Source organism: Lytechinus pictus, chromosome 17 (assembly GCF_037042905.1).
Source record: "Lytechinus pictus isolate F3 Inbred chromosome 17, Lp3.0, whole genome shotgun sequence".
Classification (NCBI taxonomy): domain Eukaryota; kingdom Metazoa; phylum Echinodermata; class Echinoidea; order Temnopleuroida; family Toxopneustidae; genus Lytechinus; species Lytechinus pictus.
In genome coordinates, this window is record NC_087261.1 from 25,385,303 (window position 1) to 25,457,391 (window position 72,089).

Genomic DNA, 72,089 nt, shown 5'->3' on the forward strand with positions numbered 1-72,089 from the left:
TCTAACAAAATATTTCCTGAAGCCCTGCAACTTTATCCTCCTTTAATATTCCTTTTCCCCCCAATCGTTAAAAAAAAAGTTACAATGATTTAAATTTTTTATTAGGTTAGTGACTGTTAGTGACTGTTTTAAGGCCTAAACATTACCCCAGAAATTTTGATTTCAATCAATAGAGCAAAATTAAAACTGATAATTTCACCAAAATCAGATGTAATATAAAAAAGTTATGACATTCTAAAATTTCCCTTAACTTCACAAAACAGTTACATGCACATCCTGGTCGGTAGACTTAATCAAATGAGGGGACTGATGTCATTATTTCTCTGTTTCACTGACTAAAAATCTTCAAAATGTCACAACATCGCTATTCCTTTAATTGTCTGATAAATAATGACATCAGTCCCTTAGCTTATAATAAATTATATGAAATATTGAATTTTCTCCTCATTGTTCTGTCTAAAAAAAGTTTTATTGCTCCCTGAACATTATGATATTACCATTGTTAACAGCCAAGTTAGTCCTTGAAAGGGTACTCAGAAGTCTGAAAATAATATTATTTGTATAGATAAAGTTAAAGCAGCAGCAGAGAAATTAACAAAACACTGAAAATTAATCAGACAAGGATTAGCAAAATTATGACATTTTGACGATTTTTTGTCGGTGAAACAGTGCAGGGAAAGCTTCATCAATATTCAATAAGCGAATTGGTGATTTCATATGCCCACTTGTTTGGTTGGGTTTTTTGTATTTCTATGAGGGTTTTTTTTCCAAGAATGAATTGGATTGACAACTGATTAAGTGCATTACATATTAATTGTTGCAACTTGTTCAATTGTTCAATTACAAGAGAGACTACCATATACACACATTAAATGAACTGAATATGATTTCATGTCCAGTAACATAGGCCTAAAAAGGGAAAGTGGGGATACGACATCATTAGCCCATCTAATGAATAATCATAACGACGTGACTGCATATATAACTCTTTTTCACAAAATGTATAGCTTACCTTTAAAGTGCAATAAATTCCTTACTTATTATCAGATTTTGTTCCATTCTGTTTTGTGAACCTTATTTGTTTAAATACAAATATTATTTTCAGCCCGGAATGCCCCTTTTAATAATCTTTAAAAAAATTGAAATATTTTATATTTCAAACAATAAAAAACAAAAGAAATAGCAGTGATGGACATCACCGGCTCTCTTATTTTCATGTCACTGAGTTGTGCATAGGCCTATAACTGTTTTATTACAAAAAAAGGGGAAATTTAAAATGTCATAACTTTCTTATTTTACATCCGGTTTTGATGACATTTTCAGCATTATGATTGACTGATTTTTTTATTCATATCAACATTTTTTCTGGGGTGGACTTGACTTTAAGAGACTTACAGAAGTCAGTTTATCTAAGTGGTAAAAAGAAGATGACTAGCTCAATATGCTTCCCTGAGGGACACCACAGTTAACATGCAAATTAGAGTTATTACCTGTGACAAATACATATTAGTGTCTGTTGATCTCCTCCATCATCATCATCATCATCATCATCATCATCACCATCATCACCATCATCACCATCATCATCACCATCATCACCATCATCATTATCATCATCACCATCATCATCATCAATCATCATCACATTACCATCCTTATCCTCCTCCTCATCATCACCACCGTGTATCACCATCATCATCAGGACTTTCATCACCAATTCAACAGATTCATCACCATCATCATCATCTTCTGTTATCGTCATCATTATCATAATGAAAAAGTGAAATGAATTCATTCTTTTTCATATGGTACTGGTAGCCTCCTCCCCTCCCCTTATCTGTTTCATCTGTCTATCATACAAAATCACTCGGCTATCTTGTTCAACTGTCCACTGCCCACTTGTGATTCAGTAATATCGCCATCTGCGTCAGATTTTGAGAGGGGGCGATGTCATCGAACATGGCGAAAGGATACACGTATGTCCGCAAATAAACGCGACAGAATTGGTACATGTTTTCTTGTTTTCGACGATAATCACCTAGTATTCTTGGATAATTGAAAGACAAGGGAGCCAAAAATATGGCGGAACATTCCCAAGGAAGAGATATGTTTCTTAGACGGGCCCTCGAAAAGATCCTGAACGATAAAGAAGCGAAGAAATCTTACAACTCGCAGCTGAAAAAAGCCTGTGAAGTGGCACTAGGTGAGTATTTCACCGGGTCGTACCCGCGAAGCCACCCGCAACTTGCCGGTCGCGTATGTTGCTGTATGTGTACTAGTATACAAATAATGCATGCAGCCGAGTGCGTTAGTGGAAATGCAGAGCACGCGAGGTTTCTTTAGATAGGAGTCGCACTGTGCACGAGCCGCTTGCGGCGAGTGCCCAGTGTGCTCCATCTGAAGAAACCGAGCTTTCTCTGCATTTACTTTTACGCACGACAGATCAAGTGCATTATTTGTTTTATAAAATAGCAACACAGAAACAATTTTTTAAAAAGTTACAGTACAGTTTTGTTGGACTTCTACCGCACTGGTTTGCTCGAGCGTGCAATGTCAATTTTCGTTGCACACCTTTTGCACTACCGTGCAGTGCACAAAAAAAGTTGGATGTCATGTGACGCGTATTGACCAATCGCGATGCTTGAAATAATACAGCTATTTTATAAACAGGAATAACCGTCGTTTCTGGGGATTTATTCAACAATTTCTGACATTTTACTGTAATCCCCATTAACCGACGGTAGGGTATACGTGTGGGCTCGCATGTTTTCTCATTCCCACCCTTTTGTCAATTCACAGTCCAAAGTTTGATGTAATTTTACACATCGAATTTACAATCTAAGGATGTATAGGCATCAAACTTTTAAACCATGATATTTAGTGAAGACAATATTTTAAACGATATAGATTAAAAGGCATGAAAAATTATACTTTACCGATGTTTAATTGGGTTGAACACGATCAAAATAGTCAATATGGCAGCCAAACTGTGAAATATTTACAAACGAACGGAGAGGGCGTCAACAATCACGAATGTGATATCGATATTGCTTTCGATATTATACGATCTGCTCCTTATGCGAGCGAAACCGCTACGATCACAAGTAGCAGACGACAATCAAACGATCACTTTAGTTCAAGCAGCATAAACGAAAGGCCTGCATGATGGATGCTGTAGCCAAGGGGATATTCGGGGAACACTTCACTCTCAAGCCTGACCAGCGGGAAGCGCTACAGTGTTTGGAGGACGGGAGAGACCTGTGGGTCCAGCTCCCCACTGGACATGGAAAGTCGGCGATTTTCACCGTCTTTCCGATATGGAAATCAAAGGTTATTAATTTTTTAATAGGCCTACTTTATTATAAAATATTGGGAAAATGATAACTACCGTAGTATTAACTTTGACATTCAAAATGCAGCTTTCATCGTTTAGACCCAGATCTAGGTTTGTGGATCACTTAAATTCAAGCAGTATAAACATATGGCCTATTTATACTACATAATCGTTTCAATTGAATATCAAATGGCACTAAAACACTTATATGATGCTATATCTGCATACTAGTCTAACACTGAACATAAAATGAGTGAAAAAATGATTTTAACAGAAAATATTTTTATAGGTTAGAAGTTCCCATAGACCACTACTCCAACTGACCAGACATACAGTCCCAGTTAAATCAAATACACAATTTATTACGTTTATTTACACCTTATTCTTTCTATTCTTCTTTCATTTTACACTATTTATTTTGTGTTGGGCTATTCTGATGACTGGCCACATTGAATGCATTTGTTTATTTCAATGTTTTTAAATCTTTTCTATGTGAACACTGACTGAAATTAAGTATAACGTCGATTATTGCAATCCACACAGTCAAGTCCTGGATCTTCTCGTATATAGGCCTATACGTTCAAATCGCTGTACAGAGTTGCTATGATTGTCGTCTCAGGGGGATATGAGTCAATTTTGAAAAGACATTTCCAACATCTTTATACCTATCATATTTAAATGTCTGATTAAGAAACCTTCAAACACCCCCCCCCCCCAAAAAAAAAGGGGGAACAAACTCTAAGAAATGATGTTAAAATTCTGCAATAGCTATCTATTCAAAGTGTTATTTGAGGGCTCCAATTATAGGCTTTATCATCGAACCATTCAAATTTGAAGGAAAGGGGAGTGTCTCCTTTGCGTCGCTATTATCACCACAATAGAGGCTATACTGCTTGTTTAAGACGACTCGTAATATTAGATCCATATTGACCTTTATACTCTCATGTAGGACCTTTAGGTCTAACTATTCTAAAAACGCAAAACTTTAAAGACAATCAGACCAATTAATGCTACACAGAGTGAACGCCAATTCAGATCCACCCAATCGGCTGGCAAGAAAAAAAAGGAGAGAAAGAGAAAGGAAGAAAGAAAGTGGGGTTAAAGAAGAATTATTGTCGACCTATGTTATAATGATAATAATAATGGATGTGTAATGCGCCAAATCCACTCGGCAGGGTGCCCGAGGCGCAGTGAAAGAAAGAAAAACACAGAGAGAAAAATACAAAGTATGTTATAATATATGAAATTATATTACGTGTATTTTTATTTCAGAACTATTTATGAAACATAATTTGCTTAAATGTTAGTCCCTACTGGTGCTTGCGTTGTCTGTTTGATGAGATAAATAATCCTGTTTAAGGAGATTAAATGGTTCTAAATCATCCCGTTTCCAAGTCCATAAATATACACCAAATATATTTCCTTGTATTCGGATTTTTCAAAATTATTGTATGTAGTGACATTGATTTTTTTTAATGACTACTACATTTGCCGCATTTAAGGTCTAAATATAAAACATTTCCAGTCCGTGCTTACGTTGACATTAGTGCATTGGCCATACAGTGGCGTACCGTGTGTCACGGCATGGGGGGACCAGCAAAAAAAAATGAGTATACTAATAGAGGCATTTTAAAGGACAAGTCCACCCCAACAAAAACTTGATTTGAATAAAAAGAGAAAAATTCAACAAGCATAACACTGAAAATTTCATCAAAATCGGATGTAAAATAAAAAAGTTATGGCATTTTAAAGTTTCGCTTATTTTCAACAAAATAGTTATATGAACGAGCCAGTTACATCCAAATGAGAGAGTTGATGACATCACTCACTCACTATTTCTTTTGTATTGTATTATATGAAATATGAAATATTTTTATTTTCTCGTCATTGTCATGTGAAATGAAGTTTCATTCCTCCCTGAACTCGTGGGATTCCATTATTTTAACATTTTGTGCTTCAGGCAAGGAGGTCCTAATCGTCAAATTCGTAAAAATTGAAATATTGCATAATTCAAACAATAAAAAACAAAAGAAATAGTGAGTGAGTGACATCATCGACTCTCTCATTTGGATGTAACTGGCTCGTTCATATAACTATTTTGTTGAAAATAAGCGAAACTTTGAAATGTCATAACTTTCTTATTTTACATTCGATTTTGATGAAATTTTCAGCATTGTGCTTGTCTGATTTTTCTCTATTAATTCAAATCAACATTGTTCTGAGGTGGACTTGACCTTTAAGGGCAGTGCCATTAAACGGATATGTATATTACTGATAAAAAATAATGCGAGCGCCAAGCGCGAGCTGAAAATCTTTGATATTCAGACCTAAAAAGGGACACAAGCATTTTTTTGTAATTATGATACGTGCCCGTCTCGCTAAACAATGCAAAACTGCTGAAATGTTTGTATTTATTGACCCCAAACAGGGACATTTTAAGGACAATAGGCCTATTTTAGGAATCCATATCCATGTACATATCTCAAAAGCTACGTTTCTCTTCCCTTCTCCCTCTTTTTCTCCTTTTCCCGTTTTTTAAATATTTTTGCCAGCCGAGTCCCCCGTAGTCACTCCACTGATTGGTGAGATATGTCTACTCTTCATGACACGAGCGTAAATCCAGAGGGGGGTGGGGGTATGCATCCCCTCCCCCCACACTTTTCAACACAGAAAAAAAATATTCTTTAATTATCAAATGGTCAATAACTTTTAGTATGTGGATTTATCTTTAAATGCAGTCAAGGTGCTTAAATTGGCCAAGTTTTTCCATTTTAAAGATGAAAAATTTCTCACTCGGCCGCTCTGCCCCGCGCTTAATCTAATTTGGCCTTGACAATCACTACGTTTAGCTTATTGCAGAGGTTAATTTATATCCACTGCGTAATGGGAATATGTTTATAATAATTCAATTTTTTAATATAAGATTCCAATGACTTTTAAATATGATGATAACTATGGACCTTAAACGAATCAAACATCCTTTAAATATACACTTTCGTGAATATGGGGGAGGGGCTGTCATAACTTGGAATCTCTGTGGAAGCGCAGGAATTTTTCACCAAAATATAGGCTCAGTCTTCTTCGTTTCTTCCGAAGAAATGGCGAAGCATATAGCTGGTCACTTTCACTTTCCTCCCCAGGTAAACATTGATTCTACTAATTTTCTTTAATTTGGATTTATTTTCAATTACATTTGAATTGCTTTCAGATAATTTTGAAATTATTCTGCAACATCTGTCGCAAATGAATTTTTTTGATTTTTGATCTGGTGTCACTTTAATTCCCAATGATTCGACAGCGTCAGCAGTGGTGTAATCACGGTGATCCAATTTTGCATTCAAAGATCTTCTTTTATTAGGATGATTATTCAAATTACGGTCACAATTACAACACCAGTAGTCAGCCATAATTACTAAAATGAATTAATGAATCAAATAAAATTACCACCAGCAATCAGCACACCTAACGTTATACATGGGTATATATACATGGCAATATACGAATAAAATAATACGATACGATACACTACACGAAGATAAACGATACTAGTTATAATCGCGATAAATCGAGACATGAAAAAGTTAATAACGATAATGACGTCATTCAAGATGGCAACTTGCAAGAAAAACCGTCAGGTCAGGTGAAAATGTCTTAGATGACAGATTTCTCAATCATCCAGAGGATTTTTTTCAATAACTCCGGCCCAAGGTATGCAATTAGCTTAAGTTATCTATATTACACTGATAATGGAAACCATGAAAATGTCAATTTTGCCTAAAAAAAGTTTTAAATCGCGATCTATAAAACGCTAGTTCACTATACGTTGGCTGTAGGTAGGGGCCCCCTCCGCTTCAGTCTATGTATGGTGAGTGAGCCAACGCAGTTCAGCGGAACAACCAAAATACAGAGACTGAAGCTTTTGGTCTATATGTGTACGTGTTGTTCTGTGACTTGTGTATCATGCGAATCTCTGATTGAGTGTTGTTTGTAATTGTGCGGAGGGGGTGTGTATTGATGCAGTAGAGACGTCGACTAAGTTAGACTTTGTATGCGTATCTGCGTGATTCTTGTAAAGAAAGATACGCAATGTCAATGACCACAAATTTTACACACGCAATACTTTAGATCTAGTCATAAAAAAATATTATAAAATCAGACTCAAAATGTTGGAAGAATAACAAATTTAGTTCATTTCTTGTGATGGCCTCAAAATGCACCCTTATCAAAATCCCTTTTCCATTCCTCGGGTGGTTCCTGATATTGTAGAAACGTTGAGGAGAATAAATAGTCAAGAAGAAGAAGGAAAAATCATATTTCTAAAATTTTCATGAATTTTGCAATTTTTCTCACAGAAAACACAGACTTTGTATTACAATTTACCCTTTTCAAGTGACCAAAATAATTTACATGCCAAGAGGGGTGCGATGAAAAGCTGATGTATCATTAAAAGAAAAAATTAAGCCCTGCAAAAAGTTTACATAGTATTTTTTGTAGGTATTTACCTGTATACATGTATTCATGGTGGAAGTTTGATGAATTTTAAGAAAATATTGCGTTTGATACGATTTAATGCATTGAAAAGTTTTCTTCAATGTATTGACACACGTTTAGTTGAATGAAAACAACAATCTGGTGGGTGTTTCATAAAGCTGTTCGTAAGATAAGAGCGACTTTAAGAACGACTGGTGATCCTTTCTTTTGGTAAATGGTATACACCATTGGTGATGGTTTAGTGCGTAAAAAGGTTCACCAGTCGTTCTTAAAGTCGCTCTTAACTTACGAACAGCTTTATGAAACAGCCCCCCGGTCATTGATTAAGTCATTTTCAATTCATGGTCAGCAATTTCCTCATGATCAAACAAGTCAGAATTGAAACGACGGGTCATCACGATCATGTTAGTAGGAATAGGAAACTCATTCGATCATGAGGAAATTGACTTAAAAAAACAGCTTGTCGTCGTCATGGCAACTGCCTAATTCCATCACATAGGAAGGATTTAAAAGGATATTGCTCTTCAGAGTATTCCTCTGTTTTAATCTTGATAAAAGAGAATATGTACATGCTTTAATAGCATCTTATCCTGATCAAAGCTCATTTTGGGTCAATAGATTTTGATCATTTTGATATATCAACAAAATCTTTTAAAAACAAAATCTTATAAAATGTTGAAACTTGAAAGTGTATTTTTATAAAGTCATTACATCAGCAATTCAATATTGAGTAAATTATTTTACTTGGTCAAGGCCAAAGGTCACTTCAGATATAAAATGATATTAGAATTGATAATTGTATATTTATTGATCATTAAATTCAAAGAACAACTTGTATATGGCCATCAATCAGTAATTGCATGAAATTAATCAGGTGTTAACAATTAAAGGTCATTTGAGGTCAATGATCTAAGGATTTTTCATTTATTTTTTTTATTTAAAAAAAAATGTGCATCTTATTGGTTTTCATATTCCATGAAGTTGGTTAATATAAAGGATTTTGAAGTATTTGCCATTATGTGAGTAAAATTTCAGGTCATCAGATAAAGTTCAAAGGTCATTTCAGATATAAAAAATATATATATTTCATAGTCATAAAATTTCAACTGGCCAAGGAATTTAAGAAAAGTACAATTTTCAGTCAAAATCATGTGGTAAAGTAGTAACTTGAAGTAACTGTGTTTGCTATAGGAAAGTCAATACAAGAGAAGCTACATACACTGTACAGCTATTTTACATATTTTTGCATTTCAAATTTAAAATCTAGTTTTATTGTCCTAACTGATGCACAATTTCCATAAGATATCTTTGAACATGATTTATCTAGGGGCAACTGACCTCACCCCTGCCCCATTTTAATTAATAAAGTTTGCAATGCAGTCATGCATGATACAAGGTGTAATATACTGTATTTTCTTTGTAATTCTTTTTTTATTATCATTTTTTGTCAACAGTAGTTATGTGATGTGCTTTGTTTATAATCCTGAAAATCAACAAAACTTACATATTAAAAAATATATTGTGCAAGTGTTGTAGCTCAGGTCCATCAGTTTTCTGAAAATCTTCACTTGTCATCAGACATGGCATATTTAATCATGGAATTTGTTTGACTTGTGGAGATGTTTGTGCATTTAGTTCATCCTGACAATAAAACCACATCTATAGAGTAATTACTATTTACATGTATGTTTTTATTTTTTATACTTCCTGTTCATATTACATGTATTCATGTACATCTTTCAGATCGCTAGATATTTTAAATTGTGTGCTAGAAACTGGTACTGGTAACAACAGCAAATAAAATGTTCACAGAATTGAATAAAACTTAATCAGAATTTAAAAAAAAAATGATAGCAGCCAAATGATTTTTATTATGTGGGTTCATTGATGTTTTGTTTTTGTTTTTCTCTTTTTACTGCAGTTAAGTTAAGGTTTTGAAACACATGTACTATAATTTTACAGCATTTCATTGGTCCATTACCTGAGGCCCTGTTTCACAAAACTTGTTACAATGAATACCTTTCCAATACACAGTTTAAAGCTACTGAAATCATTCAGTTTGATTGGCTGATAGTAAACTTGGTATACAAATTGTGCATTTGTTATTATAAGTATAACGATTCTTGATAAAACAGGACCCTGTATATACTATGTACATTGTAGATTAATCAACCCTGATTGCTACACTAGTCCATGAGGACAATTTTTATCAGTCCTGCAGAAAGAGTTGCGTTTAAACGCAAGTCAAAAAATCAATTGCATGTCCCAAATGCGCGCTGTTGATTGGTTGAAAATCAAGTTGCGCAAGATTTTTAGAGTTGCGTTTGATTGCAACTCTTTCTGCAACTGGCCCCTGAGCAAATTTATACTGAAACTCTGAAGATACATGTAGGCCTACGTACATGTATGAAAGATGCCTTAATTGTTTGCTGGTCATGCCCATCAGACATTATCCTGGCTCTAGTTCTCTCCTTTTCTCCCTCACTGAAGTATCATGTGCTAAAGTAATAAACCTGAATAATTGAAAAGTCAGGAATGGGGACGAAAAGGTACATGTAGCCTTACATGTATATCTCTGAACATATACACTGGGTGGGTGGAATTCCGATAGCCACATGGCATGGTTTAGTTAAAACCTCAGCTAAATTTACCACACTTTTATGGAGTGCCAATTGTCAGCACATTCTCCAGTTAAAGATTATTTTTGTTCTACTGCAAAAAGTTGTCAAAAATTAATGCAGTTATGTCATGGGAAGAATTGGAAAATACAAATATATTATTAATTTCAATGAATTAATCGATATATAACAATTGCCATGAATAGGAAATGAAGAAATCTTTAAAAAGTCCAGCATTCCATAAAAGTGTGGTTTGAAATTCTATTGTAGACTAGGGTTTAACCTACATATAGGTAATACCTCGGTCACATTTGCTCTACGGCGAGTCGAAAACAGCCGTTTTAACATTTTATTTACGAGCTTCATATTGGTTTGTATTAGAATGAATAAAACGGCTGTTTTTTACTCGCCGTACGGCTGCCGTAGAGCAAATGTGACTGAGGTATTACTGTTTGAGCTCTTTTACATTTGTTGTTGTTTTTCTTATTATCTCTTCAGGTGAAATAAAAGCCGAGTTGCGGAGTGGAAGGTAAGCCAACTAATCTTAATTTACTCTGAATATCAGTTTTTAATTGCCCAACTACATAACTGGCATTTTTTAAAGAAAATTGTTTTCAAATGTCCATTCTAAGCTCGCTATCTAATGCCAATATAATGATTTTGTGGTCTGATTTGAATGGTTAAAACAAGACTAGTCGTGTATTATCATGGGCGGAAATCTCTCCCCAAAGGTAGGGGGGACCAGGGGCTGAAAAATTTGACTAGCAAAAAAAAAAGAAAAAAAAAGGTTTTCACCCCAATTGTAAGGTCATTTCAATCAAAATAAATTTGACAAGCAAAAAAATCACAAAAAAGTAAGGTCAACTTGCCCAATACATGTTTTATTTCAATTTTGAATGTTTGAATGATTTATTTCTTTCCATCATTAAAGAACAAAAATAGTAGGGGGGACATTTGATATTGTGTCCCCCTTACTATTTTGGGTAGGGGGACACGTCCCCCCTGGGATTTACGCCCATGTGTATTATATATTCTGTATGTGCAATGTTGGATGTGATGTATCATTGTAATATTCATGTTTAATAACAAAAGTGTGTTTACACTGCATACAGACTTGATTACACATCCTGCTTATATGGTTAGGGTTGTCCATTTCACATTTGAAACAAAACGATTTTCAAAACAACATTTTATCATCACCATCATCATCGTGATCTCTCAGCCTTTTAATGATCAAAGGCAGAATTTTTCTTTCCTGATCCTGATGAAGAACTGATCTGAGTCCAGCTTGATATATCAGCAAACTACATGTATCATAGAGTTTGCCACTTCAAGCAAGAAAATTGATAAATATATTCCATGGACATTTTGAATTCAGAGTTTCATTTTTGTTTTTTTAATTTGAAATTGATGTTTTAATTTCAATATTGTGAGAAAGCTATAAAAAAAGACCTAAAACATACCAGAAATAATGAGGGCAACTACCATCCATGATACAAATCTGTGTTAAGCGGCCATAGCATTTTAAAATGTGACTCGCATTTCTCAATATTCACCCTAAGAACACACTATGCGACACATTTCTGCAACGAAAATATTCTAGGGTTCAAGTTGAATTTTAAATGTTGCAGACATGTCTAGGACCCGTTCTCATTACCGACCTAAAAGTAGTTTACTGGAAACTAGTTACGTGTTATGAGAATGGTCGAAGCGGTCTTGGAAGCAATCTTCCAAACCGGTTCAGAAAACCACCTCACGATGTATTTTACAAGATCAGTTTGCCTTGTGAAACTGGTTTTAGCGTAAGTGATGGCACCGTTCTTCGGGAAGCAATCTATGCTGCGGTTTCTAATTTTGCGCGAAACTGAGAGCGTACCCATATCAACAAGATTGCTTTCCGTGTAGCGGCCGTGAACTTCGTGAAGTGGTTTTGAAAATCACTTTTGGGTGATAAAATGGGAACGCTAGCAAAGCGATCTTGGTTTCCTGAACTGGTTTCCAGTAAACTAGTTTTTAGGATTGTAATGAGAACGGTGTCTGAGTTTCCTTTCACCCAGTTGCACTGTACTTGTTCACAGATTGAAATGTACAACTCACACTACCAGCACCTTGATCATGATAAATCTGCCTCTGCCTCAGTTCATTTTACATTTTTAGACTGCGTTTAGACGAACTAACTAGTGCGTTACACACACACATATTTGTAAGGGATACTCATATTGGACTTTAGAAAATATGCTTCCTTCCTCTTTTTCCTCCTCTCGCTCAAATTTTATTTCTCCAACATTTTAATACTTGCCTAGTACTATACACCTTTTATTGTACGATGATACTATGATAGATCTGTCATGTTAATTAGAATTGGGCTTTAGCTAGTCTAAGTATTAAACTTTCTCTTCACAAATCATGTACTGGTGCTAAATAAAAATGTTAAAAGATGACCATGAAATTGCGATTTTATGCTTGTTCACTCAGCCCCCCACCCCCCCTCCGGCCCCATTTTCAAGATTGTTTTGTGGCCCCCGACTAGAGCTACATGTACTCTACTGCTACGGTAGTGCTACCTACAGGTACATGTACTACTACTACTACTACTACTACTACTACTACTACTACTACTACTACTACAAATGCTACTACTACTACTACTACTACTACTACTACTACTACTACTACTACTACTACTACTACTACTACTACTACTACTACTACTACTACTACTACTATAAATGCTACTACTACTACTACTACTACTACTACTACTACTACTACTACTACTACTACTACTACTACTACTACTACAAATGCTACTACTACTACTATAAATGCTACTACTACTACTACTACTACTATAAATGCAACTGCTACTACTACTACTACTAATGCAACTACTACTACTGCTGCTACTACTACTACTACTACTACTACTACTACTACTACTACTACTACTACTACTACTACTACTACTACTATAAATGCTACTACTACTACTACTACTACTACTATAAATGCAACTGCTACTACTACTACTACTACTAATGCAACTACTACTACTGCTGCTACTACTACTACTATGACAGCTTCTAACATACACTCACTGTAATGTTCATGGAAAAACACAATCAGTATCTGGAGGGTGTTTCAGAAAGCTGTTAGATGTACAAGCGACTTTACGAACGAATGATGATCCTTTCTTTAATAGGAAATATACATGTACCTCAACACCAATGGAAATCTGGTAGGCATCATTTACCTCAAGAAAGGATTACCAGTCATTTTGAAGTCACTCACTCATAAATTGTACTGTAACAAGTACGATTGAAATTATTTTCATTTTCATCTTTTTATTTTGAAGCGCGGGATCCTCTCCCGTCAAGGCAGCCTCCTCTGCGCTCCCTCTCCCAAAGAGCAACATCAATTCCATCGCAGCAGACCGACACTTCTTACCCTTTGAGCTCGCCTGCCAATCAAAATCAGCTCGGATCGTGAATACTGCCCTCGATTGTCTGCAGGTGAGTGCCAGCTCATTATGAGTGATAATGTAGTCTGCAGGCACAGACTTTTGGTTTCCTAATAGCGCATAATGTAGAGTCTGAAGTAGTGAGACTGCATGTACATGTACAACAGGGGGGTGTTTCACAAAGATTTAAGTGTGACTTCGAGTCACACTTAAATTCCCAGTTGCGTACGGTATAGAAGACATCACCATATTGATCAGATCATGCGCACGGGACGCGCACTACCGCATATCCATCAATCAGATTGCGCGTTACATATCATGTGCGCGTCGGCATTTAAGTGCAACTTAAATCATACTTAGATCTTTGTGAAACGACCCCCTGTACATGTAGATTCATTTCTTTTATTGTGTCTGCTTTTACAAAGTTTGGAGTCTACTCTTCATTTTATGCATGATATAATTTTGGTGTAGTGTTGAATTTGAGTCTGTGCTTGCAGACTAAATGACCATGTTCCCACTGCCAGCATCACTGGGGAGTCTTGGGTATTCTTAATGGTTTAAACAGCAGGGATTGAGGGGCAGAATTTGTCTCTTGAAGAACTTTGAATGAATGGTGCAAAATTTGTTTCTTGAATGAATGGTGTGGATATTGAGAATCCCAAATGGAAACAAGGCATGCTCCTTTTGTGGATTTTAAAGAGTTGTGTGCGTTATAAAAGGCATGTCTGCATTGGTCAGGTCGTGCTATTAAAGAGGATACGCACTACTGCGTATTAATCAATAAGATTACGCGTTACATATCATATACGTGTCAGCTTTTAAGTGCGACTCTATTGAAGTCATACATAAGTTTTTGTGAAACGTCCCCCCTGTTCATGTATTCGGCATGATGTGAGAGCAAGTATAGTCATATTTTTCAGTAAAATCAAGTTACATTGCCGTAGTAATTTGTTCACAACAGGAAATGATGCATAATTTTATTATTCATTTACACATTTGTATGCGTGAAAATTTTGATTATTATTTGAAGTTCATGTAAGCAACAGATAAAGCATGTTTAGTCTGGTGACTGGAGAAGGTCGGGGAAAGTGTCATGATTTAGTAAATGAAAAGAAAAACTTTCTACTACTCTGAGTAGTCTGGAGAGGTATGTTTAATAGTCAAGTTTAGCAATCTTTGAAAACCCCACTCAAAACAATTCTAAATGCCTGACAAAAACACTTAACTACATGTACAGTATGCGTATTTTATGAGGAAAGAATTTTTTTTTTAATCCTTGAGAAATACATAAGACGAATATGAATGCACGTTTTATTGTAAAGATCCCATAAAAACGTTTGCAGTGCTTTCTATAATTTTTATTCTAAGATAGTACGAAGAAGCTTATCACTTCAAGTCCCAATATTGTAATGAAATAAAGAAGAATATGTTCATGCATGTAGAGATCCAAAGTATTCATACTTGTAGGAAACTTTTTTTTTATCACTTATCCAGTTATAATTTTTGTTAACCCTATTGTTTTCTTTCTTTATGTTTTAGTTTTTCTTGATGTTTACCTTTTTTTCTACCAAATTTACTGATTATTTATCATCATCAAATGTATTTTGTTCAGAATTTATTATGTACTATTATTTGCATGCTTGCATATTTGTACATGTACATTTGTACATGTAAATGTAGTCAATTTTTCTCTTTTACTTTTTTTTTATCTGGGTTCCTTGGTCGTCTTCTCATCACATTTGGTAATTGCAGCTACATGTATTTCATTCTTTATGAATTTAATGAAATAGTTACATGAAATTAATACTGTTACAGCCCTATGTTTCTCACTCATTTTTCTATTAAACTATTCCTCCCATCTTGTTTCCATAGAAACTGATAGCGTATGGTCACCTGACAGGGGAGGGGCCTGACAGCACTACTCCGGGGAAGAAGCTGATCGATAGAATAGTAGAGACAATCTGCGGATGTTTTATAGGAACACAGACTGATGAAGGTGTCCAACTTCAGATTATCAAAGTAAGTAGTATCATGAGGTTTTTGTCCGTTCTTTGAAGATTATTATTTTGATTTCTCTACGGAGAGTGGGGAAACTTTGTGGCACTTTAAAGGTGTGTTCAATGTTGGTTTCCAAATTTAAACAGCAACATGAATCATGATTGAAAACGTCATTACAAAAGGCTTATATAATGAGAAACAAAGCTGCTTCATCCTTTTCTTTTATTGTCTCTCTCTCCCTCTTCATTTATTCTTTCACTATCTCTTTCTCTCTGTCTTTGTTTTTACCAGGCCTTGCTCACGGCAGTCACCTCACCAACATGCGAGGTGCACGAGGGCACCCTACTCCAGGTGGTACGCACATGCTATAACATCTACCTGGCCAGTAAGAACCTGATAAACCAGACCACGGCCAAGGCAACCCTCACTCAAATGCTCAACGTTATCTTCTCTCGCATGGAGCAACAAGCTGTGAGTTTACATCGGGGGGGGGGGGGGAGGGGGTGTTTGGTAACAGTAATTTTTTCACTGACTTATTTGTTCAGAGCCAACCAGAAGGACAGATTTCAGAAACTTATAGTAATAATAATAATAACAACGACATATTTACCCAGGGTAGCCACTTCAGACCCGAAAACTGTTCTCCCAGCGGGCCCTGCTATTATTATTACCCCAGCTTTAGCACGGCTACCTTGATCGGGCGCTTGAGCATTCAAGGAATTTCTTCCTACCGGGTACCCATTCCCATAGTAATAGTTGGTGAATATAACAGAATAACAGAATTTTATCAACCGGAATGAAACATTTGCAAAACACCTGTTAAACAAAAAAACTACAAAGCACATATGAGCCAGAGGTGCACTATGATACATACGTTCAGAGTCCCTACTTCTGATGTTTTTACTTACAATCTATTTTATCTTTTACTGATATATTTCCTTTTTTTTTCTTCTAGATTTATGAGGCCAAACTAAAAGCTGATGAGCCAGGAAAGGAAGGTTTGTGACACAACCCCTTGCAATTGATTGTATCATTAATTTCTATAATCTTAGGATTGATCAATATAGTCAATCGTGGCATTCAGCAAGTCAATGAACTTGTTTACCCATAATGCCCCATGACTCCACCTTTCTTTTTGTTCCAAGTCAAGATTTGGGCCTCAAAAGCTTTTAAAAAGTTCAGTCCTTCTATAACCTTTTTTTTAATTGTCTATTGAAATAAAGTTTTTTTTTCCACCATTAAAGAATGACAAAGTTTTGTTGGCCGTGCCAGATTCTCATTCTGTTCCATCCATTTTTGTCCCACATGAACAATTGATGTATTGTAGTCTAACATCAACTGAAATTTCCAGAAACAATCTCTGAGAGTCAAGAAAGAAAGGAGTATACCTTATTTTCTGGGTAGTATTCAAATAAATCAAAATGAAATGATAGCTAAGATAGCAGTTGACCATTGACAAGAAACATAATATCTCAAGTCTAATTACAATATTAAAAAGCATTATTTAGAAATAATTGAATATTAATGTCCTGCAATTTCTATAATTTTCTTGATTTCCCAGATGAGGAGAAAGGTGGATCGGGTGACGGTGCCAAGGAGGCGGAGTCTGAGGTGAAACTGACCAATGGGACGCCAGAGGGTCTTGACCTGGATGTAGATGCTGAGGATACAACAGGTGACCTTTGAATTTCTTTTAACCCTGTGGCTCCTGGAAACCAGGGGCACTTTTCATAAAGATCTACAATTATTGCAACTTCCATGGTATCAGGACAGTTGTCAGTGCCATTTTCCTCTTTATAATGAAACAAAAAATTGTATTCATAATTTAGAAGTCCATCGAATAATCAAGATTTTTTCTCCGTACAAACCTATGAAATCACAAATTTCCGGACACAGTATGATGTCATATAATTCACGCCATTGAGAAGCACAATAAGTGGCAAGTGGTCAGTTAATTATAACTGACATTGTTGTGCTTTGTAGCTTATAGGGTTTTAATTTGTCAATTTCAGTTTAGCTCGTTTTGGTCTGTAATTGAACAATTGCTAATAAAAATACTTGTTGTTAAGCAGCATCTGAATACAGTTTTTTTATTTGTCAAATTCTTTTGGTTTTGTTGAAGATCACTCTGTTGTAATTATTCCTCTTATCTGCAGATGGTCCAAGCAATTCAACAAAGACAGGAGTGAGTACTACTACAGCTGAGAATGGGGAAGATGTTGAGAGTATCGTCAAGGAGATCATGGATGACCTTTTGAAATCAGTTGATCTGGAGGGTAAGTTTAAATATTCAGATATAGGAGCTTTATCATCATCGTTGTCATCTTTGCTATCATTCTCATGATGATGGTGATGTTTGTCATCTTCCTACTCCTCCTCCTCATCATCATTGCCACCATTATAATCCTCATCATCATAATCATTGTCATCATCACTATTATTATCATCATCACCATCCTCATCATTATCATAATCACCATCATTATCATCACCATCATCGCCAGCATCACCATCATAATCACCATAATTATCATCACCATCATTGCCATCATCATCATCACCACCATCATTGCCACCAACATCACCATCATCACCCTTATCACCATCTAGTTATTATTTTGCACTTAGTCAAATGAAAATTAGATTTACAAAAAAAAATTGTCTAACCATATAAACTGAATGTTATTATTAGTCCAAGTGGATATTAGACAAAATTGGGTATAGCCTTACTGGAAATTAAAATGGTAAATGGGCTCAATAGCAGTTTGACTATAAAATGGTTATTGTAAAATCTTGTTGTATATGTATAACAATTAGGATTAGACCATGTTAAAATAGATCAGACAGAATGGAGATGAAACAGGTCTACACCAATCAGCAATTTACCAGTGAGACCACCTTGAAATTTGATGATTTTGCTCTTCGGATTCTTCACATTGCTTTCCTCATTTAAACTCTGTGTAACAGTTGAAGAAAGACCCCATGATTCTTCAGTCATTTTTATGTGAAAGATTGTGTAGGCTGTTCCAGTTTTACCCCTCTTCCTGAGATTGATACCTAAGGCTCTGTTGTTTACATTCCTGTCATTGCAGTAGAATGATACATTGATATTAATAATACATTGTAACAGTCAGTAATTGTGTTTCACCAAACCTTATTTGATTATGTCATCTCCGTCTGGGGTGCACTCACACGCACTCTCATTAAACAAACATCATCCATGCCTTCAATCTGCCATAGGCTCAATTATGTCCGTAATTATTTTCCGTGAACATGCACCTTTATGTACAGTATTGTCATTGATGTGTCAACATTATCTGACTAAAAAATATATAATGCCATTCAAATTTAAGGATAAAGTATATTACTATCATTTCTTAATGATCATACATGCTTTTCCCATTAAGTTGATGTAATTGTAAGTCATGCGATACAATCTTTCAATTGATATTTCACTACATTAGTCCATTCTTTGATTCTGTCAAGGTCTGTACACCAAAGCTCTATGGGTAATGAACCATTCCTCAAGAATATTTGCAACGAGTCCTGGCATATGCCATTTGACACTGAGTAACCGATAATGTATGCAGGATTAGGGTTCCTGTTATATTCAACTTGCAAGACCTAATATTTAAACACAGTTCCTTATCACCCATCTGTGATTGGTCGAAATCAAGTGACATTAATTTGTCCAAGTAGCTTCCCCCTTGGAAGCATTTCATGGAGCAAATAGTGATTTTCACTTACATATTGTTATAAGCCTTGCATCTGATTGGCTCAGAGCAAATTAGTCAGCGAAAATCACTGACAGGATGCTTCGTGAAACGCTCCCCTGTTCATAAACACAAGGTAGAAGATACAAAATGTATGTTTTTTTTTCATTTAATTGTAGTAAAATAATAATATGCAACATTTTATAGCGCTTAAAGTGATTGGTTAACATTGGTTTGACTTTTAAAAAATCTGAGCTAGAAGGTCACACTTGTCACCTGTGTCTGTGATATGTTACAAAAATGAAGCCCAGAAAAAATTGCGTTCGAAAATAATTATTTAGTGCTTCAAAAATTGAAATATAAAGTGACCGAAAACACCATCTTAATTTCATCCCATACACTTATGTGTACTATTTAGGCGTGTATAAGACGCCTATTTACAAAATCGGGTTTGCCTTGTAGTTTTAGCTTTGATTCTCAATAATGTTTGTTTTCAGGGTTTATTAGTTCTAATACATGCACTTGTACACATGTTTCATCTTGGTTTGAGAATTTTTTAAATCGGCTGCTCACAAAGTTAAACAATACCTTTAATATAACGTTTCTAAGTGCCACATACTATTACACTGGCTTTAGCACAGCTACCCTGATCAGGCACATGAGCATTCCAAGAATTCCTTTCTACCGAGTACCCACTTACTACAAATGAAGATAAATGCCTTGTTGTCTCACCTGCATAGCAGAGTGAGACTATAGGCGCCGCTTTTCCGACGGCGGCGGCGACGGCGACGGCGGCGGCGGCGGCGGCGTCAACACCAAATCTTAACCTAAGGTTAAGTTTTTGAAATGTCATCATAACTTAGAAAATATATGGACCTAGTTCATGAAACTTATACATAAGGTTAATCAAGTATCACTGAACATCCTGCATGAGTTTCACATCACATGACCAAGGTCAAAGGTCATTTAGGGTCAATGAACTTTGGCCGAATTGGGGGTATCTGTTGAATTACCATCATAACTTTGAAAGTTTATGGATCTGATTCATGAAACTTGGACATAATAGTAATCAAGTATTACTGAACATCCTGTGCAAGTTTCAGGTCACATGATCAAGGTCAAAGGTCATTTAGGGTCAATGAACTTTGGCCAAATTGGGGTATTTGTTGAATTACAGCCATAAATTTGAAAGTGTGTTGGTCTAGTTCATAAAACTTGGACATAATAGTAATCAAGTATCACTGAACATCCTGTGCGAGTTTCAGGTCACATGATCAATGTCAAAGGTCATGTAAGGTCAAAGAACTTTGGCCACGTTGGGGGTATTTGTTGAATTGCCATCATATCTCTATAAGTGTATTGGTCTAGTTCATAAAACGTGGAAATAAGAGTAACCAAGTATCACTGAACATCTTGTGCGAGTTATAGTAGTTTTCAAAATCAGCACTGCTGCTATATTGAATCGCGTGATGCAGGTGAGATGGCCAGAGGCATTCCACTTGTTAAAGGATGCAAGTGCCTTGGTGGATTTGAACCCCAGACCTTGCAGTTCAATGTCCGGAGACTTATCCACTGAGCCACAACACCTCTACCTGTCATTTATCATAGGTACACAAGATGTCAAGACGCCAGACTCCATCACAAGCACCACTTTATCTGGGGCTCCCTCTATAGGCTCTCTTAAGACACCGAGCACTGCGTCCACCCCAAGTATCCCTCCTATTGGCGATGACGACCTCGACAACGAGCCGTTCTCACACATCCTCCAGAAGGATGCATTCCTGGTTTTCAGATCACTCTGTAAGCTCTCCATGAAGCCACTGCCAGATGGACATCCAGACCCAAAGTGAGTGGCTGATTTTTTTTTTTTTTTTTTTTTATTGATAGTAATTATTTCATTCAATAATGTTAATGTTTAGTTGCTTCTGAAATGAACGGTTTGATCCAATGGGATATTAATTACCTCTTTGCTGTTGAAACTTTAGAAAACTGCTCTTGGGAGCATTTCATGAAAGGACTTGTCGGATGTTTTATCCAAGTTCTGTTTTATCCAACAGTCAACATAGTAATAGTGCTTCTTTAAGCCCTTTCACAATTAGTGGTGCAACTGCTTATAACCATTGCGATTGTGTGCAACATACCGGTATATTGTGAACAAATGATCGCAAACGATCGCAGGAGCGATTGTGAAAGCCCCTTTAGGAACAGTGAGATGATCATTAAAAACTTTAAACCTTGACTATCGAATAGATCTCACTTGCTTTTACTCCATCTATTCCCCTGGATCACATGAGCTTTGGTCTAAGATCCTGTCACTATAGCTACTTTTGTCCGTTCTTCAGAATGCAGGAGCCGTTTTCAGGACCAATGAGATGTTCCTCAAGAACCAGAAACCTTGACTCTAGATCACACTTATAATCAATCTGTTCCCATAGATCACATGTTCTTCAGCCTAAGATCTTGTCACTAACAGTTTCTCCTGTCCATTCTCCAGAATGCCAGAGCTGTCTTTATGAACAATGAGATGTTCAGAAACTGTAAACGTTCACTCTAGATCTTACTCGCTTTCATTCAATCTATTCCCTTAGATCCCATGAGCTTCGGTCTAAGATCCTCTCCCTACAGTTGCTCCAGTCTGTCCTCCAGAATGCTTGAGCTATCTTTAGGAACAGTGCAAGTTTGTCAAAAATCAGAGACCTTGACTTTAGATCTTTCTTTTGCTTAATCAATTCCCTCCTTTAGGTCCCATGAGCTTCGGTCTAAGATCTTATCGCTGCAGCTACTGCTGTCTGTCCTTCAGAATGCTGGAGCAGTCTTCAGGACCAATGAGATGTTTATCACAGCTATAAAGCAGTACCTATGTGTGGCCCTGTCCAAGAATGGGGTGTCCTCAGTACCAGAGGTCTTTGAGTGTTCTTTAGCCATTTTCCTGACTCTTCTCAGTCTCTTCAAGACACATCTGAAGATGCAAATTGAGGTATGATTGTATTTTCTTAAAGTGCTTCCACTTTTTTTGGGGGGGGTATTTACTGGAAATACAACTATTTTGTTCTTTTTGGCACAATTTGAATATTTTCATATACCTGTATAAACATTAATAGCAAATAAACTTCAGCGCATTTATCCACCTTGTTAGATGCTCTACGCACTCCTGTTTTACCCTAGCTAATCTAGTTCTACCAATTCCACTGCTCACAGCTTTTTGAGCATTTCATTCCTGCCGGTACCTATTTACCTTACCCGGGTTGAGTGCAGCACATCATGGATCAATTCTTGCTGAAGGAAAGTGTACCATGGCTAAGATTCAAACCCACAACCCTCTGTTTCAAAGACCAGAGTGTAATCCACTGGGCCACAATGTCCACACTCTTCACATTTTCTCTTTGATACTTATCAGGTATTTTTCAAGGAGATCTTCCTGAACATCCTTGAGACCCCGACCAGTAGCTTTGAGCAGAAGTGGATGGTGGTCCAGGCCCTGACCAGGATATGTGCAGGTGAGTCAAATAGCAGTGACCTCAGGGCCCCATCTTACAAAAAGCTATGATTGATTTGATCAACCACAACTATGGAAAACCAGTAATGCCAACATGCATTTTTGTTCAAAATACTGTCAGGATATGTATTGTATACTCATACATTCAACGTTGTCTTGACAATTCAGTGCACTTCCCCTATGTTACAAAGGACATTGTTAAAATTTCCAGGAGGAAGAATTATGACAGTGATGGATTTCCATATATAGTTGAGGTTGATTAGATCAGTCATAACTCTTTGTAAGATGCTTACCAGGTTGTTGCACAAAACACTTAAAGAGGAATCTAACGTTTGTACGGGGGGAAAAGAAGCGGTGTACAATAAATGCATTGCTTAAGGGATTGAAGTGCTATACCAAGACGTAATCCAAGGTGAAATCCTCAATCTTCGAACTTATTTTAAAATAAAAATTAGCTTGATAACATTTATCTATGTTCGTATGATGCATATTGTTGTCTCATTCACCAATATCTTATAGGACTGTGACCTGTCCAATGCTAATATCTTTGAGAGGCTGGTCAATGACCTTACCAAGATTACTTGAACTTATGCTGAAAATCAAAATTAGCTCAATGAAATTCATATACCTGTATGTTTGTTTGATACATATTTGGGTCTCATTTTACTAAATCTTTCAGATGCTCAGTGTGTGGTGGATATATACCTCAACTACGACTGTGACCTGTCCAGTGCCAACATCTTTGAGAGGCTGGTCAACGACTTGTCCAAGATCGCCCAAGGTCGTCATGCCATCGAGCTCGGAGCGACGCCCCAGCAGGAGAAGAGGATGAGAGTGAAGGGATTAGACTGCCTCGTCTCTATCCTCAAGTGTATGGTGGAGTGGAGCAAGGACCTCTATGTTAATCCTAATCTGCAAGCTAATTTAGGTAAGCAATGGCATTTGGTAATCATAATCTGCAATCTCATCTCGGTAAGGAAAGTATATGTTGATCATGATCTGCCAGCTAATCTAGGTAAGGAAAGGTATATGTTAATCCTAATCTGCAAGCTAATCTAGGTAAGCAATGGTATATGTTAATCCCAATTTGCAAGCTAATCTACATGTAGGTAAGGAAAGGTATATGTTAATCCCAATCTGCAAGCTAATCTAGGTAAGCAATGGTATATGTTAATCCTAATCTGCAAGCTAATCTAGGTAAGGAAAGGTATACATGTATGATAATATGGATTCCTATCTATGTGAGCAAAGATCCCTATGATAATCCTTGTCTTCAAGCTAATCTAGGTGAACAAACATTTATTGTTGATTTCTGATCCTCTCTGTGTGAGCGAATACCTTTATGTTAATCCTAATCTGCAATTTAATCTAGGTGAACAGAGTATTCTTGTAAATCTACTATCTTTTATCCTATCATTTAATCATAATATTTGATCACATGTATCCAAAGACCTGTGAATCTGCAAAATTTGCAGCTTCATTTTATGTTCATCCCTGGAATATTTTTTGCAACATCGATATGACTCTGTCTTATCTCATGTTTAATCCAGTATTGATCCTAATTTGTCACTTGAAAATTGCTTTGTGATATGCTTCCCCTGTTCGGCACCCTCAGGTCAAGAGAAAGCTGTAGGTATGGACCAAGCGGATGATGACAGCGGGAAGGGTACCATGACCAGCTGCGGCAGCCAGAATTCTCTGAACCTGACCCCAACAGACTCTAGGATTTTTCCTGTATTTATCATAATTAATCGTTTCATGACATGCTTTCACTGTTCTGCACCTTCAGGTCAAGCGAAAGCGGTAGGGATGGACCAAACGGATGCAGACAGCGGGAAGGGTACCATGACCAGCTGCGGCAGCCAGAACTCTCTAAACTCCACCCCTTCAGGCTCTATAGGAACTTTTGTGTATTAATCTTTAGGAGCTTTCCTGTATTCATCTTAAATAATTGGTTTCATGAAATGCTTCCCCTATTCTGCACCTACAGGTCAAGAGAAAGCTGTAGGGATGGACCAAACGGATGCTGACAGCGGAAAGGGTACTATGACCAGCTGCGGCAGCCAGAACTCTCTGAACTCCACGCCATCAGGCTCTCTAGGAGCCGTCAACCTCAACTCAAGCCAGACCCTGCCCTCAGACAACCCTGAGCAGTTTGAGACAATCAAGCAACAGAAGGAAATCATGGAACAGGGAATTGAAATGTAATTTCTGTTATTATTATCATTAGTAGTAGTAGTAGTAGTAGTAGTAGTAGTAGTAGTAGTAGTAGTAGTAGTAGTAGTAGTAGTAGTAGTAGTAGTAGCAGTAGCAGTAGCAGTCGCAGTAGCAGTAGCAGTAGCAGTTTTATATTATTATTATTATTGTTATCATTACTATTGTTCTTCTTATTATTATTAGTAGTAGTGTTTTTCTTGTGTTTTATTATCAATGGCATAAATGTTGTTTGTGTTTCAAAAAGCTGTTCGTAAGTTACGAGCCCCTTTAAGAATGACTGGTGATCCGTTTTTGTTATAAACGATACACACCATAATCTTCATTGGTGTTGATTTAGTTCCTAAGAAAGGGTCACCAGTCGTTTGTAAAGTCACTCGTAACTTACCATTGGATCATGAAACACCCACTAGCAAATCACGAACAAATGAATAAATAACACATTTTTGAGGATCTGATGTGCATACGAGTAAGATGATATAGCCTGGAGTTCTGTTTTTCCCCACAGCGCCTGTCCTGAGGTATGGTTGTGTTATTGTTTTTTTTTTCTTTCTCCCTTTGTCTACTTGTCTTCAGATTCAACAAAAGGAAACCAATCAAAGGCATACAGTATCTACAGGAACATGGTTTACTAGGAAAGAGACCCGAAGACATTGCGAGGTTCTTCCACAAAGATGAAAGATTAGAAAAGGTATTTAGGAAGACTAAAGCAGTGTTGGGCTCCTCGGGGCCGGCCTTGGCAGGGCATGATAAAAAATGCCCACAACCCAAACTTCATGGGAATCGGCCAATAGGGCCAAAGATATGACCTCATGAATACATAATAAGCTACATTGATATCAATGTATTATTGGCCTGGCTCACAATATTCAGAACCAGACCAAGAAGTCATTGCTTGTAGGTTGTGGAGGTGTTTCATCATGCTTTACTGAAATACGGTATCAAAAAGCTGAAATGCAAAGAAAGTAAATTGATAATGTCACACTTCAGTACTCCGTTATGTTGCCTTAGCCTTTAGTGGTCTGAAGTCATTGACCTTGGACCCTTGGCCTTAGCCTTGGCTATCCAGCCACACACACAACACTGGACTAAAGCTCCTCTCACGCTAGAGCAATGGTCAAGTCATGGTCATGATGGTCAGCGATGATCAAGTGACCATTCTGGGCCGAAAAGAAACCTACATGTAAAGCTCAGTGCTAGGTTATGAGGTTGATTTCTGCAATTGATTGCTTCGATTATTGTGTATGATCAATCATAAAAAATCAACCATATGGTCAAGCCCTAAAGTCTACGTTACAGGACTCTTGCCTGTGCAGTATGATTTGCATGTAGCTGCATAAGTATACTCATTCAATCTGAATGTTTCAGTTTATATTCTTTTGTAATCTGTGTAATATATTTTTCTTTACCTCGTTTTCTTATACAGACAGTGATCGGAGAGTTCATGGGCGAGAGAGACCTGTAAGTACATATCGGTGCAAATTTCAGGATCATATTGAAAATATTAATGCAACTATGATAAATGGAGAAGAATAAGCAAAGGAATAAACAGAGAAGTTAGTTGTGGGCACTGCTATGTCTTATGTCTTTAGTAGGGATGTGTAGTATCTGTAGGCCAGAACAGTGCTAAGTTAACAGTTTCCATAAAAAATAGGATTTGTAATAAGTTTTTTCCAGTGTTAGGTTGTAATTTCATTCCAAATTTTAAACAGAATGGAATTCTATGTTCTTAGTGGTTGGAGAATTGCATTTAAAAAAAAAAGATTTCTGAGGCTATGTCTTGGGTCAAGTACAAAGACATAACCAACTTAAACTTTATTTCTTTTATTTCATAAGATATGCTGAGTTTCAGTACTATATGCATTCAGTAACTATATATTACATCTGCCATTCTTTTCAAGGTTCAACAAAGAATGCATGTACGCGTACGTGGATGAGTTCGACTTCACCGGCGTCGACTTTGTCGGGGCGCTTCGCATGTTTCTTGCCGGATTCCGCCTTCCGGGGGAGGCCCAGAAGATCGATCGTATGATGGAGAAGTTTGCCTCTCGGTACTTCGAGTACAACCCCACGCAGGGTATCTTTGCCAGTGCGGATGCTGCTTACGTGCTGGCCTACTCCATAATCCTTCTGACTACAGATCTACATAGTGCACAGGTTAGTGAGATGATAGTTATTCGTTCATTTCAAAATAAAAGAAATATTTAAATAAACAATGAATCCCCAAGCACAGGGAAGAAAAAGGATTAATCAGTAGAACTAGAAGTGGTATCACAGGAAAACTGTGTGGTGTGTAACAAAGAGTTAAGTGTCATGCTTAAATGCTGAGGCACACATGGTATGTAACAAGCAATCTTATTGATTAATACACAGCAGTGTGCGTCCTCTTTGCATGATTTGACCAATGTGATGATGCCTTATATACCGCACTCAAATGAGAATTTAAGCATTGCTCTAAGTCACACTTAACTCTTTGTGTAAGTGTTATGTAAGTATCATGCTTAAATGCTGAGGCACACATGGTATGTAACAAGCAATCTTATTGATTAATACGCAGCAGTGTGTGTCCTCTTTGCATGATTTGACCAATGTGATGATGCCTTATATACCGCACTCAAATGAGAATTTAAGCATTGCTCTAAGTCACACTTAACTCTTTGTGTAAGTGTTATGTAAGTATCATGCTTAAATGCTGAGGCACACATGGTATGTAACAAGCAATCTTATTGATTAAAGGAGAATGAAACCCTTGAAACCAGCTGAATCCATATCAAAGAGAAAAATCAAAGAAACATATTGTTGAAAGTTTGAGGAAGATTGAATGAATAATAAGAAAGTTATGAGCATTTGAATATTGAGATCACTAATGCCATGTAGATACTCCCATTGGCAATGCGACCAAGATCTGTGATGTCACACACGTACAACTCCCTCATTACTTTAGTACTTATTTCACTTATATTCTCACTTTTATAGAGTCTATCACAAGGTGAGGTGTTCTCTTTATGAGAGGACAAGTACAGAGGTTTCACAACATTATATCAATGATGAATCGTTTGTCATATGATTAGAATGAGCAAAAAGAGATGTTTTGGGGTACATTTTCAGTGTCCATAAGGGGAGAGTTGTCCAGTTTTGGACACTGAAAATATACCCCAAAACATCTCTTTTTGCTCATTCTAATCATATGACAAACGATTCATCAATGATATAATGTTGTGAAACCTCTGTACTTGTCCTCTCATAAAGAGAACACCTCACCTTGTGATAGGCTCTATTAAAGTGAGAATATAAGTGAAATAAGTACCAAAGTAATGAGGGAGTTGTACGTGTGTGACATCACAGATCTTGGTCGCATTGCCAATGGGAGGATCTACATGGCATTAGTGATCTCAATATTCAAATGCTCATAACTTTCTTATTATTCATTCAATCTTCCTCAAACTTTCAACAATATGTTTCTTTGATTTTTCTCTTTTATATGGATTCAGCTGGGTTCAAGGGTTTCATTCTCCTTTAATACGCAGCAGTGTGTGTCCTCTTTGCATGATTTGACCAATGTGATGATGCCTTATATACCGCACTCAAATGAGAATTTAAGCATTGCTCCAAGCACACTTAACTCTTTGTGTAAGTGTGATGTAAGTGTCATGCTTAAATGCTGAGGCACACGTGGTATGTAACAAGCAATCTTATTGATTAATACACAGCAGTGTGCGTCCTCTTTGCATGATTTGACCAATGTGATGATGCCTTATATACCACACTCAAATGAGAATTTAAGCATTGCTCTAAGTCACACTCAACACTTTGTGTAACACCACCCCTCCCCCACACCCGGGGAGTGTTAAAAACAAGTTTGACTCACTTTGAAAGAGAAACATGGTCATTAATGCTTGGTGTTTGACTACATTCTCGTCAAGCAATCTCTCAAGATTAACGCGAAGGAGTGATATCACAATAAGAGCACAAAATGCAAAGGTTTGATTGATGCCTTGCCGAATGACAGTAGGGAGTTTTTTGCTCTGCAACACATGGCAGATTCAAGAACATACTAATTGTATTGAAATGACAAAGAACAGCTGGGAGGTCTTTGTGGAATTTTGGTGGAACGGAACAGCAGTTTCGTCCTGAAATTTTGGAGCTGACAAAAAATTGCAAATAATAATCTTTTTTCCAGAGTCCAGGTCAAAACTGGCGTTTATATTCACCAATTTCCAACAGACTTCTTGGTGGTTCTTTGGGACGAAGGATATCTGACAATACATTTTCGATGTTCTTGAATGCGTCTTGCACGTCGAGCAAAAACTCCCTAATTATTCTTAGAGAGAGACTTTCACCTGTCCAAACCAAATCTTGCTTTTATTCTCCTGTTATCAGGTGAAGAAGAAGATGTCGAAGGAAGAGTACATCCGGATGAACCGCGGTATCAACGACCAGAAAGACCTTCCTGCAGACTACTTGTCCGATATCTATGATGAGATCGCTGGAAATGAGATCAAGATGAAGACTGCAAGCAACAAACCAAACCCAAAGACATCAGGTTAGTTAAATGGTTCGAATAAGAACTAGGCCTGTGTCAAAACCTTCAGACTTAAACTGAAGACTTATCTTTTCTAACATTCTTGCAGTTCTTGACACTACAAAACTCATCCAAACTCGCTTATTATTTCTATTTTTCTTGTGCGTCGTTGAATAGAATATTTTTCAATGGACTGTGCATTATAAATACCTTTTATTATTTATTATTATTGTCCATTATTATTCATGACTTTTATTTCTTTCATCTTGATTCCAGCTGTGACTAGTGAGAAACAGAGGAAATTGTTTTACAACATTGAGATGGATGCTATATCATCGACGGCAAAGAGTTTGATGGAGAGTGTTAGTCATGTACCGTCCAGCTTTACAAGTGCTACCCATTTAGAACACGTCAGGCCAATGTTTAAGGTAAGAACTCGGTAATATCGGTTGCCTGAAATATGCCCTAGCAGCGATTGCTTCGCTATGAATTTCACGCACTAAACGAGTAACTAACTTCAACCCCACCCTAAACCTAATATGAAACCCTATTGCAACCCTAAACATAACCCTACACCTTAGACAAGAAAAAAAAAGCCTTGAGCGGTTGTGGCAGGAGCAAATGTTGTGTCACCATGATATGTATGATGTTTCATAAAAGAAAGGTGCATTCATGTAATTTTCATTTTTAAGTCTGCCATAAAAAATTTTAATTTGAGATATATAAATTCGAACAGTTAAATGCAGAACAATTTTCAGGAGACAAGGACACAGTTTCTAGATGCTTTCAGTGTAGGCCTGCAGAAATGGGACTGTCCCGAGGTCACTGAAATTCCATCAACAAGCTTGTCTCAACTAAATGTTTAAACCCTTCTTGATGTTAAGGAGGCGTGGACACCCTTCCTAGCTGCCTTTAGTGTCGGCCTCCAGTACTGTGAAAATCATAAGACTAAAGATCACTAATATTTGCTTTAACGTAATTTCAATCAACCTGATTTCTGAACTCTTCTTGTTTTTCAGGAGGCATGGACACCCTTCCTAGCTGCCTTCAGTGTCGGCCTCCAGGACTGCGACGATCCCGAGATCGCCAACCTTTGCCTCAACGGCATCTGCTGCGCCATTCGCATCTCCTGCATCTTTCACATGGAGATGGAGCGTAACGCCTACGTCCAAGCCCTCTCCAGGTTCACTCTCCTCACCACAAACTCCTCCATAGTCGAAATGAAGACTAAGAACATTGAAACAATTAAGACGTTGATCACCGTCGCGCATACAGACGGCAACTATCTAGGAAAATCGTGGCTTGAGGTATGTACCCAATGTGTCTTTATGAGAAAACACAAAATCTTTTGTGTTCATGAAGCTTATTTTCAGTGGCAACTATGGTAACTTTGCGATTAGGGCCACTTCCATGGTAACAGGGCTCAGCAGACAATCACAATCAATGTTTCCATGGTAGTGACCGTTCTGGCAAAGTTACCCTAGTTGTAAGTCTAAAGAGGTGTTGGAAAACTATATTTGCAATCAATTGCAATATTTTTAGACAGGTTTACAATTAAAAGGTAAATTTTTGCTGTAGCAGATCAGCTTACATTCCTTGATGCAAGAAGCAAATCAGGTACATGTACTTGTACAATATACGTATTAATACGGGATTATTTAATACTATGATAGTTAGGAATTTATGTGTATCATGTGTTATTTATATTTTATGTGTGTTATATTTGTTTTATAGAGCATTATTATATCTGGACTATATAAGTCTTTCTCTTTTTGGAGATGATATTGTTGTTATTATTATGATTATAAATTTTAGGATTATCATCTTCATTGTCATGTGACTTGTTTAGTAGTGTTTGACTCAGCAGAATTCCTTCAATATCCTTATTGTTATCATTATTATCATGATTTTGATTATAATTACCATCATCATGATCATCATACAGTTTGTTAAGTAGCAATTGACAGCAAAATTCATTCATTTCAATATCCTTATTATATCATTATTATCATCATCATCACCATCATCATCACCACCACAACCACCACCATCATCATAATCATAACCACCACCATCATCATCATCATACATGTATGACTTGATCAGTACCATTCGTCCTAGCTAAGTACCTTCATTTCAATCTCCTCGTTATTTTTCTCCTCTTGTCTTTTCTAGATGCTAAAATGCATCTCACAGCTAGAGCTAGCTCAACTCATCGGCACGGGGGTCAAGACAAAGTTCTTATCAACGACATCATCAGGGTCAATGGGGTCAGGAGGTCAAAGCAGTACGGTCATGATCGGGTCAAGTCCGGGTCATCAGAATGACATGCTGGAGTCGGGCGACAGTAAGTTATTTGTATTTGTTTGGTGTCACCTGTGCCTGGGAGGCGAAAGGCGAACTGAATTACTGTGACCCGCAGGTCTCTCCTCCCAATATAACTGATTGGGGGAGTGCAGGTGGACCACGACACTGGGGTTTCCCCCTACTCTCATTTGAATAGTGCAGTGGGTTCTTAACGTGCAAAGGTGGTGACTCTCCTCTACACGGGGCCTCCATTTAACGTCCTATCCGAGGGACGGAGTGTTTTTGTCTTTGTGTTATTAATATGGCCGACAAGAATCCAAGCCCTCCATTGCTTGCAGGCTGCCAGGCTCATGCCACGGTATTGATTTGTGTAAATGAAAATTATGTGCCAGACGATTGTGGTATAAAATGAGCAGTATGGTCGTGGTCGGGTCAAGTCCAGGGTCCCGTAACACAAAGGTTAGCAATTGATCGTAAGCTTGATTTTCACGATTGATTGTGCATTGCAGTCAATGGGATGAATCGTAGAAAAATGTTCTACGATCATTGCTAAGCTTTGTGTTACGGGCCACAGGTCATCAGAACGACATTCTTTCATTTCGCTTCACTTGTCCCCTGATACCGCCTGGTCATTAGTAATGATGTCCATAACATCACCTGTGACCATTCAAATGCCTGTAATGTTATAGCAATGTAAAGTTTACTGTCTATTTTGATGTCAGTTTATTTTTCAGTTCCATTGAATGGCCAATCTAAATCAGAAGCAGATTGCTATAATTCTGTCTATTTTGTTGTCAGTTTATTTTTCAGTTCCATCTCGAATGGCCAATCTAGATGAGAAGCAGATTGCTATAATTCTGTCTATTTTGTTGTTGGTTTATTTTTCAGTTGCATCTCGAATGGCCAATCTAGATGAGATGCAGATTGCTATAATTCTATTTTGTTCTTTTTTTCCCCCCTTGTTTTCCAGTTCCATCTCGATCAGGATTAGGTTGCTATATTACTGTCTATTTTATTACTTATTTTTCAGTTCCATCCCGAATGGCCAATCTCGATCAGAAGCAGATTGCTAGTTTACAGGAAGCCATGAACAAGACGTCTACCCAGAGGTTTGTTGTAGCCGTGGACAGGATATTCACCAGCTCGACCAGACTAGATGGGGATGCTATAGGTCAGTTCACCCATATTTTATCACCTCTTTAAACACTGAATTCTTGTTATCAACAATAACCAAGAGTTCCAGGATGTAGTACATGGCATGAATTTGCCATCCACTTTTTGCGCTGACATAGAAATTCTACTTTTTTTTGGGGGGGAGGGGGGTTGATAACCAACAACTTCAGGTCTACTAGTACCTGTAGCTCGCACTAGGCAGATTGAATCTGCTTTTCCACCGAGTTCTCAATCTTCTTAATTTCGAGAAGGAAGCACTAAAATTTTCCTCTTCCTGTATACTATACACGGCATAAGCTATATCCCCAAAATTTTGGTTATTGTCACAGGAAGTATTAATACCAATGGGACAATAATGACAACTTATTTTGATATGTTCTGACAATTTTGCCTTTTATATATCAAAATTCATGCTGGTGATTCAATATACTGGATGTAAAAATAAAAAAGAAACCCATCTTTAATATCTTTTCCTGGAAGAAATGTGAATTCAGTGGCAACAAATATCACATCCCATAAGAGAACATTCTGTTTAGCATTATGGTACCTTCCTGATCATCACTGAACAAACTTGGAAAATAGTGTGTTAAATTGCATTTGGTTCACTTGTTTGCTCAATACAGTGAACACACTTAACATTGAAAATTAGAAAGGAATAAGAACATTTTATGTAGAGAAATCTAATGACAATATTTTAATTATCAAACAAATTATTGTCATGGTTAGCACCAAAAAACCAATTGTTTTTTCACCCGTCTGGTTGATGAGGCTATATCATCTATGATCATTGCAGACCAATCGAGACATACCGACGCCGATTATACAGTGCGTCCCAGAAAAAACGAAACCGAGATTTAGCGATGATTTATCATAACTTAATCACAAATACAATAGACAAATGACCTACCAATTTAAAGCTTAGAATCTCCTCTTTCATCTGATATTACTTAGATTATTCCTCATTCACGCATGAGTGAGCAAAAACAATTTGAAGAAAGGATACCAAAAACTAATTTGGCGGGGGGTATCTGAATTTCAAAAAGAAAATCACATGCCTAAAAAGTTCAATATCTGCTCTTTTATTTGATACCTTAATCACAAAAATGGTCAAGAAGTAAAAAAGTTATTCCCTTGAAATAATGCTTGTATTTCCATAATTTCATTAAATAAACGTGTTTTCTCTGGTTTCCCACAAAAGCTATCGCATGGTTAACAAAAGACTTAATGCATGGCTGATCGTCAACAAAACGGAGTTCGAGTGAGTTTGAACGCTAGCCTGAAAAACCTCTTAATTTTATGAAATTATTGAAATTCAAGCCTTATTTCAAATAACCAGAACTTTGTTATTTCTTGACCATTTTCTGTAATTGAGGTATCAAATTAAAGAGCAGATATTGAACTTTTAAAAAATGTGGTTTTCTTTTTGAAACCCAGATACAGCCCGCCAAATGACTTTTTGGTATCCCCTCTTCAAATTGTTTTTGCTCACTCATGCGTGAATAAGAAATAATCTAAGTAATTTTAGATGAAAGAAGAGATTCTAAGCTTTACAATGATAGGCCATTTGTCTATTGTATTTGTGATTAAGTTATGATAAATCATCGATAAATCTCGGTTTCGTTTTTTGTGGGACGCACTGTATAACACCCCTTTAGGCTTTGTCCGGGAGTCTACTTTGATTGCTTTTACATAAGTTCAGATTTATCACGGTAAAAAATTTGATACGTAGGGCAATTAATCATGTCATTTAGCATTAGATTGTTCTTGTTCTGAATCTTCTCCGAGCAATGCCTGTATATCCTCCATGACTTCTTACAGTTTGGCTGCTTGAATGTAGAGTTGTAAACTATTTTTTTCTCTCCATTTGTAGTTGACTTTACGGAGGCCCTGTGTCAGGTATCGATGGAAGAGCTTCAGTCACCGACCGGTCCGAGGATGTTCAGCTTAACCAAGATAGTAGAGATCTCATACTACAACATGGGACGTGTCAGGATGCAGTGGTCCAGGATATGGTCTGTCCTGGGTAACCACTTCAACAAGGTGAGAACTGAAGGTTCTACTGTTCTTTGAACTCTGGATGATCAATCAGATGTTCTTACCATAGACCTGGGGAGCATTTTATCAATGTTTGTTCACTGACAAGTTCTCAGATCTGGCAGCTTTCCATGAATATGATTAGCTTTTAAACACAGGTGATTGGCTGTACCTGCGGTATCTGTCAGGCAATGACGACCTGTCAGTGCTGACAACTTTCATCAAATGGTCCCCATAGTTGCACTTTTTAACTTCCGGAAAAACATTATTTGAATAGCTGTTGTCATTAATATTATCGTCATCATATCATTATCATTATTATTTTCACTTCTGTTGTAGGTTGGATGTAACCCTAACGAAGATGTAGCCTTCTTTGCAATCGACTCTCTCCGTCAACTCTCCATGAAGTTCTTGGAGAAAGGAGAACTGCCAAACTTCAAGTTCCAGAAAGATTTCCTGAGGCCTTTTGAATATATCATGAAGAGGAATAAGTAAGTCATGTTACTTATAAGATTATTGAGACTAGCCATAATGGTTATGCTAGTTGGTTGCTGGAGGCATTATGTTTTCAGCTCACCCATCGATCTAACCTTTCATCACATTTTCAACTTTAAGAACGACTGGTGATACTTTCTTACGCGCTAAACCATCGCCAATGAACACTTTGGTGTATACCATTTACCACAAGAAAGAATCACCAGTCGTTCTTAAAGTTGCTCTCAACTTACAAACAGCTTCATGAAACAACCACCAGGATTTTTATAGTTAAGGAGGATCATTGTCAAATATCACAGAGGTTATTATCCACATTGAGATATCCTTTTATTATGAATCACTTGAATGATCAACTTCAAACGTGGTTCATATATGCATATTGAAGTCATGATGATCTGCTTAGTTATATACATGCAACAGTCACTATGTACAAACTAAAAAACAGTCAACTAGACTTACTTTCTTTTGAGTTGAGACAATCCATACTCTTCCAGGATAATAATAATAATAACGGTATATTTACCCAGGGTAGGCACTTCAGTTCTGAAAACTGTTCTCCCAGCGGGCCCTGCTATTAGTATTACCCCGGCTAAGCTAGGCTACCTATTCAGGTGCACACAACTTTTTTGAGGAATAACTTCCTGCCGGTACCCATTTACCTCACCTGGGTCGAGTGCAGCACACTGAGGATGAATTCCTTGCTGAAGGGAACTATGCCATGGCTGGGATTTGAACCCACGACCCTCTCTTTCCAAGTCCGGAGACTTTTCCACTCGGCCACGATGCTCCATCAGGCCAAATGATCTTTGGTGACTATTGGTTGTTCACCCGTGACGGGGTCGGGGGATTTCGGAAAGTGACAGTGAATCTTCCAAAAAGCCGAATTGAAAAGCACTAGTTAGATTATGTCTCCTGTAAGATTGGGATGGTAGAACAATAGTTTGTTATAATTTACATTATTTTGACTTTTATCAAAGTTCAAGACAGACCGTAAAAAGTAAGAAGAAGGTCTGATTACCTTCATCTGAGGAAAGAAAGTGTCGACTTATAAGTTATCTACTTATTGGAGGTTCACTGTTACTTTGGTTCTATTCATTCCCAGATCGCCTACCATTCGAGACATGGTGGTGCGGTGCATAGCTCAGATGGTCAACTCCCAAGCAGGAAACATCCGTTCTGGTTGGAAGAACGTCTTCTCCGTGTTCCATCTCGCTGCCTCTGACCAAGAGGAGGGCATCGTTGAACTAGCATTCCAAACAACAGGCAATATCATATGTAAGTATTGTTAAACTTGGGTATAAATACCACTTACAATATCATATCTAAGTACAGTGAAAGAATTTCACCCGCACTGCATCTGATAAATAAAAGTGGAACCAAAAAAAATTGAGGGGCAGTGCACTTTTATTTTACAGTTCCATGACAATTGCTCCGGCGATGATTGCTCCGCTGTGAATTCCACTCACTAATCGAATGACTGATTTCAACCCCGGATTTCACACTCTACCCTACCCTAAACATAACATAAAACCCTATTGCAACTCTAACCTTACATGTACATCTCGGACAAAATAAAGCCCAGAGCATATGTTGCAGGAGAAAATGTTGTTTCTTCTACATATATTTTACATGTATTCAAAATAATCAATAACATGTTATGACACTAAGGGCTTGAGTGAAAGGGGAAAACACAAAAATTCCATCAATGCTAGTGTTGTTTATCATGTGATTAGTTTTTGACCTATCCTATACAGTGTACATGTAGCAAGAATACTTAGTGAGTAGCATATCCACTATGTAATACATGTATAATCATATTCCTTGTGTGAGAGTTAATCATTGAATCACATCTTGATGCTGTTGTCCATTACTCTTTTCTGCTTTCTTGTAAGTGATGATGCTCAGATTTTATTTCATTTCATGTATTTCAAGCAAATCAAGTCAATATTATAAAGAATACATTGCCGTTGTTACAATTGAAATAAACTTGGGAGCATATTTAGGATTATATAATTAATAACTTTGTGGTAAAATCAATTGGTTCTCATGAAACTGAAGACAAAAAATGAATGGTAGAAATCTGTGTTCTGAGCGTTTAAACCTAGGATTTATTAAAAGACAGTTTACAACACTTGCTAGCCTTCATGAAATAAATTAAACATTTCACTTTACTGTATATTAGTTCAAATTTCATTCATACATTTCCCCTTCATGTTTCCACGCAGCATCAGTATTTGAGAAGTACTTCTCAGCGACGTTGGATTCCTTTCAAGACGCCGTTAAGTGTCTGTCGGAGTTTGCCTGCAACGCCGCCTTCCCCGACACAAGCATGGAAGCAATAAGACTCATCAGGAATTGTGCCAAATACGTCATGGAGAAACCCCAAGTAAGTGACAGATTTGATTATCAGTAGAAGTTGCAATGGGAAACTATGCGCTATTTACAGGGATCCATAATGTACATGTATGTATGTCCACCTCACTATATTTCGGATCGTCCAGAACTTTCCAGATGCTGATCAAATAAAACTGTAAGGATTTTTTTTTAAATGAATTTCATAGATGTTCAATGACGACATAGGACACCAATAAATAACTTTGAAAATTTCTGGCATTGCAAGTGTAAAGAATTAACTTGAAAAGGTTACCACTATGGCCAATTTGAAGAAAAAACTTTGATCAAAATAAAGCTTTAATAAATTATTTTTCCTGAACTTATTAGTGACACATGTGATTTTTTTTTCTGCCTTTCTATAGATGTTCCATGACCACATAGGACACCAATAATTAACTTTGAAAATTTCTGGCATTGCAAGTGTAAAGGATTAACTTGAAAAGTCACTACTGTTGCCAATTCAAAGAACAAATGCTGATTAAAATAACAGAGCTGCCAGTTAATACTATTTTATCCTGTTTGATAGGATTATTAAGGGTAAAGAGATGCTACATGCTAGAAATAAGATTTTTAAAACTTATCACAATTATGATGTTTTGGTATGTTTTTCAAAATTTTATTTCATAATAGGATTTTAGGTTTGAAATTAGGATAACAAGAAATCGAGCATAGGATTTTTTACAATTGAGGTTGGCAACTCTAAATTAAGCTTCAAGTAATTGAGTTTCCTGCATGTACATGTATGAGTGACCCATATGATTTCTTTTCTTCCCTTTTGTAGATGTTCCATGACCATATAGGAGACCAAGAACTTCAAGTGACCGAAGATGATAGGATCTGGGTCAAAGGGTGGTTTCCTGTTCTCTTTGAACTCTCCAGAGTCATCAATAGGTGTAAGCTGGACGTCAGAACAAGGTCAGTGTTGCCAATTTGCTACAAATATCCACTTGTACTGATACAGAAACTGTCATTGGTTGGGGATGATCGCGTAAAATAATGTTTGAGCTTCTACCAAACATAACAATATTTTTGACAAGCTTCCATCCACTCCTGTGGACTTTCAATGCCAAGTGATCAGTCATAGACAATGCTGCCTGAGGTCTGTAACCCTGTGTCTCTTATCACTGGACTAAAATATGGGTGACAATAGATATCCACTTGTACTATGTTTGAAACCTGTTTCCAGCTTGCAGGAATCACAGAGTATGATGGGGTGTCCAAACTTCGCGGACCTTTCAAAAATATTCATCAGGCTTAAATTTGTTCACAAAATATTAACAATTTATACAAAACCAATTCAAGAAATGGTTACCACATTGATGGCAAGATCTATAAAATCATTGACGAAAATGTGAAGTAGGTCAAGGGGTTTTGCCGGTATCGCGATCTCAAAATTCTATTATGATTGATGAATGCGGGCTTTGCTGGAAAACCGTTCTGAAAAAGTGTGACCTACATGTAACTTCGCGGACTGAAGTTTTTGTGGAGATTTAAACAAAAACTCAAGCTCAAAAGGTTAGGTCAGATTGACGACAAAATGCTATAGAATCAATCAGTACCACATTGAACTCACATTTTTTATGATATCTGCTTGCAAAATGATGATATCGGGATGCTTGTTGAGAATATCAGATTTCTACGAAAAACAGGCCCTAACGGTGACAAAATCTTTTGTCAATATTTTCATGAATACTGAACTCATCCTAAAGAAACTTACATCAGAGGGTAATTTTAGGTCGCTTTTTACGTTGATAATGTCAGATTTTAAGGATATTGACTAGTTTTTGAGATAATGACCGTCCGCGAAGTTTGGACTCACTGCCATATAATGATGATCATGTGCAACATTTTTATAACAATAATATAAATGTTTATAAGTGCTGAATGTTATTGCCCCTGCTTTGGCATAGCTACCAATAAGGCACTCTTTAGCATTTCTATGAATTAACTCCTACCAGGTGCCCATTACCTCACCTGGGTCAAGTGTGGCAAATGTAGATCGCTGCGTTGCCAAAAGACGTTAGTTGATCTAGAACTAGTACATGTACATAAACTTCTCTTTGTAAAATCATGCAATCTAAGCTGAAAAGATCTTATTGAAAATCACCAACAACCTTAAGCACATGTGAGACAGTGTATTTTTATGGCTTGGAAAAAGACCCTACACCTGGTTGGACCCATCGATATAAGAAAACTGGATAGAGCTTGTTGTTTGCTTCTGCACACAAGACCTTGAAGCTGAAGGATAAGTACTCCATGACACAATTAACAGTATATGGGACCATACCAACATGTAAGAAACAAGACAGACATGCAAGTGAAAAAAGTGTGAAACCTTTTGGAGTACTAAGTGTTTCCATTGGCCTAAAAAGAGTGCGTCGCTTGATCCAGAGTTTTTTTTAATCAATGGCTGTACCACCATACTTGTCTTGCTCGGAGATCCAATGTTTTCTTCTTTTTTCTTTTTTTTTTATTTATTGCCACACAGAGGACTGACAGTAATGTTTGAGATCATGAAGAGCTATGGGAACACGTTTCAGAAGCACTGGTGGAAAGATCTATTCAAGATCGTATTTAGGATATTCGACAACATGAAGCTCCCTGATCAGATGGCTGAGGTGAGTCAGGTGACTGATCAGGTGATCAGTCATGTGATGTAAACCTAATTTGTATGGTGTCTGAAATTATACATGATTTCTCTTCTCTTTTTCCGTAATGATCAAAGTGGTGGTAGTGGTAGGGATGATGAAGATGATGATAGGGATGATGAAGATGATGATAATGATGATGATGACGACAACGGTGATGATGATGATGATGATGATATTGGTGATGATGATTGATTAATTGATCAGGCACAGATAGATTCATAGAATGGTTGTTCGATTTAAGATTAAAAATCCTGTCAACTTTCTTGGTATCTGTATAAGAACATGTTTTACATGTGTTTGTAGAAACTTTAATGTATGCGCACAACCTGCATCCATGTCCTGTTTCCACATACATGTAGAAGATATCCTCACAAAGTACATTGATATCTTCAAGAATGTTTCCTTAGAAGACTGTCTAAAACAACTGCTTATGTATAATCCACCGAGACAGATGTCAAGTATATTCAAGTTCTCAGATTTTTGTGTTTTATTTTCTGTGCTTCCACAGAAATATAATTATATCAGGGTAGGTATCTAATCAAATTGTCAATGTTTTTTATTAATATTTATGTCAACAGAAGGTTGAGTGGATGATGACAACCTGCAACCATGCACTGTTTGCCATTGTAGATGTCTTCACACAGTACTTTGATGTCCTCAAGGATATTCTCTTAGAAGACCTTCTGCAACAACTGCTTTGGTGTGTCCAACAAGGTGAGCTCATGGGTCCCTACCCATTTTGTAATTTTGTTGAATGAGCTCTGTTTTTAGGTGTAATTTTATCAGTTCTACCATGTAATATGGGGCCATTGTGGTCTAGTGGTTAGGACTATCTTTCAATCAGGGGGACTTGGGTTCGAATCCCAATCATGGTATGTTTTCCTTCAGCAAGAAATTTACCCACATTATCCTGCACTCAAAATAGGTTTGGTGAATGGGTACCCAGCAGGATTAATTCCTTGAATGTACAGAGCGCTGGAAGGCAGCTTGAGCTAAAACTGCAGTAATAATAATGATAATGAAAATGCCCCACAGAATAGATTATTTCTTGATAGATGGCATTATGAATGCTTATTATTATTGTTAGTAGTAGTAGTAATATCCTAAGTCCGTATTCTTAACTTGGGTTTAATGTAAACTCTGGTCTTGAGTTGTTGTTTAACTACAGATGACCGACTGAGACAGGTATCTCTAACAGTCAAGGTCAACTTGTCAGTGCATATGATACCCAAATCTTTCATAACCAACTGGGAATAATTACTGAAATAATTATCTCCATCTTTAAAACATAAGGAAACAGCCAAGCTAAGATAAGAATCATATAATGTAAATGCAATTTTGAAATATATTTGGATTCCAATAATTATGTTGTTCTGTTCATTTACAGATAATGAGCAGCTAGCAAGGTCAGGGACCAACTGCATGGAGCAATTGGTCATCTGTAATGGACCTGACTTTCAACCTGAACTGTGGGACAGGATCTGTGCTTGTATGTTACAGATCTTCAAAAGTACTATACCACAAGGGTGAGTGTTGTGTGAATCTGGGCTCTGTAACGCAAAGTCTAGCGATCAATCGCTAAATGGACTGACCAATCAATTTCAATGTTACAAGCGCATTTGGTTTAAAATACTGACCAGGAACCAATCAGAAGTGTTCTTTCATATTTGCTATTCATCGCTAAGCTTTGTGTTACGGCGCCCTGGTCTTGGTAACTGGACAAGACGGCTGAGTATTAGAGCAACTGGAGGACATGGATTTGTTCCCCCGGCAGAGTTGTACCGACTCTTTTGCTATTTTATGTAGCTGTACATAACGTTAAACTGCCTTGCTTCCGTCATTAATGTGACCATGTTCTGGGCTCTCATTTATTATGTCTTATGTAATGTATACAATGTTTCTATATTGTTATTTTTACACTGTTCCTTTATTGCTTTTCAAACAATAAAGTGACGCCAAACATTGGAGAAGGGTATATTAAATAACATGATATGTTATGCAGGGCTCACTGGTAGAGCAGTTTTATAACTGAAGTGGCTACCCGGGGTAATAAGATGTTATTATTATGATTAGTTACAATCATGGTAAAAGATTCTGGGGTTGCTGAAAACATAAATTCTTGTCATTTTGCAAATTTTATATTCTCATATTTTCATTTTTCATTTCATTCATTTTTCACAAATCATTTAAGGGGCCCGTTGCAGAAAGAGTTGCAATCAATCGCAACTCTAAAAATCAAGCGTAACTTGATTTTCTACCAATCAACAGCGCGCATTTGGGACCTGCGATTGATTTATTTTTTGACTCGCGTTTTCATGCAACTCTTTCTGCAACGGACCCAAGGTGTGATAAATATTTATCACATCTTCATACATTTACCTTGATTAAAATGGCTTCCCTGATCCCAACATCCTTTTTTGTCATCGTTGATTAGGTTGATATCCTGGAAACCAGAGGAACAACACTCGACAACAGAGACAGACATCATCAGTCACAGATCAGAGAATGAAGTAGAGGTACGTTGATCAATTTATTGTCCTTGGTCCATGCATTATCCCTGTTCCCTCTTATTGTACAAATGTGCATAAGAATGTAAAATACATTTGCCAGCATCCCCCCCCCCCCCACTCTTGTCTATAATGTCTTTAACGATATACATGTACATGTAGATATTTACATTTTTAAAGTAAATATATATCTTGTTGGAATTGAAATTGGAAATAGAGATTGACTTTGAATTCGGATCATTATTTCCTTTTTATTGTTAGATTAAAATCTAGTAGATCCTATGTTTAGATTAGATACAAATCTAGTTAATCCTATTTCCATTTTATTGTTAGATTAAACTCTAGTTAATCCTATGTTCTTTTATTATCTGTCTTTTATTCATATTTTGTCTTCCGAATCCTGTAGCCTGCCGGTAGTGAAGTTGGAGTGGAGCCATCTTCGCCGTCAGAGAGGAAATCTAATTTGAAGTGGAAGGGTAGCCAGCACAGTGTAGCTAGTGTCAACAGCACCGATAGTAAATCAAGCAAGGTTACCTTGGATTATCAGAGTAAGTGATCGCAGGGCCCGCTTTACTGAAGCCCTGCACTTACTGCATGATGCATAGTGTGTGCTGGGCTTAAGACGATAATTACGATGATAATGATGACCATGAGAAGGGGAAGAGGGAGGAGGAAGGCAGGATGATGATGGTGCTTCTATTTCATCTGAATTTAGGGGCAATTTGAAGGAACCTTGCAGCTAAGCCGAGGACCCCGCCAGTTATGGTGATCGAGCCTTCTCTAGTTTTGGCCCAGTCCAACCTTTTTAATATCTCAATATTTCCACTCTGTATACCAGTGGGTTGTTCTATATATTGAGGTACAGATCTTTGTTATGTTATTGTTTCTGTTTCTTTTTCATTTGAGATTTTGGTAATTGAATAATTTATTGATTACAGTTTTGTATTTACAATCCTGTTAATTAATTATCAGAAAATCGAGTGCTTGGAAAAATTATTACAATTAGTATTATTGTTTTTATTAGTGTTGTTGTTGTTAATAATAATAATAATAATAATAATGTACATTTATATAGCGCTTATTACATTAATTTCTAAGCGCTTAACATTTATATCATTAACGTAATACATGTATAAGGATTATGAAGAGCATAATAAATTATATTTCATTACAATTGCATAATATTACATTAAATTACATTATATTAGATTACATTGCATTATCAGTAATTAAAGAAAACAGATGGGGTGACATGGAATCAGTGAATCGAACTACAGTCCATTGAATAGATATGTTTTGAGTCTGATTTTGAAGGTGTCTACAGAAGGAGAATCACGGATTATCACTGGGAGATCGTTCCAAAGCTTGGGGACACACACACATTGTTATTGTTGTTGTCGTTTTTATTATTATTATTATTATTATCATTATTATTATTATTATTGATTACATATTTTCTATTTTCTCTTTCTTCCACCAGAAACGGCAGCGGACCAAAGACTCTTCACATCTCTACTCATTAAGTGTGTAGTCCAGTTGGAATTAATACAGACCATCGATAACATAGTCTTCTTTCCTGCCACCAGCCGGCATGAAGATGCTGAGAATTTGAAAGCTGCACAGGTAATTCTAAATATCTAACCCAATTGGAAAATTTATTGAAAAAGAAAAATTGAAAATTGAAGCAGGCTAGTGGAAATTGGTACGAGATATAACAAAGGCTAAGAAAATTTGGATTTTGTTGTTATTATTAAGTTGTTAAAAGTCGTAATTTCAATATATACTCTGGTGATTTAAAATCAACTTTGTATGTAAAGGACTACTACTTCTTTTGCTCCAGTACACAAATTAGTCTGAAATATTGTTTCTATTAAGACATAAAGCAATATGATATCTAGACTCTTATTTTGATTACTCGTTCATTTAAAAAAACAGGTCAATAGTACACTGACTTCAATAGGGCTAATTAGGTTTTCTCGTCTGGTCATCTCTTAGTTTCTTTTGTTGAACCAATTCCTAAAAATTTGGGGCGTTTGATGTTTTTTCTTCACCTGTGAAATGTTATGCAAAATTGGTGGAATGCGAATTTTTAAGGCATCATACTTCTGTACTGCTTTTTTTTTTTTTTTTTAACCATAGTGATATAAAAGGCATACTCTGAGAGCATCTTCTTTTAGCGAAATTTGTGCATTGAAATTGATTTCTGTCCTTTGATCCAGGAGACGACGTTAGATGACAACTCTCTTGCCTCCGAGTCCACATCGAGTGGTGAGGAGCCTGGTATGTACCGGTACCTCTCCACCCCACAGCTCTTCCTGCTGCTAGACTGCTTACTGGAGTCACATCGGTTCGCCAAGGAGTTTAACAGCAACAATGAGCAGAGAGAGATCCTCAGACAAGCAGGTATGTGGTGTGGTAGTGATTGATTAGGAGTAGGAGAAGATAAAGAAAGAGAAGAAGGAAGAGGAGGAGAAAAAGAAAGAGAAGGAAGAGGAGAGGAAAAAAAGAGGAAGAAGAGGATGATGGCAACACAGAAGAGGAATAAAGAGAAGATGAAGGAGAAGAAAGAGGAGAAGAAGAAGAAGAAGAACTAGAACTGCAATCGTTTCAGAACGATGTGCATGCATTGACGCCTGTGAGTAAATAGAGGGCAAGAAACAGAAGGAGATAGAGAGAAAACTATAGATGATATACATTTTCAAAATATTAGAGGGTGCTATTTGTTAAAGGAATGGTCACTGATGCGTAAAACAAGGTTGGATTATGTGGAATGATACAATTGGCAAACCCTGAAAATATGAGATCAAAATAAATTACAACAAAGAAATTATGACAATTTTACATTTTGAGACTTTTCATTAGAGGGCGCTTTTTATTAAGGTAACGATCACTGATGCGTAAAAACCATTTAAAATATGAGGGACCATACAAGAGGCAAACCCAGAAAATATGAGACCAAAATGATTGAAAACAAAGAAGTTATGACAATTTTACTATTTTCGACTTTTCAATAGAGGGCGCTTTTTCTAGGGGTAATGGTCACTGATGCACAACAAACCAGTGAATTATGAAGGATGTTACCATTAACAAACCCTGAAAATATTAAACCAAAATGAATGAGAACAAGGAAATTATGGCCATTTTACTATTTTGCACTGTTAAATAGAGGGCGCTATTTTTTTTTTTTATAATGGTCACTGATGCGTACAAAAACAAATTAATTAGTGAACATGTTACCATTACAAAACCCTGAAAATGTCAGACCAAAATGAATGAAAACAAGGAAGTTATGCCCATTTTACTATTATCGACTTTTCAATAGAGGGCGCTATTTTAAAGGTAATGGTCACTGATGCGTACAAACCAGTGAATTTCAAAAGATATTACCATAAACAACCAATGAAAATACGAGACCAACATGGATAAAAACGAGGAAGTTATGGCAATTTCACACTTAGCAAATTTTCAATAGAGGGCGCTATTTCTAAGAGTAATGGTCACTGATGCGTAAAAAACAAAATTTATAAGAAAACATGTTACCATTACCAAACCCTTAAAATGTCAGACCGAAATGATTGAAACAACAAAGTTATAGCCATTTGACTATTCTCGATTTTTCAATAGAGGGCGCTATTTTTTAAAGGTAATGGTCACTGATGCATACAAAACATGTGGAATATGTGGAATGATGCAATAAGCATACCCTGAAAATATGACACCGAAATAAATGAGAACAAGGAACTTATGACCATTTTAACATTTCTTTAGTTTGCAATAGAGGGCGCTATTTCTAAATGTAAGGGTCACTGATGCGTAAAAAGTATATGGATCATGAGAGATTATTTTAGAAGCCAGTCCTGAAAATATGAAACCGAAATGACTGATAACAACAAAGTTATTGTCATTTTACTATTTGTTGACTTTGCAATAGAGGGCGCTATTTGTGAATTTAACAGTCACTGATGCGTAAAAATTTGTTGAATGGTCAAGGGTGATACCATTAGTGAACCATAAAAAATATGAGACGGAAATGAGTAAAATCAAGGAAGTTATGGCCATTTTACGATTTTCCTCATTTGCATTTCAATAAATATGAACATTTTGAACGTAGACTATCTTCGATTCGAATTTAGGGCAAGAAGACGGCATTTTGAAGGGCAGTCGTATTTTACATATGAAAGGGCAACTTCTTAACAATCTACTGCAATTTGTTAGAAGTCTGTAGCATGCAGGATGCGGGAGTTAGGACGAGATTAGGAATGGTATGCAAATGAACTTGAAATTTACAAAATGGCGCCTGGATGGTCATGCATGAGTGATTTTGGAAAAATGAAGACGAGGTGCACAACTAGGGATAATGGATAACATGTCTACCAAGTTTGGATAAATTTGGATGAGGGACGGAGCCAGGGCAGAGCTAACAAAAACCATGTGTTAAACAAATGGGATTTTTTGGAAGAAGAAGAAGAAGAAGACGACGGAATAGGAATACGGAACAAGAACAATGCATTGTCGCCATTGGGCGTCAATGCAATAATGAGGGGGAGGAGAATAATGATAAGAAGAAGGTGATGAAGGAGAAGGTATAGAAGAGGAGGAGGAGGAAAAGAGGATGAGCCTGGTATGTACTAGTACCTCAACCCCTCAATTCTTCCTGTTGCTAGACTGCTTGCTGGAGTCACATCGGTTTGCCAAGGAGTTTAACAGCAACAATGAGCAGAGAGAGATCCTCAGACAAGCAGGTATGGTGGTGGTATTGATGTAGGAAGATTGAGAAGGAGTGATTGGAGATGATGAAGGAGGAATGGAGAAGGGAAGAGCAAGAAAGAAGAGAAGGGGAGGAAAATGAAAAGGAGGAAGTAGAAATAGGAGGAAGAGGAGAAGGAAGAAGGGGATGAGGAGAAGGAAGAAGTAGAAAGAGGGAGAGGAGGAGGAGGAAGAGAAAAAAAGAAAAAGGAGAAGATGAAGAAGGAGATGGAGAAAAAGGAAAAATCTCTAAGATATATTCATTTCTAATTTTATAATTTTTTTGGAGAAAGAAAAAATCTTAAAATGTCAAAATCGCCCCCAAGTTCACCCTTTTATCATTTCCTTAATTAATATGTTTTACACAGAACCCCAAACGACGATATGCGAATGTATACCTACTTTAACGTTGTTGATTGCCTTACCCCAGCTTTTCATTACGTCCTATTGACTGTCCAGTCTTCCTCTTGTAGTGTCTTTGATTTAACCGGTTCCCTACTGGATATGGGTGCTACATGTACAAAGCTTATGGGAATCACAGAATTCAGTAATCAATGCTTTAACTTTTTGTTATTAGGATTCAGAGGAAAGAAACAAGCTTAACCCAAGAAATCTCAAGTCTTACCTGTGCTGAAAATGGAAGAGGGGGTGAGGAAGGGGGCGCAGGGGTGGTACATGGGAGTAATCCCTTTCCCAGATTTTGGTGGTACACTGTACTTGTACTGAGCCTATGGGAATCACAGAATTCAGTAATCAATGCGTTAACTTTTCTTTTTCTTTAATTAGGATTCAGAGGAAAGAACAAGCCTAACCTATCAACCCAAGAAACCTCAAGTCTTGCCTGTGCTTTCAGATTGCTCTTCAAGATGTATTCTGATGAGAACAGGAACGATAGCTTGCCGGTTATAGAAGAGAGACTTATAGGGTAAGAGATCATGGAGGCTTTTCCATAAATCTTGTTGTAAAGCTATGCCTAACTTTTGAATATCAGTTATACATTGCACATTGATCAGCTTGTATATATATTTTTTTCCCATTTCTGGACCATCTTGTGAATGAAATCCCTTTGCTTCTTCTGTATAGATGGTCCACTTATCTCTCATTTTATATACAGTGGTGCTAAAAAAGTTATTGAACCCCGCCAGAAAAAGAACATTTAAAAGTGTTCAAATTCTGCCATCTTTTAGATATTTAATTGTGAAGTCAGGTGATAAAATATTACATTCAGTATAGTTTGTTTCTCTGGGCTCGCCCGACATTATAGCGTTGTTGTCTACGTTCAACAACGCTCGGCATGGAGGAGAGCATTTCCTGGTGGGGTTCACTTACTTTTTTACCACCACTGTATATATCATTAGAGTTTGATTGAATTTCAAATACTCCAATGTCCACATTTTTTTCTATTTCTGGACAGTTTTGTGTGAAAAGCCCTGCGCTATATCATTATAGATGGTGGACTTCTGCAATTATATGATTAGAATTTGATGAAATGCACCAATGCACACACCGGACAAATCCCTGTGCCTATAAGCCAGTTTGGAGATACACTCTGAGCATGTACACATAAACATCATTTGTACCATAATTAAATTCTGAAGATGGTTGCCTGGCATATCAGCACTAAATTTATGAAGATAGATTCCAAACTCGAGCCTCATTGATTATGTGAAGCAGATGAATAGAAAAAAATATCTTCAGGTGCTTTTCGCTGAAAGGTACATGTATAGATGATTTGGAATGCCCTATGCTATGGGAGCAATGTATTATTCAATGTCATGGTGAAGGTATTCATTTTCTAATAAGGGATTAAAAGCTATTATTGAGATATCTGAGTTATTTTTGTGAGAGACTTCTCCAAGGTAACTGTAAAATTAAGAGGTCATTTCGTCTTTCGGCACCTTCAAGAGCAATATGGCTGATATTAGTTTGGTTTTTTTACATTATTTTTCTATTGATTATTGAAAACCCTTTCTGGTGATGTCTTTGAAATTACCCAAAACATTATATTTTTTAGAAATCTTATAATAAAAAATGGTAAAATTGCCCCAAACGCCAAATCTGGCTAAAGGAAGTGCAATATTGGGCACACCTTTACTCCACCCAGAACACCGCACAAATAGATAGTCTGTAGAAAAGGTGATTTGAACTATCTTTGTTTTGTGCAATTGATAGTGTCATGTTGCCCTTTTAATTGCCAAACGATGATTTTATGGCATAGGCCAACTCTGGACTGGTCTATTGACAACAAAATGCTCTGATAGTTTCTTGCTATTTCTTACTTTGTAAGTACCTGATCTAACTGCAAAAAGACGGCTCTATGTTTTGAATTCTATGTGGATATTAAGGTTCATTTGTGACATGGACCAACTCCGAACTGGTTTATTGACGGCAAAATATTCTGTTTGTTTCTCGCAATTTCTGGACAGACTTGTGAAAGAAGCACTGGGCTACTTCATCTCCTTGGACTCTGAGAGTCACCGGACGGCTTGGAAGTCTCTTCTCGTCCTGGTCCTAACTAAGATCCTAAAGATGTCCGATGAGAGGGTGAGTTCCTAGTCCAAGAGACTCAGAGACTTATTTTGATTTGATATGAAACTCAATGTTTTTAAGTAAAGAATGATGGCAGGCTTCATGAAGGACTGGAAAGGTCTACAAATAATGTTATTGAACCATGTGATCTTGATGTTGGAAAGGTACATTCATATACAACAGTGCCAAAGAAAGACACTTGATATTGAGGGTTTGTTATCATTTATTTCTCGTATGAGATATATTGAGAATACCATTGCAAAGAGAAGTATGGGGGGGTGCACTCAACCACAAAAATGGTAGGTATGTGCCGCGGGCGAGACAAAAAACGGGGGCTTTGGAATGGGCTTATTGTAAAAATGAGGGTCCTTGGTTGGTATGTGCCACGGGCGAGACAAAAAACGGGGCTTTGGAACAACAAATGTTTGTGAAAATTGGGGTCCTTTTGGAACGGTTCGCCTGCGTGTGCATCCCTTTGGAACGGGTGTATACGTGCATGCAGCTAGCCCGGCAGCACAGGCGCCGGGTGCGCTCGCGTAGAGGCTATGGTCGTACAGCGCTCTCTGGGCCGCTTTACACCAAAAATGAACCTCATTGTAGCAGATCAATGCAGCCGGAATGGCGTAATGAAAAATATGCAAAGCTTTGGGACGGATTTCTTTCTTCTTTTTTCTCGATAAGAAGAAATTGCTATGCTTTGGAACGGCTTTCTTTGTTCTTTTTCTCAAATAAGATAAAAATGCTACGCCTTGGAACAGAAATTTTAGTGTAAAAATGGGGTCCCCTCTGCGGCACATACCCACCATGCATTATGTACTGAGTGCCCCCCCCCCCCCCTGGGATTCACAAAGACTTCTAATCACATTTAAAGTCCAAGTCGCATGCAATATATATTTATGTGCACTGCTGCATTTGTCCTATTTTGATATGTGGAAGCACACTATACCATGTATTTTGCAATATGTCTTGGCTTGGTCAAATATACATGTACAGGTATGCCCGTTTGTGCTGAACACATGTTTAAATCACACATTGCTCTTGCGAAATACCGCTGGGAGTGTAGAGTCGTGCTTAAATGTCAAGGCGCACTTGGTATCTAATGCATAACCTCACTGATAACGACAGAAATTCATTTCGTCTGATCTTGATTTGACCAATGCCCTGATACGTTTTATATGGCATGGAACTAGAAATTTATGTGTAACTGTAAGTTGTACTAAAATCTTTGTGAAACACCGCCCCCCTTGATTTTATGCAATGGTTCAGCGTAATACTGCATATATGCATTACATGTATGATGACAGTGTTTTCATTTTTTTATTAAATCCTACAGTTCAAAACCCACGCTGCCCACTGCTACAACCACATGTGTGAGATCATTACATTCGAGCTCCGACCGGAAATCCGCTCGATGCTGCGGAAGTTCTTCATCAGGACCGGTGCCGTCTGTCACATCGCCCTCACGTGATGAACCCCAGACATCCCAATTGATCTATGGACAAAGCACAATAAAAAAATCCAGGGTTTCTCAAGCCTTTTTTAACCACGTAAGGGTCATGGTAGATGTATTCAGTCAATTCTATCATCGGTTACATGTATAGGAGTCGGAAGAGCTTCCCTTGTGCATGTATCTTCATCGGCAGTACCTGAATTCTTAGAGGTACCTTACACTCCAACCTTTCTTCTTTTTTTTTAATCATCCCGACCAGAAAATGGGCATTTTCTTCAGGAAAGGTTGCACAACAAGGATTTTACATTGGAGATCGGTCGTCAACAAGATGGGTAAGCACCGGTCGATGAAAGTGAAGATCTTGTCTCAACCAAATTGTTTGATCAGATCAAATCATGTCTTGAGAGAATTTGCAGACAATAAGCTGAGACTCCCGGCTGAGTGGGCCGTTGGGCTGTGACCCTTTAGAAGAGCATTACATCAACATTCATGGAAGGACTGGTTAGATGTTCTTTCTTGAAAGCATTTTGTGATAGGACTAGTCATACCTTTTATCCGACAAGTCCTGTTTTATCCGACAGTTGCCTCTCTGCCAGTCAAAATCGGAGAACAATGTCAGATCTGACAACTTGAAAATGTTGAAACACGCCCTTGACAAGTATGTCTTATCCGACAGTTGCCCTGGGAACTGTGTTTCTTAATAAATCAAATTTCAGGAAAGTTGTTAGACAAAAAAAAAATGTTGATGAAATGCACTCCTACAGAGCATTTCTTGAAAGGTCGGATATTATATTCGACAGGTATGGTTTATCCAAAAATTACCATAGGAGTTGTGCTTCTCAGCCAAGCAAAACCATGGAAAGTTGTCAGGGGCCCGTTGCAGAAAGAGTTGCAATCAATCGCAACTCAAAAAATCATGCGCAACTTGATTTTCAACCAATCAACAGCGCGCATTTGGGACTTGCGATTGATTTTTTGGCTTGCGTTTAAACGCAACTCTTTCTGCAACGGGCCCCTGATCCGACAACTTGTCTGATTGAAAATGTTGATGGAATGCTCACCAGGCTACCCGTTGGCATGGGCGTCAGAGCAGAGGATTATCATTTGTATTTTTTTTGGGGGGAAGGTAACAATAGATGTCCCCCCCCCCCTGAACAACGGATTATCCTCTGCGCTGATCTATGAAGACCACGCCCCTTACAAGTTCTACCCAGCCAAATTCATTGGCCCAAATTCACAAAGATGGTTTTGAAAACCCACGGTTGAGTCCATGGTTTATGCAGATTTCCTTTATAAATTACGCTTAATTTAGCGCGCATCGGGCGCGTATATCAAAAATTCCAATGCTGATGTGCGCTTTTGTCACATTGCGCCAAATTGATGCCTGTTACCATGGTTAGATACGCTGTTTTATTCATGAGTCCACTGTTTGAAGAGCGTATCTAACCATGGTAACAGGCATCAATTTGGCGCAATGTGACAAAAGCGCGCATCAGCATTGGACATTTTTTTTATACACTTGCCCGATGCGCGCTAAATTATTTTATATAGGAAATCTGCATAAAACATGGACTCAACCGTGGGTTTTCAAAACCACCTTTGTGAATTCGGGCCATTTACTTCCTGTCCGTTGTCTTTGCCATGTGTATGGTTACACAGCAGCTTTCTCAAGAGCTCATTGGTTTGTCTTAGTACGAACCCAAGGATTTGAATAAAAAAAAGACACTGGACAGACTTCTGCTAAAAGAGTAAAACTTCAGTTTCACTTATTTTTTTTTGTGTGTGAAAATAGTAAAAACTAAGTTTCACTTATTCTTTTTAAGGTTAAACTGATATGGGTTTCACTTCTTCAAGTGATTAACTTGCACTTGTTTCTGGTGACAACTAATAAACATCCCCCAACCCTTCTGACCTTTAACCATATTTCCTGCTTTCATTTCCATCATCTCATTCTAAAAATATGAAAATATAGTAAAAGCTGGGTACAACCAAAAAATTACACGGGGGCGGCGGGCGAATTCGCCCCGGAAAGTCCAAAAAGAGCCCCGGAAAAGGGCTAAAAACATTCACACGAGGGCGACTGCAAAACTCATAATCGCCCCCGTCAACACTGTATATTTCACAGTGGCAAATTGTCCATAGACTGTGTACAACCATGAAGCTATTAATAGCTTCATGGTACAACGAATAGACCGTCTCGACTCAGCGAATCGGAGACCGCTGATTGGCCAATCGCGCAGATCACGTCATGACTACGTGGTCGCCAAAATAATTCCTTCGGACTGCGTGCGAAAGTATCGATAGCGATAACGATATCCGGTCACATTGTCTACGCGGGAAATGGTCTTGGTTCGTGATCGGATCGCTCCAGTATCGATCGAAAATTATCGAGACTCGGCAATTTCATGCATATTCACGCGACGCTCCGAAACCCGGAAATCAATTGACTTTGTACACGTTGCGATAGACTCTACAAACTCCAACGAACACGATGCTATATCAACGCTAATTCGTAAGATTTTGACCGAAAATCAAGAAGTAATCGAAATTTGCTTACCTGTTCGGTATCGGTGAGAAAATAGATCCTCCGAGAATACCTTTGATAATTCATATAAATTATAGGAAAGTGAAATTCTTGGTCGATTTTGGTACGAGGTGATAGAGTATTGCACACTTGTTTTGGTGGAATACTGTGTGGGGCTATGGAAGGCTTGCACTGCGCATGCTTACTATATTTTCATTCATAAATTGGCTCTCGGCAGTGGCTGGATGACGTCATGTAATAAGCAAAATATACACGCCCGCTAGCGTTGAACGCACCGCTATCCGTTCTATACAATTTGCCACTGTGTATTTATGTAGCATTTCATGCATACGTACGTGATTGCATTTAAATTATACATTATACATTATATTGCATTTAAATGTGTACTTGCCCTGCACTGCTGACCAGCATCCCTTCAATGTGGCACACACACAGACACACACACACAAACGCAAAAAAGCCGCGAAATAGCTCCAGAAATTGTAGCCCTGGAAAGTGGAAAAAGAGCCCTGGAAAATGAAAAAGTAGCCCTGGAAAATTTTTAAGTTTCTCCAAAAAGAGCCCTAGAAAGAAAAAAAGTAATTTTTTGGTTGGCTGGGTACCACAAGGTGTTAAATTAAAACAGTGATTTTTTAGCAGGTAACTCAGTGCCAAATTTGATAAATGTGGTATGTAATATTTCAGTGTTTCTTCTACAATTTCTATAGTCTGATTAAACAATCTTGACTTACCCCTGTGTTGAATTAAACCGAGCGTAGGTGGCCGTGTCTGTGTGGTCCATGACTTTAGCCACCACTCATCCAATGGACTGTAGATAGGATTATTAGGAGTTATCTGATGCAATACTTGGACCCAACGTAAATAGCTATGAGGTGGGACTACATGTAAGAAATCTGTATTCCTACTGCATGTAAGAAAAATGTATTGTTAAAGTGTTTCAATGTATGGCAACATGGGAAGCATGCAATCACATAGATTTATATCATGAACGTTTGAGTGCGTCGCTTTGATGTGTTAGAAAGTGTTTAGTTTTTAGTTTTGTTATGCGAAGCTGCTCCTAATATCTCAGTCACATTTGCTCTACGGCGAGTCGAAAACAGTTGTGTAAACATTTTTTTGTAATGGCTACATATAGGTGGTTTGAATAAAAATGAATAAAATGGCTGTTTTCGACTCTTCGTACGGCCGCCGTAGAGCAAATGTGACTGAGGTGTAAAGTAGCCAGTCATGTTGGGGTGTTGCAAGAAACTTGCGATCAATCGTAAGTCAATTTTCAGTCTAGAAATTAATCACAAGTCTGGCAATTACTTGCAAATTTGTACTTGTTTGCCGGTCTGCTTCTTGGATTAAGAAGTAAAAATAAATTTCTACTAGTTACAATTGATATATCAATTGTAAATTTGTATTTGAACACAAACACGTTCTTGCAACACGCCCATGGAGTCATGCATTGTTTAGGAGCATGCATGTGCCCTTAGGAATATTTGATTTCGTTGAGGGGGTTATTTGCAGGCTTTCTCATGTGAGGGGCTTAGCTCATTGTTTTAAAGCTGGTTCAAAGTGACTGCATTGACTTGTTCAAGTGATTTATGTTTCATTTATAAATATGAAAATTAATATTTTGATTTTATTGATATATTTGATTTTATCAGCTTCACATGGCAAGTTATCTTTTAATATTTGAAAAAGTTGACCATCTTCATCAGTAGAGTAATGACTTGTGGGAAAATAATTTACGGTAATTGAGAGCTACATAAAATGTAGTTTTTTTATCGCTCAGTTCTAGAAGAGCTTCCGACAATAGAGAAAGCAGTATTAATAATAAATATATTCTTATACCCTTCATTTCATCATTCTTTCCTATTTTCATCTTCTCTTTATCACTTCTATCTTTTTCTTCTTTTCCTTTTTCCCCCTTCAGATTGCATAATATCAAAAAGAAATGAAAACTTTTATTTCATGACATTTGACCACAGCAATTTACAGTGTCTAACCACCCCTACCTGCCTAATGGAAGTGTCCATAGTTACCTCCAGGGGACAGATGCAGAAAGAATTGGGTTTAATCATGACTCACAAAATCACATGCAACTGGCGAATGCCTCTTTCTGATTGGTTGAAAATCTAGTTGTGATAATTTTTTGGAGCTGCATTTGATATAACCTCTTTCTTCAATGGCCTCAGTAAAATGTAAAGGGTCCCTTTGTTCAAAAAGACTTGTTATAATAACAAATGCACAATTTCTGTCGCAAATTTACAATCAGCCAATCAGATTGAAGGATCTCAGTAGCTTTTAACTTATTGTTAATTTGTTACTATAACAAACTTTTATCAAACAGACTCCAGGGGCCCGTAACACAAAGCTTAGCAATGATGGCAGACCATTTTTCTACGATTGATTGCATTGACTACAATGTACAATCAATCGTCAAAATCAAGCATACGATCAATCGCTAACCTTTGTGTTACGGAACCGATGCATTAGTTGGCGACTGCATTTTGAGATGATATTGTTATGTTATGAAACATACTGGGACGTACTGTTCCATGAAATTTAAAAAGAAAGAAGCCCTTATTTTGAGTACGTTACTCATTAATCATTGTGTACTACATTTAAATTGAAATCATTCATCTTTTGCATTCCATGTTAAATTCATGCCTTTCATGGATGTTAACAGTCTTGTAATTGTATGTAAACTTTATTCTATTTCCATTTTCAGTTATGATTTATTATTTTAGAGACACCATCAAGCTGCATGAAATTATATTATTTCCTGTCAAAGACTTCTTAATTTACTCTCACATTTTTACTACTTATTTATGCTTTGCTTTTTATTAAATATATACATACTTTAGTGTCCTCAGTTGTCAAGATTTATGAAATCAATGTTTGATGTGCTAATCATGCATCTTGCAGAAGGCAGATTTAACTATTTTTCTTGGGAATCCACTGATTTTTTTTTTTCAAATTCAGCCCATTTTAATGAATAGTTATCATTTAATAATTTGGAAATTTTCTTATTCAAATATCCATTTAACTGAGATTGCCGAGAAAGACCTTTCGGATACATTTAGTTCATCTTTTTCCTTTTCATGGCATCCATGTGACTTACCATTAATATCCTATTGTATTTCTTTCATTTTATGTTTTTTGATTAATGTAGAATAGATAATGATAATATTTATGTGAAGTGCATTCATTTCAAATAACATTTGTCTATTGTTGTGCACTTTATACATGAATGCAGATTCTAGGCCTTTGATTGGGCAAAAGTGGTTAGATGCAATTTGCTATTAACTCCTACCAAGTTTGTATCGGTATATAGTGATATACATGTATCAACCAGCCAATTTCTGCATATGCATAAAAATGCAAGAACATCATACTTCTGAAAAAAAAGCTTTTTTTCATTAATGAATTACTTACTATTCAGACATGATAGGCGTATCTCTATTTCAAACACTTCTGAAGAAGTAAAGATAATGAGCCTATGTTGCAAATAAAATGTAGGGTTTTTTTTCCAATCAGGAGAAACATGTACCTTTAAATTGCAAGATTTTTAACATGAACAATATGCTGAATGATATCATAATGTGTTTAAATGTGCTCATCCCCTTCTGCCAGTTGCACAATAATATTTAAGTTACCCAGACTCGCTTTATAGTTTATTTTAGTATTATACAAATAATTTGATAGAATTAATGTCATCTACATGTACCGCTATCTGGTGTACAATTTGTCTTTCACACTTTGAAATTCCACCCCATTGTATATACGTAATATTGAAATATTTTGTCACAATTGTAAGTAAATTATTAATCTAAACTTAAAGATTGTTGCACTAATGTGTCGGAAAATCAATTTCATGGTTCTGATAATTTTTGTGAGGGACTGTTCCTAGTGTATTCCTTTGTAATATGTTTGTCGCACAGACCAAAACTCGCATCATTTGATCTTATGAATCGCTGTCTCGCAAAATATCATTATGCGTGTGTGTTTATTATCATTTTAGAATGTATGCTGTATCATATACAGTGAGAGGAAATGAGAGGAAATAACAATAATAGTAATTAATATGATACATTGATCTTCAAAATATTAAATAGTTTTAGGAGTCCAGGGGCCTGTAACACAAAGGTTAGCGATTAATAGCTTTATGAAATGGTCTACCAGTATCATCATTACATGTGCATTTTGCTCAGTAGAATGACTAGGAACCAATTAGGATTGTTCTTTCAAATTAGCGATTAAATTGCTAACCTTTGTGTTACAGGGCACAGATGTTGACACCTGTGAAAGTGAATAATTCTTCATCAAACTTATTGTTATTTTGGGATAATTGTCAATATCTTTGATGAGGTGTAAAAGGAAGTTTAAGTATAGGGTTAAGTATATATATATATTCATGTAATATGAGTACTAGATTCATTCAAATAAATGTTCCCTGGTTAAATAGTAATCTGTGTATTGAATCATCTCCAAATGTTAGGACTAGGAATGTAAGATTAAAGAGTTTTAGCAAATTGAAATTGGATTGTTATATATTTTTGAGAATGTTTTGCCAAGCTGTTATTTCTGATAAATGTTCCCTTGGTACAAATAACAAAGCATGTATCGCATTTCAAGATTTCAGGGTCACGTGTCATGAATACTTTGAATAATGATAAATGCACAATTTACATGTATATAACAAGTTTGCTATCAGCCAGTCAAATCAAGCGATTTCAGTAGCTTGTAACAGCTTTCCAAATTTGTTTTTACAACAAGTTTTGTGAAACACGACCTTGGACTTGGACCTAAATTTTATTACTATATCTTTGACAATGTAATTTTTTATATTATTCATTGAAAATAAGAATGGTTATTGCTTATAAAAGAGCAATGAATGCTTTATCTGGTAAAGAAATTAACTCGTAAAAAACATATTTTTGTTATCATTTGTCTATCAGGGGTCGCCATGTTTCAGGAAACTTGAATAGTATTAATTGCAACCTTGTAATCAATGGTATGGGTGTCATTGTAAAATATCGAAGCGACCTACATGTATCAAAGTCATGTATTCTGCTGAGGTTAGCATTGGGCGATCTCCCAACACATAATAATAATGATAATAATAGGCATTTATTTAGCACCATCTTTCTAGAAATAATCTATTCTGAGGCGCAGTGTTTATTATTATTATTACCCTGACTTTAGCTCGAGCTGCCTTTCAGCGCTCAGTGCATTCAAGGAATCCTGCCGGGTACCCATTCACCTCACCTGGGTTGAGTGCAGCACAATGTGTATAAATTTCTTGCTGATGGAAATTACACCATGGCTGGGATTCGAACCCACGACCCTCTGTTTCAAAGTCAGAAGACTTATCCACTGGGCCACAACGCTCCACATCATAACCAATTGGTCTAAGCCTGGTCTTATGATAGTGTGCTCAGAATAAATTTTATCAAGATAGATGCTGCTATCATCATGCCTTATTACTATTATAATAATCTAGTCTACTGGGGATTTTATGGATGACCATATCATCTTGTATCCAATTGGTCTGCATCTCATTTTAGTCTAACACCAAAAGATCTACTCCCAACTCTCTTAAGTATGATATTAGAAAGCATGCCCTGTCAACGAGTTGGGCATATAGCACTTGGGCCTGTGGACCTTTTGGTTCTCAGACTAAACGAGTTGCAAACCCATTGATTGTAGACAAGATGGTGATAGACGAGTTGCCAGTGGACTAGATGAAGAAAAGACCAAGTGCTTATAGACGAGGTTATCATAAACCATTGATGTCAAAGTTGCAAAAAATTCTAAGTTTTACATAACGGTACTCTGCTTTGCATGGAAATAGTGTTTTCCCACATGCCTCATGAAATGAGATGACTCATTCTCATCTTTGATTTATATAGTCCTTATAAATAAATCAATTAATAGTTAAGAATTATACTTATTTATCTGTAAATACACTTGATAGATAGCTAGATACTTTTCATTGTTCAAAATTATATATGTGATTTATGAAGATTTATATGATATGGGGATTTATTGTTTGATGGAATGTCTTAGTTTTGTATCATTTTGTCCCGATTTGGTGCAGTTTTTGGCAACCAGAGATCATGATGATCTACGAGTGAAGAAATCAGACGTAGATATCGGAATAATTGTTCCCACTTTTCTATTTCTTTCACCAAGAGTATATTTGTTCTTCTATATGGGTTGTAGAAATGGTGGGATTTAGAAATCTGTGAATATGAAGATATAGGAATACACAATATTTGTTTATTTTGTGTAGAAATCTGAATGAAATTTGAATAAATATGTGACTGTGGAAAACCAGATATATTCCAGTCTTCCATGTTATATTTCCTGTCGTTCGTGCAACCGAATGATGAAATTGATGATGATGATGATGACGACGATGATGATGATGATGATGGTGGTGGTGATGATGGTGGTGGTGGTGGTGATGATGATGATGATGGTGGTGGTGGTTATGATAATGATGAATTGATGATAATTGTGATGAAGATGATGATGATGGTGATGATGATGATGGTAATGATGATGATGATGATGATGGTGGTGATGATGATGATGATGATGATGACGAAGATGAATGTGGTGGTGATATCAATTATCATTACAAAGGATGCGTGATGCTAAAATATGGAGAGAACACAATAAAAAAAAATGATGAGAAAGTCGCAAGTGTGAATTTTCTCATTCGTTTGAAAAGAAGTGGGCTCCCCTTTAGCACATCCCTACAATGGAAACGTTCTGGATCGGGCACCTAAAATTGCATGGAAAAGGTACAATCATCAAGTATATTATTTCGAAGGGAACAGTTAAAGATGAAAATGAAACCTGTTTATTGATAATCAGTCAATTAAGCCAATTTGATCTAGGTCCCATCCAAAGTTTTGATTTAGTTAGCGTAAATATCGTAAACAGAATTTTACATTAATTCTTTGGTTCCGCTCTCTATTGAAAATACATAGACCATTTTCATTTAATTTAATCAAACGTATATCTTGTCACTAATACTATAGTCATCTTTTCCATTTATGCATAAGAAACTCTGTAATCAAATACACGTAAAAGCGTTTCTTTTATATTTATATCGGTGGGGGAGAGGGCAAGGCAACATTATCATGGCTTAATTTTGCTCAATTGATTAATAGGGGTAATGCTGTATAATAGATTTACACGGTGAATACCTCCTTTTTTGACACTTTTCTCTTTATACAGCATATTTCACTATTTTCACTAATTGAACAAAAAAAATTCGGGCGTTCGCCCCAGCCGGCCCCGGCCATGTGACCCCGCCTCCCGGGGGGGCCACTTCCATTCACGAGTGGATACCATGCGCGACCATGGGGTCTCGAAAAGCACCCTAAACACGTAATTTCCATATTCTGAAAATGCACCCCTTAACAAGTATTGGCGTGTGAAACCCTACCCTTAACAATTATTGGAAACAAAACGATACTCTTGGCAAATATTCCCTGAAAATTAACCCCTAAACAAGTACAGGAATGTTTTATTGTTACGGGTCCTTCGGTCGTCGGCTTTAGCTTATTTGGTTTAGTACGACCCCACCTACACCTCGCGCAAATCGGACTCTAAACACGAAGTGTTGGGGCAAAATGGACATCCTTTATAAAACATTTTTTTTTTATCATTCCCGCAAATTCGACCCTAAACACGTAATTTTCCTAGCGAAATAGACACCCTTTTTTCATTATTTTTGTGTTTTTGACACCCTTACCACGTTACGTACGTAACGTGCCCTATCGTGAAAAGGACATCCTTTTTACGTGTTTTTTTGGTCGCGCATGGTATCCACTCGTCAATGTAAGTGGCCCCCCCGGGCCCCGCCTGCCTGTATGCAGGGGTGGATCCATGATTTTCCAAAGGGCCGGGGGCATATTTTCCCGATTAAAATTTGACAAGCAAAAAAAATGTTTTTTACCCCCCAAAATAAGGTAATTTCGTTCAAGAAAAATTTGACAAGCAAAAATAAAATGTATGAACGGCATATTCCCATCAAAAATATAATTTGTATTATACTGTGACTTTCAAAAGGGGGGCACACTTGTCTAAGAACGGCATTTACTTTTTATTATGGCTCTCAAAAAGATCCGCCACTGACATGTTTCTATCACTAAAAGAAAACAGTTATTCTGTCTTGTTCTTAATTCGTGTTTTGATAAACCATTATCCCCCTGCTAAAAAATGAGTTATAGGTCGATGGCTATTATTATAAGTTCATTTAATATTGTGCTTATGTTTTCAAAATTCTCTTAATTACTGGCGGTGTCTACTCTGCGTTTCTGTTTCTTTATACTGATAGCCATAATACTAAGAGTCACTGAATGTTTCGACTCAGGGGTGGCTCTAACGTCGATCGGGCCGGGGCGGGGGGGGGCGCCCACTTCCTATGATATTCTTCAAGTCGTGAAAAGGGGGAAAGAACATAGAGGAGAAAAAAAAGAAAGAAGACAATGGATGGAAGAGAAGAGCAAGAAGGGTCTAAACATAAGAATTGTGGGTCGTGTGATTATTACCCCTGCAACTGAAAGAAAAAATAACTCGTCCCCGCCCCCAACCATATCAAAATACCCTGACGCTACCCCTGGTGTGGCATCAGTAATTAATCTTCTATTATCATACAAATTGTCTTCATCATCGATTTCAGAAGAGCAGTAAGATAATTCAAGACTATAGCTTTTCTTATTAGAAATTCGACTCTGAAGTACTAAAGAAATCATGCAAGACAATCGACAATTGAAAACAGTTTCATTAGAATAATCAATGGATTAGTGACGTTAGCAGCAAGAAAGTCAAATTTCATCCTATTGACGGTTGTCATGGCAACACAATTTCGTTTCTATGCAACACACCTAATAATGACACAAACAAAAATTCTAGTGAGTTTCTCTGGATTCATATATTATAGAGAGAGAGAGACATGATTACACCGGAGGGTTTAGTCCAGGATAATCGCCCCATAGACAATTGACCAAACCTTGTTTTTTCATATATACAATATTTTTTTGATGGTTTCTTGTCAATTCGAGGGTGCTGATTACGAATCTGAATGATGCCACTCGTGTAATCTTAAGCATTTTCCACAAATTGGCAAAATCCGATATGGCCGCCAATTAAAATATGCAAATTACCCATGAAAATCATAAAATTGCCCGCACATTGCTTATAAAATGTATGTATTTGTGTTGCAGGAGTGAAATACTCTCTGAAAAAAAAAGATTTTTTTTTTTATAAATATTTTCGAGATATTCTAAATGGCCGCCACGTACAGACCCCTGTATTCTATATTATGTACAATATAAATGGGGAAAACAAAGTTTCACAAAAGTGAGCACTGAAATGCAAGTAATTGTGATTTTTAATGAAATAATGGATGAAAACATGATTGTTTACGAAAAGTATCATTATTTTGTTAAGTCATGTTTGTAATAAATGAAGCATTTTAATATTTAAAAAGCCACCAAATACCCTGACAGTATTATGTACAATGTTAATGGGGACAAAAGAAAATCACAAGAGTGAGTACTAAAATGTATATTACTAGTATTAAGATAAGCGAGTGGAATACTGGCTTAAAAAATAATTTCTAACGAAATATAAATACAATTTATGTGATAAATGCTGTATTTTGACATTCAAATTGGCTGCCATAGGCCCATTATACATTATATACAATGCGATTGGAGAAATTAATTTTCACAAGAGTAAGAACTATAAAATGCATGTAATTGTGATCACCGAGTAAAATAATGTCTGAAAACGTGTTTTCTAGCGAAACATATAATTTCTTTTGTCGTGCAAGAGATAAATGCTGTATTGTGAAATTCAAAATGGCCCCTATAGGCCCTAACAGTATTATCTACAATGTAAATGGGGACATGTAATTTTGTAAGAATTTGCATGATTTACTTGACTATCCTGTTGTATGACAAAACATTATTTGAAAACATGATTTTTATGAAATATAGCATTCCTTCTGTCATGTAAGTGATAAATACTGTACTTTGACATTCAAAATAGCTGATACAAGCCCTAACTAAATTATGTTACATGCGTATAAGGAATCTACTTTTTACAAGAGTGAACTTATCATAAAATGCATGTAACTGTGATGTATGAGTAAAAATATTGTCTTAAACATGATTTCTAAATAGATACATCACATATTGGTCATGGAGGTGATAAATGCTGTACTTTTAAATTCAAAATGGCTGCCATAGGTCCTAAAAATTTTATGTGCATTGTAATTTGGGACATATAATTTTGACAGAATTTGGCTTTGCTTGACTATAGGTATTGCATTTAAAGGGAAATAATTTTGATGTAAGAGTGAAATATTGTCTAAAACCATGGTTCCAAACTAGGTATATCATATCTGGTACATTTAAGGTGGTAAATGCTGCATTCTGAAATGGAAAATGGCCGCCATGGGCCCTTATTGTATTATGTACAATTTGAATGAGGACAGATAATTTTCACCAAAGGGCATGCGGCGGCCATTTTGAATTTTGAAATTTAACATTTATCACCTAAATTTTAGATAATATGATATATTTCGTTGTTGGGCTTGTAGCGGCCATTTTGACTTTGAAAATACAGTATTTATCACCTACCTGACAGAAAAATTGATATATCTTGTTAGAATTTATGCTTTCAGACAATATTTTATTCATAGATCACAATTACGTGTATTTATATGTTGCTCACTCGTGTGAAAATTTATTTCCTAGTTCGCATTGTACATAATACAATCAATGTCTATGGCGGCCATTTTGAAAGACAAAATACAGTATTAAACACAAACTTTAAACTTGAATGATATATTTTATCAAAAAATATGGTTTTTTTAGACAGTATCCCATTTATTCATCACAAATAAATGCATTTCAGTGCTCACTCTTGTGATTTCTTTGGCCCTCGTTATTAATGTCAATAATGTTGTTAGGGCATTTGGCGGCCATTTTGAATATCATAATACAGCATTTATCACATACATGGCATATTAAATAATATATTTCGTTAGCGCTATTGTGTTCTTAGTCAGTATTCCACTCGTTTCTCTTAATAATATGCATTTTAGTGCTCACTTTTGCGATTTTTGTTGGCCCCTTTGCAATAGAAAAATATATACTATATTTGGGCCAGTACGTGGCAGCTATTTTGAATATTAAATACAACAATGTCCCCATACATGACATAATAAATGATATATCATGTAGCATTGATGATTTTCATATATTACTTCGTCCATAGATCACAATTACTTGCAGTTTAGTGATCATTTTTGTGAAAAATGAATTGTCCCTATTCATATTGTACATAATATGGTATACAGGGGTCTGTGGTGGCCATTTTGAATATCAAGAAATAAATATTTTGTCAATAATTTTTTTCCAGAGAGTATTTCACTCCTTCAACACAATCACATACATTTTATAGCCAATTTGCTGGCAATTTTATTATTTCCATGGGTAATATGCATATTCTAATTGGCGGCCATATTTGATTTTGCCAATTTGCGGAAAATGCTCAAGGTTACGAGTGGCATCATTCAGATTCTAAATCAGCACCCTCGAATTGACAAGAAACCATATAAAAATATTGTATATATGAAAAAACAAGGTTTGGTCAATTGTCTATGGGGCAAGTTATCCACTGACATTTGCTCCGGCGACAATTGCTCCGATGGAAAATCCGCACGTTAAGCCAATTATAAAACCTAACCTTCTCAACTATAAACCCTAATCCTCATCTTTACACTATTCTGAACCAAAAACTCTATTACAATCCTAATTCTAACCCTTAGCCCTCTGCATGAGATATTAAACCGGAGCAAACGTCGTGTCATCAACCCGGGGGGGGGGGGAGGGGCACTTACATTGACGAGTGGATACCATGCGCGACCCAAAAAACACGTAAAAAGGATGTCTTTTTCAAGGTGTCAAAAACACAAAAATAATGAAAAAAGGGTATCTATTTCGCTAGGAAAGCTACATGTTTAGGGTCAAATTGCGGGGATGATAAAACAAACACTAAAATGTTTTATAAAGGATGTCCTTTTTGCCCCAACACTACGTGTTTAGAGTCCGATTTGCGCGAGGTGTGGAAGGTGGGGCCGTACTAAACCAAATGGTGTGTAAAGGTAAAACCGACGACCGAGGACCCGTGACATAATAAAATATCGCTGTACTTGTTTAGGGGTTCATTTCAGGGAATACTTGCCAAGAGTATCGTTTTGTTTCCAATACTTGTTAAGGGTAGGGTTTCACACGCCAATACTTGTTCAGGGTGCATTTTCAGAATATGGAAAATACGTGTTTAGGGTGCTTTTCGAGACCCCTTGGTCGCGCATGGTATCCACTCGTCAATGGAAGTGGCCCCCCCGGGGTCATCAACCACCGGGTTATCGTCTCAGTCATGTGAGTAAATAAAAAATAAAGAAACGACATCTAACAAATATGTCTTAAACACGTAATTATTATATATGTCCTGAATTAGAGCATTTTAATATCTGAAGTAATTTTATACCACATTTATGTCGTATGTCTTCACTCTTGGATAATCAGGATCATAGGTGGCGGAAACGGGGGGACGGGGTCGTGCCCCCCTAAATTTGAGGTGGCGGGGGACGAACCCCCCTAAAATTTCTGTTAATAACCTTTTTTTTTTTTTTGCTTGTCAATTTTGTATGCTGCGTCCCCCCCTAAATTAAGGTAGACCCCCCCTAAATTTGTGTGGTTCCCCCATATAATTTTGGTTGATAACTTTTTTTTTTTTGTCCAATTTTTTACCTGGGTCCATCCCAAAATTTCAGGTGGGCCGCCCTAAATTTGTTGGCTTCCGCCGCCAATGATCAGGATATATATTTTCACTCTGATGTAAAGGTCCATTTGCGCATGAATCCTGATGCTAACAATGATGTCATAATCCTACAAGGGGAGCAGTCAAAGATATTGCTGCACACATGACCAAAAAAAACGCGTTTAAAGGGGTGTTTTTTTTTCAGTTTTAGACGCGGGCCGTGCGTGCACTCGTTAAGGGTATAAAAAAAAAAAAAAAAAAAAGTGGTTTTGAAAAAACTGGTCAATCGCGGGGTCAAACGTATTTGAGGGTATTGTTTTCCAAGGCTTTTTAATTAGACAAGCCAAACGTGTTCAAGGGTATATTTTTCCCCCAAGCTTTTTCCCCGGGTCCTCCTCTAAAAAAGGTTTCTAAAAAGTGTTCGAGTTCTTCCCTATTGTGGTATTTTAACCCTAGCTGCACCGGCGGGGGGTTGCAATACCCATGAATCTAGTTTTGTCTATATTTAACCCTTATTAAACAAATTTAATGACTACGAGGTCGCACGAAACTTTGTTACCGTGCCGCTCGCTGACCTTTTTACTTTAAAATCTTTTGCATTTTTTAGACAAAATTTGCGACGCCCGGGTGTGCGGTTTTAAAATTACGCAACATTTTTAAAATGCATGTCAGACCCAGAATATTGCTCAATTAAACGTGATTCCGTGTACAAAGTCAATGCAAATTTTGTTTCAACCAAAATCATAAATGTATGATTATTTTTACTTTTGTTGGTTTAAATGGATTTTTTTCATGCTATTTATTATCGCAAAAGGGTCCCCGACAAAGTTCATCGGAAAAAATAAAAGTTTGAAAACAAAACAAAGAAAAATATAAGAATTTAAAAAACAATAAAACACATATAAGAAATTGATTATATTATTTTTCAAATCTTTTTAGACGCTTGTTAGAAATCTAAAAATTCATACTCTCACCAAAAATTAGCATTCTACTCGCTATATAAATTGAGTTGAAATGCAAAAACATACACACACAAAAATCTTTAGGTCAAATTCCATACGCTTATTTGCATAATTAATTAATGAAAAAATATTAAAATTATTTTTTTTGAAAATTTTACTATACAGTCTTGTAGTTTACATTCGGCTCTATTTTTTTGCGACGAACGCGCAATCAGCGGCCGAGATCTGAGGGGGTCAATACTAGTGTGAATTAGCCCAGTTAAGATAGGTTTAAGCTTATTGTTATAGCAAGTAGACAAAACTTTTTTAGGGGTCATATTCTGGCGACAACTTGTTTAGGGGCCAAAATGTGTAAATAATTGTTTCGGGGGTTATCTTGCACACAGAGCTCTCAAGCTCGTTTAGGGGCCGGTGTTTGGAAATAATGTGGTCACGCATGTGTATAGCAATACATTTGACTGCCCCCCCCCCAACCATATTTAAATACCCTGACGCTGCCCCTAGTGTTGCATCATCTTCTATTATCATACAAATTACCTTCATCATCGATTTCAGAAGAACACTAAGATAATTCAAGACTATAGCTTTTCTTATTAAAAATTATATTGTGAAGTACTAAGGAAACCATGCAGAAGAAGCGAAAACAGCATCATTAGAATCATCAATGGTTTATCTTTCTGATGACGTAAAACAGCCAGGTTGGCATGGCAACACAATTTCGTTTCTATGCAAAACACGTTACTATGATAAAAAAAAATCGAGTGAGTTTCTTTGGATTGATATTATAGAGACAGGCTTACACCGCGGGATCATCTCATTATCCGTTAGCGTAAAAAAAAAATAATGGAAAAAAAAAAAAATTCCCCCGGGTCCTCCTCGTTTCTAAAAAGTGTTCGAGTTCTTCCCTATTGTGGTATTTTAACCCTCGCTGCACCGGCGGGGGCGGTTGCAATACCCATGAATCTAGTTTTGTCTATTTAACCCTTATTAAACTGGGGGGTCAATTTGACCCCCCCCCCCCCCGACAAATTTAGTGACAACGAGGTCGCACGAAACTTTGTTACCGTGCCGCTCGCGGACCTTTTTACTTTAAAATCTCTTGCATTTTTTAGACCAAATTTGCGACGCCCGGGTATGCGGTTTTAAAATTACGCAACATTACGAAAAAAAAATGACACCTCACAAGTACCCGATTTAAGGAGGAAATATGTCATGAATATGAAATTATTATGTATAGCCTAAAAGCATCTTATCTCAAATAATTGATACCGTACGTCTTAACTCTTGAATAATCAGGATATATTTTATAATGTGATGTAAGATCCATTTGCGCCAAAGTTAGGCATGGTTGTAATAAATCCAGATGCCAATGATGTCATAATAATATAAGAATTAAAATCCATTGCAAAGCACATTTTCAATAATTAACATTGATTGATAACTAATTAACTTTTTACTATCAATTCTCAAGTTAATGTAATCAAAAGGGATTTGTAAATATGTGTACTAAACCACGAAGGATTATGACATCAGTGACATCTGGATTCATTCATCGCAGCCATGCCTTACTTTGTCTCAAATCGAACTGAACATCTCAGTTTAAAAAAAAAATGGGCCCCGTTGCATAAAAGTTGCCATTATGGTAACTTTGCCATCTAATGGTAACTATCATGGAATCCTCATAATGTATATACCGTATATAAATAATGATTATTTGGTTTTCATTATTTATAAATAATGATTATTTGCTTTTCATTATTTATAAATAATGATATTTTGTTTTTCATTAATTATAAATAATGACACTACATACTTCATCATTTATAAGTAATTGCAATTCGTTTTTTCCATTATTTATAAATAATGATATCTTATCCCCAAATTATTTATAAATAATGACATTGCATACTTCTTTATTCATAAATAATTTCGATTCAATTTTCAATTTTTCATAAATAATGATTTTCGGTTCTCCATTATTTATAAATAATAATTATTTGTTAAATGATGAAAAACAAATAATCATTATTTATAAATAATGAAAAACAAATAATCATTATTTATAAATAATGGAATGTCGAACTATTATTATTTACAAATAATGAAGTATGACTAGGAATTATATATAAATAATTAGAAATTTTATTTTATATAATAGTAATTATTTACAAATGAAAGGTAAATTATTTATAAATAATTGTTATCATTTATTAAAAAATGATTATATAAAACATAATTGTTCTATATAACATTGGTACAAACGGCGTCTCATATGATGTTTATTGGCTATTGAGCAGCTTTACCATGATGGTAGTTACCATTGGATGGCAAATTAGTTACCTTCTTCTTCTTCTTCTGTGTTCACCGGAGAACTGCAAGCCTTTAGTTGCAGTACAGCATGGTAAAATAATGAGCTATATTAGTCACTGTTTGCAGCAGCTTGATCAACAAGGCGCTGTCTTGAGAAATGTATATCAAACACAAATTGTGGGAACCATAGTGGTAACTCTTATGCAACGGGGCCCAGATCAGGGGAGTATAGATGGGCGCTCTTGCCCCCCCCCCCCAAAAAAAAAAAAAAAAAAATATTATTTTCCAGTTATTGTGTCAGAATCTATCACAAAATTGGATTTTTGTAATAAAAATCTCGAAATTTTTGCTTTCTCGCCCCGCTCGCTCGCAACTTTTTATAATGCGATATGCCATATCTAGCCCCCTAAATATTTTGGCTCATTACGCCACTGCTATTGATTAAGCTTTAACACATACCACATAAACAAATTATTTTGGAGATACTCGGCCATTAAAATAATTATGTGTTCATGACATATTTTTTCCTGAAGTTTGGGATTTGTGAGGTGTCAACTTTTTCTTTACTCACACGGTAGTAATGAACAAGGCGTTAAAGAAAGGAATTGATGTCAACAATACAATACAGGTCGTCATCCCCATCTTTCTTGAGAATCCAGAGGTAATTTCCTGTTTATTTTAAGGGGAATGATTCATGCAATTTAATGACGTTGTAACCTGCGTTTTGGACAGGAATCGCTATTTTCTATAATTAATCCTCAGGAATTACAGGTAGTCAACATAACTAAATTTTTCCTTTGATTTTTTTTTCTTGATTAGCAAATAGATAAACAAAGGCGTGAACGAAATTTACCGATATACGTATAGCATTTTCAGATGACCCCCCCCCCCCCCCCCACCAAGTTCTGTTTGGCTAAAATGTCAATTCATATTGTATTGAAAATGATCACATTGATCACTTTAACTGGAGCAAGAGTATAGACGCAAGAACCCGGGGCCGGAGACGAGTGGGATCATTGTCTCATTATATTGGTCTATATATATTTTACCTTGTACAGTATAATCACGACTGCAGTAAAGCCTATTTGGTCATATAGGTCTGAGCCCATGTGTTTGGTAATTAAACTGCCGATTCGTCTATTGCAAGCTCGTCAACTCAGTCATAGTCTACCTTCACTTATTCCATCCATCAAATTTCGTCTTACAGCCATTTGGTCCAATAATCACTTCGTCTAATTAATCACCAGTAATTCGTCTATGACCATTTCGTCTTATAAGGCCAGTTGGTCTAATA

At 36.7% G+C, this 72,089-nt stretch overlaps 1 protein-coding gene across 1 annotated transcript; it reads left to right on the forward strand.

The window, feature by feature from the left end:
• The first annotated feature begins 1,929 nt into the window (after positions 1–1,929).
• LOC129280015 (brefeldin A-inhibited guanine nucleotide-exchange protein 1-like) lies at positions 1,930–52,366 on the forward strand. The gene is made up of 36 exons (XM_064112523.1): positions 1,930–2,203; positions 10,942–10,972; positions 13,799–13,955; positions 15,776–15,922; positions 16,193–16,372; positions 16,857–16,899; positions 17,463–17,576; positions 18,058–18,177; positions 21,223–21,460; positions 22,357–22,591; positions 23,012–23,111; positions 23,790–24,038; positions 25,101–25,314; positions 25,901–26,015; positions 26,751–26,785; positions 27,226–27,481; positions 29,705–29,867; positions 30,123–30,274; positions 30,866–31,153; positions 32,022–32,193; positions 33,184–33,324; positions 35,197–35,366; positions 35,700–35,851; positions 36,958–37,130; positions 38,081–38,241; positions 39,031–39,164; positions 40,738–40,867; positions 41,479–41,614; positions 42,288–42,426; positions 43,335–43,416; positions 43,814–43,955; positions 44,888–45,030; positions 45,627–45,810; positions 48,940–49,078; positions 50,580–50,697; positions 52,016–52,366. The coding sequence occupies exons 1-36, from the start codon at positions 2,080–2,082 to the stop codon at positions 52,148–52,150; spliced, it is 5,412 nt and encodes a 1,803-aa protein (XP_063968593.1). The 5' UTR covers positions 1,930–2,079; the 3' UTR covers positions 52,151–52,366.
• Positions 52,367–72,089: the final 19,723 nt, after the last annotated feature.

Excerpts from the sequence above, each read along its gene's own strand:
- LOC129280015 (XM_064112523.1), top strand. The coding sequence starts at position 2,080 with ATGGCGGAACATTCCCAAGGAAGAGATATGTTTCTTAGACGGGCCCTC. Across the intron at positions 23,112-23,789 it reads CCTGACCAGGATATGTGCAG|ATGCTCAGTGTGTGGTGGAT; the intron begins GTGAGTCAAATA and ends TAAATCTTTCAG. Across the intron at positions 26,786-27,225 it reads TTCATGGGCGAGAGAGACCT|GTTCAACAAAGAATGCATGT; the intron begins GTAAGTACATAT and ends ATTCTTTTCAAG.